General features: G+C 39.6%; 2 protein-coding genes and 2 pseudogenes across 3 annotated transcripts; 1 reads left to right on the forward strand and 3 right to left on the reverse strand.

Moving 5' to 3' along the window:
- Positions 1-2,326: 2,326 nt before the first annotated feature.
- On the reverse strand, positions 2,327-4,816 carry LOC140511604 (olfactory receptor 4S2-like). Of its 2 annotated transcripts, XM_072620761.1 has the most exons (2): positions 3,828-4,816; positions 2,327-2,464 (listed from the first exon to the last, which is right to left on the reverse strand). In XM_072620761.1, the coding sequence occupies exons 1-2, from the start codon at positions 4,797-4,799 to the stop codon at positions 2,432-2,434; spliced, it is 1,005 nt and encodes a 334-aa protein (XP_072476862.1). In that variant the 5' UTR covers positions 4,800-4,816; the 3' UTR covers positions 2,327-2,431. The 2 variants fall into 2 exon arrangements, with proteins under 2 accessions (XP_072476862.1, XP_072476861.1); XM_072620760.1 differs by lacking the exon at positions 2,327-2,464 and having other exon boundaries at positions 3,795-4,816.
- Positions 4,817-24,104: 19,288 nt separating this feature from the next.
- On the reverse strand, positions 24,105-25,630 carry LOC140511607 (olfactory receptor 4B1-like; annotated as a pseudogene).
- Positions 25,631-30,340: 4,710 nt separating this feature from the next.
- Positions 30,341-31,101, forward strand: LOC140511623 (dnaJ homolog subfamily C member 8 pseudogene; annotated as a pseudogene).
- Positions 31,102-44,295: 13,194 nt separating this feature from the next.
- On the reverse strand, positions 44,296-45,487 carry LOC140511611 (olfactory receptor 4S2-like). The gene has a single exon (XM_072620772.1). The coding sequence runs from the start codon at positions 45,298-45,300 to the stop codon at positions 44,296-44,298; it is 1,005 nt and encodes a 334-aa protein (XP_072476873.1). The 5' UTR covers positions 45,301-45,487.
- Between the last annotated feature and the right edge of the window lie 22,604 nt (positions 45,488-68,091).

The following is a 68,091-nucleotide window of genomic DNA, read 5'->3' on the forward strand; positions in this document are numbered from 1 at the left end:
TCTCATAAAAGAGGCAAGAAAAAGCTTTTTCAATGGAAGGGGGATAGGGGTAGGTGAGAGGGAGAAAGTGAACCTTATTCTCATCACATTTGGCTTAAGGACATGCACATAAGTAAAACTGGCAGCTTCAGTCTTCGCTGGGTTTTGAGATGTTGGCAGGGGCCAAAACGTCTAACTTTCTTCCTCCTCCTTTGCTAAAACTCAGTACTCTTTCCAGCATCTTCTTTCACTTGTTGTTCCATGCAATTGTTTCTTTCCAGTTCAGCTTGCTAAATCCTGGAAGAGCTTTGACTCAATTAACAAAAGCTTCAAAGTGTCCCTGTATAAAAAAAACAGGTTAGCAGGAAGGTAGTTTTAGTTTGCAAGTAACAGTCAAAGGAAGGCAGCTAGGTGGTGCAATGGATAGAGCACCAGTACAGGAGTCAGGAGGACCTGAGTTCAAATCTCGTCTCAGACACTTGATACTCACTAGCTGTGTGACCTTGGGCAAGTCACTTAACCACAATTACCTCATCCTGAGTCATCTCCAGTCATCCTGATGAATATCTGGTCACTAGATTCAGATGACTGTGGAGGAGAAGTGAGGCTGGTCACCTGCACAGCCCTCCCTCTCTCAAAACAAAGTCAAGTGCAAGTCATGTCATCATTTCTCTAATGGCATGGTCTTCTTCAGCAACAAAGGATGAGCACACACAACAGTCAAAGGAGGTTTGTGGTGGGGAGGGAATTAATGAACAAATATATTTTAAGTGCATATATAATAGATATTTGTAACACTAGAAACCATTCCCCGATAGCCAGGATCAAAGGACATGAACCAACAACTGTCAAAAGCAGAGCTGTAAAATATTCATTAAAAATGCTCGAAATCACTAATACTAAAAGAAATGAATTTTTGTAAAGCCCTGAGGTTTCACTACAGGAAAGGGGCAAAGATGACACAAGATGAAAAAATCAGTTTTGGAGGCATTGTGAGAAGATGCACACGTAGATGCTCTGTTAGTAGTGCTGTGAATTGATGCAAACATTTCAGAAAGCAATTTGGAATTATGCAAATAAATGCAAAGATTTCAATACTAAGCATATATATCCTCCAAGGGACGAGGCAAAACTCGCAGAAATGCCAACTCATTTTTTATTCAATTTTGTTTTGTTTTCCTTTCTGAATTCTCTCTCTATCATATGTCCCTTCCCCATCCACTGAAAAATAAATAAATTAAACAACAGAGTATGCAGAGTCAAGGAAAACAAATTCCCACACTATCCATGTCCCTTTGCTGAAAATACATACATACATACATGTGTGTATATATATATATATAATGTGTGTATATATGTGTGTACACATACATCCCTTTGCTGAAAATACATACATACATGTGTATATATGTGTATATATATGTATTGCGTACATATAACTATATATATATATATATACATACACACACACACACACATATGTATATGCCTCACTTCAGACTCTGAGTCCCTCAGCTATCAGTGTGAAAGTGGATAACAGGCTTCCATATGAGTCTTCTGGAACTATGGCAGGGCATTATGTTGATCAGAGCTCCTGTCTGTCAAAGTTGTTTCTCTTTATAGTATTGTACTCATGGTATAAGTTGCTCTCCTAGTAGTGTATACTTCATTGCTGTTACTGTGAACAGTGTTCTCCTGGTTGTGCTCATTTCACTCTGCCTCAAGGGAAGCGTTTCCAGGTTTTCCTGAGAGCATCCTCCTCATCATTAAATGAAATAATATTTGTAAACTGTTTTATGAAAGGTAAAGTACTAAATAAATGCTGGCTATTGTTAGTAAGAATCCTTGTTTTTTAAATCCCTCATTACCTACTGGGATTCTGTCTTCCAATTACACTTTAACTAGCAATCACAAACATTCTTCTGCTTAAAAGTAAGAAGAAAAAAAAAACAGACGAAATCTACCTAAAAATTCTAGAATTTTGCTAGGAACCAAAATCAAGCTCACTGGTTAGTGGCTTTTAGATCTTACTCCTTTTTCTCTTTTTTAACATCAATGCATCTGCCCTCATTCTATTCTATTCTGGTAAGAATAGAATGCTGTATAGTCTTCTACAGGTCAGTGACAGCGACAGCAATCACATCCTCCATTTCTTTCAATACAAAAGCTGTTGATCATTCTTTGACAGTTTACCAGATTGAACATGTTAGGAGGTTAAAGGGCTCCTGGAGAAGGGTTCTGTGATCAGTACCACCAGGGAGTGTCAAACGTTATATTTAGAACTACAGTCTAAGCAGTTTCTGTTTTAAAACTTTATTTTAAAGCACGTTCCTCACAGCATTGCTATTACAGAAGATGACAGTTTACATACACATAGCCTTTTAATATGTATTTTCTATCTATGTCATCCTTTGATCCTCTCCACTAACCTGTGAAATAGGGATTAAAGGTATCATGTTCTCGTTTCATGGTTCAATACAGTGTCCTTCTGACAATGTCTACCTGTACACCACTGTACTGTATGGATGTGTAGGGCATTGACTGGTGAGTGAGCGGTTAGTGATATCGTGTATCTTCAACAAGGTCAAAGTCATCAGTAGATAAAGGGCAAGTGTTTAGAGGTCTGGTGTGACTTGAACAGTCTGATAAATTGGGTTTGAAATTACAATGAAATAAGACACTCATAGACAACCTAGTAATTAACAAAAGGTTTGCTGAACCATGGCATTGAAATGATAGAAGTGGTTTGAATAGATGCATTCCCTCTCCATAACGAATTACATCTACTCAGCTGAGGGTAGTGACTCACACAGAAGGAAGATAGACATCCATCAAGTCTGAGGGGCACTAACTCCGTGTGGTCTCCTTTATACTTTTAGGCAAATGGGAAGACGCATCAGGGGCTTCAACCTTGGGATCCCAGATTGATCAAGTCCCAGAAATGACTCGATTTGGGGGGGAGGGTTGGAGTATCCTAATACAGCATGGCAGGGCCCTAGATGACATGATTTACACTGTACCAGGGTATCAGGGGGGTAGAATTGTTCCTCGTAGGGAATGGCTTTTAAATCTGCTTAGCCTGCTTGATGATAAGGTGAAATCATTCAATATTCCCTACCAGTGACAGAGGCCAGATAAAGCATCCATTTTCATGAATTCCAGTTCATATCAGATTCCAAGCCCCATACCCCAAGCAAAGCTGCATTTTGGAATCCAGAATTTGTCATCCTCCAATGAAGGGCCTGCTGAAAACATGAGTCAAGGAGAAGGAGGCATTTCTTTGCCTACACTCAAGAGCTGTGGATCTGGAGAAGTCAACAAACTTAAATGACTCACTTTCTAGAAAGCCTGACATCAGTCCTAAGTGATTCTAGATCTTTCCAGAATTGAAGAGGGCAATGAGCTGGCAGTCATTCAATAGATATTTTTGTGTGATTAGGTATTGACTGTATTTGCTGATGCTCTCCTAAGAACAAACGTTACCTATACTATCTAAGTGTGGTTGTCTGCTTCTGTGAAGAGTTAACTCCATTATTCTACTCTCTGGGCATGCACATATGCAGTTGATATAAATCAGGCACTCCTGAAAGTCAGAGGCCCTGTGCTGAGCAGGATCAGGTAAGGGGTTATCAATACCACCTGGTGATTAACTGAATAAAGGACAAATTGAAAGAAATTATAAAGCAGAGGAGGTTGACTTAAGGAGTAAGCATGAGAAGGTTTTTCTTAGGTCATATGAGTGGCTGATTTAAAGGAAAATGGCTAGAAAGCTCCTCTACCATCCCTCTATTAGCTGGTACAGCCATAGTTAAGTCTCACTTAGGGTCTTTCCTCATCTCTTCTGTCACTTTCTTGGTCCACTGCTTCTTCACAGCATTCTTCACATCTGCGTTCCTCAAAGTGTAGATCAATGGGTTCAGCATGGGGGTTATGATGGTGTAGAACACAGCTACCATCTTATCTTCTGTGAAGGTGGTTGAGGGCCTCATGTAGATGAAGATGCAGGGTACAAAGAACAAAATTACCACCATGATATGGGAAGCACAGGTAGAGAGGGCCTTACGCCTACCTTCTGAGGAGCGGGTCCTGAGGGAAAGAAGTATGACAGCATAGGAGCCCACAAGAATGATGAAGCAGCTCAAGGATATCATGCCACTATTGGCCACCACAATCATGCCCACGACATAAGTGTCTGTGCAGGCCAGCTTCAAGAGGGGATGGACATCACAGAAGTAATGGTCAATCAGGTTGGGACCACAGAAGGGCAACCAGACAGTGAGAAGGGTCTGTGCAATAGAATGAAGGAAGCCACCTGCCCAACAACTCACCATCAATATGATACAGACCCTCTGGTCCATAATGGTCATATAGTGCAGGGGCTTACAGATGGCCACATACCGGTCATAGGCCATTACTGTGAGGATGAAGATCTCAGTGCAGCCAAAGAAATGGACTCCAAAGAGCTGAGCCATGCAACCTGCAAAGGAGATGGTCTTGACCTTGGCTTGGAAGTCTATGATCAGCTTTGGAGCAGTGACAGAAGAGAAGCAAATGTCAACAAAAGATAAAAAATGGAGGAAGAAATACATGGGAGAATTGAGATGTGGACTGACAGTGATGGTCAGGATGATGAGAAAGTTCCCAAAGACGATGACTGTGTAAAAAAGTAAGAAGAGCAAGAAGCACACTTGCTGTACCATCTCATTCTGGGACAGACCTGTCAGAACAAATTCTGTGACATTACTTTCCATGAGATCTTGACAGCTTTCACGTGAACCAAACTGTGTAAATTTACCTGAGGGTATGAAATAAGAATACATTAGTCCCAAGTCACATGTGAAACCAATGCCAACTTTTACTAAATACACTACCTTGAAGTTCTAGCTCAGTGGTACACTGGGGTGGGTGGTGGGAAGGTAATGAAATGAACACATCAGAGAATTAAAATTCCTATGTCCTTACCTTGGAGAGACTTCAGTGACCTCCTAGTCCAAACCTTCAATCTCCAGATGAAGAAGCTGAGACCCAGAGTGTAACTTGCTCAAGATCACACAGGAATTCAGTGGCAAAGGAAAAATGTTCCAATGTCCTCATCCTTCCTAGTTCCTTCTGGGATATTGCCATTGTGGGCACTACTAACACTGCCAAAAAATAAACCAGATCACACCCCATCTATGACTTAGTAGAAAGATGACTGAGGCCCAGAGGAGTTAAGTAACTGCCAAGGGTCACACATGAGAGAAATGGTTACTTCTTTTATATTAATAAACAATTTTGAAATTAGGATTCAGTTTCCCTTCCTATTCCTCATTCAGGGACCAACCCCTGTTGGTCATCCAGTCAGTCTCTGAAGGACATTCCTGAGACATGAGATTGCCCAAATTCTATTGCTTCATGCTTCTTGATCTTAGGTGAACACCACCTAACTAGAAGACCTTACAAACACAATTCAGTTGAGGTGAGTTCTTGCCCTTACGAAATAAGTCCCTATCCTTGAAATCTTCCATTAGAAGTTAGGGAGACCCAGCTTATGAAGGAGAAAACCAACCGAGTAGTCTGGGAAAGATAAACTGTTTTGTTTGCTGCTGGAGGCAGCTGACTCTCATGATCAAGTTACATCTTCAGCAGGAGGAGTTGAAGATTTGAGCCCACCTCCTCATTAATATGTCTACCCCATGATTGACTGTTCACCAATCAGGGTTGATCTCCATCAGTCAGGGACACCAACTTTTCCAGAGGTATTTACAGATTCGATGATCTCAATGGCCACTGTCTTTGGTTACCAAGAGAAACCACTGACCATTAATTTATTGATTACTTGCTAGCCTAATTAATAAATTGATTATTGATTTCCCAGAACCTTTGACTCTCAGGATTTTGATTCATCACACACAGCTAGTAATACTAGCATAATTCAAATCTAGGTCTTCCTGGATCCTATGCTATAATCCTCTTTTCAAAATCAATAAACAGAAAAGAACTAGTCATCTGATTCACTCTTTGTAGCAGAAATAACATCCTACTTTTAGGAACATTGGGTAATTGAGAGACTCTGAAGAAACAGCATCAGTAAGGAAGATGTTCAATAGTAGCTTTGAATTCTCATTGACACATTTTAGTGTCACAGAATGAGCCCAGGACTAAAAGTCAAGGTTTTAATCTTACCTCTGCAGTGCACTTATGTAACTCTGGATATTTGACTTCTCGCTGGGCCTCAGTTTCTTCATCTGTAAGATGAGGTGGTTGAGTTAAAGAATCTCTAAAGTCCTTTTCCAGTTCTGAATCTGATGTGAGTCTTTGTTCCTTGACCACATTTGCTGAGCCATTAGCAAGGCAGGTGGGAAGGGGCTACGTGCCAGTTTCCAGGGAAGGAGATTCAAATAAGGAAGTAAGGAAGGAGTGCCTTCCATTTCCTGAATCTTCTCCCCCCACAAATTGGCTCCTCAGCCCATTTCCCTCATTCCTGTCACTGCCCAGCACATGACAATAAATGTATCTGATCAATACAAAAGCTCAAAAGATGTTATTAGCACTGCAAGGGATTTTAGAACTCAGATCCCAGAACATCAGAGGCAGAAGAGAGCATAGAACACAGAATGTTAGAGAAAGGAAGAACCCTGGCTAGGAAGGGAAACCCTGGATAAGTCAAGAATGAGAATCCAACTGCCCCGAAGATGTGCTGATCCTAGACCTAGAGCAGCCAATCCATAAATAAGCATGGATCAAGTGCTTGCTATGTGCCAAGCACTGTGCTAAGTTCTAGGGATGCAGACACAGAAATTAGTCTCTATCATTTAAAGGGGGCAGTTAGGTGGGGCAGTGCATAGAGCATCAGACCTGGGATCAGGAAGACTTGAGTTCATATCTCAACTCAGACACCAGTTACGTGACCCTCGGCAAGTCACTTAACCCTGTTTGGCTCACTTTCCTCATCTGTAAAATGAGATGGAAAAGGAAATGGCAAACTACTCCAGTATCATTGCCAAGAAAACCCCAGATGGGGGTCACAAAAAGTCAGGCACAACTGAAAAACAACAAACTATTTAAGAGCATGCATCCTAATGGGGAGAAAACTTAAACTGGTATATGCAAGATACATGCAGAGTAGATGGAAGGGAACCTGAAAGAGGAAGGCATTAGCAGCAGGCTGGGGCTGGGGAAGGTGGAGAGGGGAAGGCTTTCTGCCAATGGTGGTATCTGAGAAATGATTGCTGAGTGGCCATAGGTGATCATGGAAACACCAAATGGGTTCATGTAGACACAGTCAGTCAAGAGTCTGGCAATAAGCTTTTCTGTAGCACCTACAATGTACCACTAGGCACTGGACTTTGAAAAACTCGAGCATTATGTAAATTACATCTATTCATATTGCTGTTGTCCCTGTTGTTATTTTGGAAAACAAGAGAGGTGCCTCGGAACTGGAGAAGGAAAAATGTTCCCATATTCATCAAAAGGGATTGGGGTGTAATCCGAAAACCATTAACTCGTGAGTCTGACTTTCATTTCTGGAGTAATTCTCAAAGATATGATCAAGGGGAAGTTTTCTGTAAGCATTTAGAAAAGGAGGGAACAGTTGCTAAATGCCACGGGTTATTAGAATAACCTGAATGGGGGAATGCTGTAGACATAGAATAGATTTAACAAAGCATTGAAAAACTCTTTCGACAGGATAAAGAGAAAAGATATTGACTGGATGATAGTAAGTTCGCTGGGTTCAGAACTGTTTGAATGGAAATGGAACTCGTCTGTCCCTCAAGCCCTCCTCTCTTCTAATTTCCCTATCACCATCTCCCTACTCACCTAGGGCCAGAAGGGAGCTGTCATCCTGCATGGTTCCTTTTCCCTATCCATATCCAAACGGTTTTCATGATCTGCTATTTTTTTTATTTTTAATTTATGAAGCAAAACAAGCATTTTATAATATAGTGGGGGGGGGGGAGATAATTGTACATGAAACTGCAAATCTGTTGTGAACCACTTCCTATTTCTTTTAAATATATATTAGTGCATATAATATATATATATGTTAAAATGATGTGACTTCTTTCCTTCTTTTTTTTCCCTCCCCCACACACCCCTTCCAGAGGTGACTACCATCAGACAGAAGGGGTGGAGTGTCTGTGTGTGTGTGAAATCATTCTCTACATACTTCTATTTATCAGTTCTTTCTCTGGATGCATAGTGTCTTCCTTCATATGACCTTTGTAGTTAGCCTGGGTATTTATAATAGTTAAAAAGATTTAGTTGTTCTTTAAAAATATTGCTGTTCCTGTATACATTTTGGTTCTCATTTTGCCCTTCGTTATTTCGTGCCAGTCTTTCCATGTCTTTCTAAAATCGACAAGCTCATCATTCCTCAACTTGTTCAGCCATCCCCAATTAACGGGCATCCATGCCATTTCCAGGTTTTTTAACCACCACATAGAGAGCTGCTATAAACACTTTAGAACATGGAGGTTCTTTTCTTTTTTCCATAAAATCTCTCAAAGGTGCCTTCTTCTCACCTCTGACACTGAAAGCACCCTAGGGCGGGACTTCCTACCTGGACTGTTGCAATAAACTGCTAACTGATGTCCCGACCTCATCTCTTCCCAACTAATCCATCCTCTACTCAGCTGTCAAAGTGACCTTCCTAAAGCCGTATCTAGCCATATCGTGGCTATATCCTATATTACCTCCAGGATCAAACATAAAGGCCTCTGTCTCTAAAAGTCCTTCCTAGTCTGCCCCGTTCTGGCCTTTCTAGTTTTCTCACACCTTCCTCCTCTTCACATGCTCTTTGATCCAATGACGCTGGCCCCCTTCCTTTCCCTTCCCCCATGCCTAGAATGCTCTCCCATCTCATCTCCACCTTCTACTTTCCCTATTGTGTTGTCGTCATTGTTTTTTCTTCCATAGTTTAGTCATGTCTGACTCTTTGTAGCCACAATTGGGATTTTCTTGGCAGAGGTGCTGGAGCAGCTTGCCATTGCCTTCTCCAGATCATTTTACAGAGGAGGAAAACTGAGGCAAATTAGGTTAAGTGACTTGCCCAGGGTCACACAGTAGTGTAAGGCCAGATTTGACCTCAGGAAGATAGACTTTTCTGACTGCAGGCCCAGCACTCTATCCACTGCACTGCCTAGTGCCCACCTAGCTGTCCTATGAAGTCCCACTTGGTGCTAGAAACTTTTCCCATCCTCCATAATCTTAGTAACTTCCCTCTAAGACCAGCTCCAATTTATCTCGTTTAGGTTTTGTTTGTGTTGTGTCCTCCTCATTTGACTGGAACTTTCTTGAAAGCAAAGACTGTTTTTGTCTTTTTATCCCTAATGCTTAGCACAGTGCCTGGACAAATAGTAGGTGCTTAGTCCACGCTAATTTGTTGACTGACCTGACCCAAAAAGCCACCATTAATGAAACAATGTCAACTTGAAGAGAGGTCTCTAATGGAGTGCCCCAGGTATCTATCCTTTACCTCATACTTCTAAATATTTTTACAATTAGTACAAAGCCAGAGATGGCACTCTTGTCAGATGTGAAGATGGAGAGCTTGACATATGATGATAGGGTCCAGATCTAAAAAGATGTCAACACACTAAACCAGGGATGAAGAACCTGCAGCCTTGTGGTCCTCTAGGTCCTCTAGGTCCTCAAGTGTGGCCCTTTGACTAAATCTGAACTTCATAGAACAAATCATTTTGTAAGATCTCAAGACTGCAGGTTCCCCACCCCTGAACTAAACCAATGGGTAGAATCAAATAAGATCAAACATAAGGTATATTTACTATAAAATTCCCCATCTGTGTTCAAAAAAATCACATTCACAAACATGAGGTAGACAGAGCATGTTTCAGCAGCATCATATTTTAAACTATATGATAAGATGAAAACTACTGAAGTGAAAAATGAATAATTTAGACTATTTTAAAATAAAATATTCTTATGTAAATAAAGCTAATATAACCGTGAATAGAAGGAATACAGAAAATTGTGAAGAATCTTTTATGGATAATTTCTCAGATCAGATGGGATTGGCTTAGAATATTGCTGTGATGTAGAAAATGATCAGCTGGTTGATTAAGAAAAACATGGAAAGACGTGGACATATGAAGGAAGATGCTATCCACCCCCAGAGAGAGAGATGGATGGAAATACGCACAGCAGAGTTTTACATCTATGTATGTGTGCATAGGTTGGTATTTATAGATATTTATCTATATGCACATTATACATATAGCTACATAGATCTATCAGTATGTATATATGCATACATATATACACACACATACAGATAGATAAATTTAGATATAGATATCCGAATTCAATTGTAGCCTTCTTTAGGATGGGAGGAGGAGGGAAAGCAAAAGCAAAGTAAAAAGTACATAGCAGAGAACAAAATAAAACCTAGAAGGAAAGCAAAGAAAAGCTGGATAGTTTTAACATAATGTGTAGTATTTATTACATAGGTTTTCTTTAAATGGAAGTTTGGTATTGTATATTGAATCCTCCCCATGTTCTGCTGTGTATATGGAAATGTTCCTTTTTTTGTTTTCTCATTTTGTATTTAAAATGAATAAAAAACTTATAAAAGAAAGTAAGAAAGAAAAGGCATGGATAAGTAGCAATTCCTATGAAAAAGGTCTGAGGGTTTCAATGCACCACAAGCTCAATTCTTATCTCTAGGATGTCATGGTAGCCAAAAGAACAAATGCTAACCTAAGCTATTTTGAGAAGCATCCTGTTCAGAATCATAATCTTCCTTAGTCAGACATCATATGGACTCTGGTGTCCTAGGAGAAGTTGCCTGATCAATGAGTGGTTGAGAGTAAGGAAGAATGAAGTAAAGGTGTAGTGAATGTTGAACAACTGGTTCTCCAAAAAAATGTATACATGACACAATGGAGTGTTCATGATCTGTGTTATTATCATCTCTCCACAACTTTCTTAGGTCACTCTAGATGGTCAATGAAATCATAAATCAAGCCCCAATTAGAGAAGGCTCCAGCATAACCTTGGATACATCTCTGAAGAAATTTAATAGTGAAGGATAGGATAAACAATGACTGTACCATAGAGTGGAAGAGCCAAAGAAAGGCCTTTTTTTAGGAATGGGGAGCTCTGAGCATTGATTATGCATTCATTTATTCAAGAAGCCAATACTGAAGGAAAGATTGACAGATGGAAGCTGGGCAGAGGATGTAACAGGTCACTGCAGGAGGATATGTGATCAAAGGCACAAAGAAAGGACTTGGGCTTTGGGAACAGAAGCTGTAGTGCTTCTTTCAGGATGGGAAGGAAAGAGAAGAGAGTGTGTGATAATATTAAGGCTTGACAAGGAGGAGAGGGAGACAAAGAGTTTATGCTAACCTTTCTCATCTTCCTTAAGTAGGAGACTAAATCATCCCCTATGAACATCAGCTGGCAAAATGGGCTTAGGAGAAAGGAAAAGGCTTAGGGTACTTTGTGCAGGAATTGAGATGTGTAGGCAGTCAGGTTACATGAGAAGCAGAGTGGCATCATACAGAGAGAGCTGGCTTCAGCATCAGGAAGGCCCCAGTTCGGGTCCCATATCTGACACCTACACGCCATAGGACTGTAAGAAAATTAACTTCTCAGGGCCCCCAGACAACTCTCTAAGATTATAAATTACAGGTTCTAAGTTATAGGTCTGGTTTAGAGAGAGAAGAGGGAAAGAGCAAGGAGAGAGAGAGAGAGAGAGAGAGAGAGAGAGAGAGAGAGAGAGAGAGAGAGAGAGAGAGAGAGATTGGGACACAAAATAGAACAAGTAAAAAAAAACTAAAAACAAGTAAACTAAGAATAAGTAAAAAATAAACTTTGGACAACAAATAAAAAGCAAACTACAGTTCTGAGAACCAGGAAGAACAGGTTTAAATCCCATCTGCATATTTATTATTTAGTACTTGTGTGATTCTGAGGAAGTCATTTCCTCTTCCCTCACCTTTACTTTCTTTCCTCATCTATAAAATGGGTATAATAATAACAGAACACTTACTTAGCAGTTGTCATGAAGGTCAAACGAGATCATGTTTATAATACACTTTTTCTATAATGGGCCTCTAATATGAAGGATTGGCAGTGTAGAGCATAGCAGAAACAGAACCAGTCTTGAGCTAGAAAGGTTTCTCTTCAAATCCTGCCACGGACATTCTGGTCAGATGGCCTTGGGCAAGTAAGTCATCACCCCCCAAAGTTCTAGGCTACTAGTTCTCTAAGACCATACATTAGAAGGTGTCCATTTGTATTGCTAATTTATTATCTGTATGAGAGTTCCCCAAACCAATGAAATCACAGATCTAGTCATTGTTTCTACACCTATTATTATTAATAATGAAAAGAAGGCTGTGGAGCTTGGCCCCTAGTTGCTGAATCAGTTCAGTTGGCCTAAGTATGTTCTAGCACATATCTAGTCATAGAATAGCCGAGAAAGATGAACGTTCAAAGACATTGACTTACCTGCAAAATTTCAAGGTGTTTCTGCTTCTTATTCACCACCTGCCCTGTTACATCCCTGCACTTTCTTTCTACTTCAAGATGCATCAGTTATCTGAAGGTCACAGTGTCTATGGCTCAGGGAGGAATAAATAAAAAAATATTTTTCCCCTCTCTTCTCAATTTAAGAAATCCAGTGCTACTGAGCACACAGGCTAGAAAGTATCTATTTAGAAAACAAGAAGTGTCCTGAGTCTTAGAGAGCTATACCCTCAATAGAGACCCAGTACTTACATGTGGGACTGATTGGAGCTAACGGATGATCCAAAAGTCATCTCACCCTCTCTCTGAGGACACAGGCACCTTGAATAGTGACTCCATCCAAAGTAAATTACAGCTTGGGAAAGAGATAGACAAGCCCTCTGGACTTCCAGGGGACTCAAGAACTAATGGAAGTTCTTTGTCCCTGCCATCTCTGGCCCAAATAATGAGCTCCCAAGAGTTTTTATATCTGGAAACTTTGGACCAAGGAAGAACGCCATCTTCTGCTGCACTGGCCAGGTGTGGAAGCCTACTGGGAAGATGGTATGCCAAGGGTCTGCTCTGGACTTTGGGGATACTCAGGAATCCAATCACCCTGGTTTTGTGGTCTGGCCCATTTTGCAAGTAAGGTCATTATCAATTACCTAAGTGGGTTACTATCTAACATTTTGAATTCTGATTAAGAGAAAAGTTATTAAATGACTCCTGTCAATTCAGTTAAACAAATATTTATTAAAGAGCTCTCCTGTAGCAGACATTGCCAGACACTAGGGATACAAACATAGACTACAAACAACAAACAAGCTCTGCCTTCAAGAAGCTTGTATTCTACCAGGGGATATGACATATAGACAGGTAAATATTAAGTATATATAAAACTACAAAAGCTAATTTCAATACGTAGAAAGTTCTAGTAACTGAAGCAGGTGAGGAAAGGCCTTTAGGGAAGGTAGTACTTGAGCTGTGATTTGAGAGAAGTCATATATTCTAAGAAGCAAATATGAGCACATCCTTCCAAACACGTGAAACCAGACTTTGCAGGGAGTGGGAGAACAAATACTCACTTCTTCCACCAGAAAACAAACTCCTTGAGAGGAGCAATTTTTACTTTGTTTGCTTACCCTGCTTTTTTCCCCTTTGTTGTTGTTCAGTTATGTGTAGCTATCTGTGACCCCATTTAGGGTTTTCTTAGCAAAGATGCTGGAGTGGTTTGCCATTCTCTTCTCCAGCTCATTTTACAGATGAGGAAACTGAGGCAAACAGGGCTAAATGACTTGCCCAGGGTCACACAGCTTGGAAGTGTTTGGTGCCAGATTTGAGCTCAGGCATTTTTTACTCCAGGCCTAGGACTCTATCGACTTCTTCACCAGTTGCCTCTAATGAGGATCGAAATTCGAATTGGGAAATTCTCCATTAAAGTGATTCCAATATTATCAGAGGATCTCATTGTTGTTCAGTTATTTCAGTTGTGTCTGTTTCTTCATGGCCCCATTAGGGGTCTTCTCGACAAAGATGCTGGAATGGTTTGCCATTGCCTTATCCAGTTGATTTTACAAATGAGGAAATTGAGGCAAGCAGAGATTAAGGGACTTGCCCAAAGTCACACAACTAGTACATATCTGAAGCCAGATCTGAATTTGGGTCTTCTTGATTCTGCATCCAGCACTCTCTCCACTGCACCACCTAGCTGACCCAATTATGTGAGAAAAATCACTGAGCTGTTCATATTTCTTGACTCAGGAACCAAACAACCATACATATTCTCTAAGAAGGTTAAAAAATAGAGGAAAAATGTCTCTTTTGTACAAAAATATTTCAGCAGCACTTTTTTACGATGACAAAAATCTGTAAACAAAATGTGTGGCTTTCAATTGGAAAATGACTAAACAAGTTATGATATGTGAATGTAACAGAATATTATTATATACCCAAAAAATAAATATGAGAAATTCAGGGAAACATGGGAAAACTTATCATCTCACCTCTCCAGTCCTCAGTTTCCTTATCTACAAGAAGTTTGAACTAGAAGAGTTCAGAAGTTCCCACTGACTTTAAGTGTGTCTCTATGATAATATTTTTGCATTCCTTTTATTATTATGAACTTAAGCAATGTCAACAAGCATCACCATTTCTTTGTACAAATGTAATGGGGGACAGGACAACTAGCCATTCAAGGTCTAGGCAGGAGTGTGCTGGAGCGAGCTCAAACCAACTCCTAAGAACTAATTGTTATATTTTTAGCATGAGCAATTACACCTCTGAAATTGGCAAATTCTATGAATCCTGGCTTGATGGAGCATGTTGTTAATTGTTTAGACTTAAGAAAGTGGTGCAGAAAAAGTGAGCACTGCAAATTAAATTTCAAAGTGTGTCCTGTCTAATATGAAAATGTGTCTAATGGGAATGTATGAGTAGAACCCATATAAGATTACATGCCATCTTGGGGATGGCAGAAGGAGGGAAGGGGGGAAAATTTGACCTTATGAAAGTGATTGTTGAAAACTGAAAACAACTAAATTAATAAATTGCAGGGGAATATATCTTGTGTACTTTCTTTTTTCTTTCAGAGAACCACTTGTAAAACATTTACCAGCATACCTCAGGGACTAAGTCCTTGGAAGAAGTGTAGGTATTCTCTACCTGCCTCCAATCCTGCCACATGGAAACTTTCATGACCTAGTATATTGCCATGAAAGCCTCAGAAGTTAGTTGTATGTGATGATGGCAAGTCTTCTGACTTACTATGGAACCAGAGGTGGTAGTAACTCAAGAAGGGCTAATCCAGAACCAAGCACAGACACTCTCTCTCTCTCGCGCACACACACACACACACACACACATCTTTGGAGATCTTTTTTTGGTGACTGTAAGAAACAAGACTGCTTTGAGCTACAAGCCCAAGAGCTGAGTTAAGGAGGAGCCTAGCCATGTGTCCAACCCTGATATGGCAGCTGTGAGCTGCCATATGATCAGTCACCTCTGTCTACTTCTGTTTATTCTTTCCTGATATTAAGAAAATGATACTCCAATATGGAGATATTTGGACAATGGTCATGCACGTTGGGGTAACAGAGGAGCCCACTAGTAGTCAGTAGCAGAAATGAATGAGAGCAACATTGAGATGAACAATGCCAGAAAGAAGCCTTATATTCATTGCAGAGTCTGGAGAGATTCAGGCTAAGAAACAGCAGCCAAGCCTATTATGAATCTGGCTTAGCAACACACCCAGCTGAGACACTATGCCTTGGAAGGAGGCAGCTCAGTTGCATCCATTCACCACTAATGTGAAAACTGACAGAAATTTCCTGAGGACTCCAGAATGAGAAAAAAATGCTCTCAGGGCCAGCATCAGAAAGAACTACCTTGGCCTCACATGTTTTCTATCAATGTAGAAGCAGTGGATAGAGTGCTGGGACTGAAGTCAGGACCTTTACTGAGTGACCCTGGGCAAGTCATTTAACTTCTGTCTGCTTCAGTTACCTCAACTGTAAACTGTGGGTGATAATGACACAGACCTTCCAGGGTTTTGTGAATATCAAATGAGATAATACTTCTAAAACATTTATTAAAAGCCTGGCATGTAATGAGAAAGTGGGATAGCAACGTGGAAGAAATTAGCTTTAGAGTCTACACCTTAATAAATGGTTATTGTCTCCCTATTCTTCCTCTCTATGTGCCTCCCTACCTTTGTGTGTTGTTTGTGTCCATTCTGTCCAGTGATCATATGTGTACAAGAGGACGATACATCCCTGGTTTAGATGGTATGGTATGCACCACCTTAAAAAAAAAAAAATAAGGGACCAACGTTTGCTCGATAAGGGGTAGCACACCAATGGAGACTTGTGAAGTGACAGTACTAGAGACCCTAGCCTCAGGATTCCTGGGTGGAGGCCTGAGAGCAGTCAGCTCAGCTTCTAGGGATCCATATAAGAAAACTTTCTCTGCAACATGAAGAGTTGTCTAGAATATTGAGAGGTTAACTGAATGGCCCAGAGTCACACTGCTGGTCTGTCCAAAGCAGGACTTGAACCCAGATCTTTCTGGCTTTGAGATCAGCTCTATCTCCATACTGACTCTCTTTCTTTATATTAAGAATAAGAAAAGATGGCAATATGTAATACTGTGAATCCCTAATATGTACAGCTCGGTTTCTTAATAGAATCTATGAAATTTAATAGTAATTTCAACATTGCCCCAAATATGTCTTCTTCTGACCTTCTTGCTGTGGGCTTCTGTGTATTTCTTACTATTTCATTGACACCCTTTTCTTTCTCTTACTTTGGGGGTGGGGGGGGCATAAATATTCTTTCTCCTCCTACAACTCTTCCCTCAATGCATTAAATTAAATTACTTTCTAATTTCATATAACTAAAATTGTCCATTTTATCTCCTAAAATCCTCTCTATCCCCTGTTTGTTCAAGAACCTTTCCCATAGTCATAGCTGTAAAAAGACATTTGTGATTGTTAAGTCCAGTCCAACTCTAAGTGCCAAAGTCCATGGGGTTTGGGGGAGGGGGGTGGCAAAGATACTGGAATGGTTTGCCATTTCCTTCTCCAGTGCATCTCCATCTTATAGACGAGTAACTGAGGCAAGTAGGGATTAAGTGACTTGCCCAGAGTCACTAGCTAGTAAGTGTCCAAGGTTGAATTTGAACTCAGGTCTTCCTTACTCCAGGTCCAGCACTCTATCCACCACACCACAAAGCTGCCCCATAAAGATATCACCTACTTTTCTCTAATTTGTTCATGCTGCAAAGTTTTATATTTAGGACATGCATCAATTTGTGAGCTGTTGGTCTAATCTCTAAACCTAATTTCTTCCAGGTTGTTATCCTGCTTTCTCACCAGTTTGTGTCAAATAGTGCATCCTTAATGCCTTTCAGTTTATGAATCCTACGCCACTACATTCAATTGCTTCTAGGTCTTGTGCACTTCATCTCTACACAACCAACAATTTTTCCACTTTTAACGAGTACCGGAGTTCATGACCATGCTTTAAAGTATAATTTGATGCTTGGTATCACTGGTCCCACTTCCCTCACATTTTTTTCATTGTTTTCCTTGAAATTATTAACCTTTGGTTCCTCCGATTGAATTTTGTTATTTTTTCTGGTACATTTTATTACTGTCTCCCTGGAATCATCGTTGTTCATTATATGGACCAGAGAACTTAATTTTTTACTAGTTGTTGTTGCTGTTTACAATGTCATTATTATTACATAAATTGTTCTTTAGTTTCTGTTCACTTTGCTCTCCATGGATTTGTTACATCCCCACTCCTGCTAAAGTGACTTTTTCAGGTAAAGGTACTGTTTCAAGGTTTATCAAATCAAGGCAAAAAACATTGTGTTCGCTTTCTCTTTTACCAAATTCCCTCAATTTGTTTTTCTTTTCTTATTGTTTTAGCTGTCATTTCTTGAACGATACCTAATCTTACTGGAAATGTCTCTAGGACGTCTTCCCTAGAAATAACTCTAATTTGTGGTTTTAGATACATACTATATATTACATTAAGGAATCATATTTATTCTTATGTATTTAAAGAAAAGTATTGCTATTTTATCAAAAGTCTTCTCTTATCGATATAATATTTTTATTCTTTTTATTATTAATGTGATATATTTGTAGCTTTATTTATTTATGATTATCACTTTATTCAATCCTATATTCTTATTATAAAGTCAACCATGTCTTTCTGTACAATCGTTTTAATATGTTTATGCATCTTATCCAATATTTTATAGTATATATTGGGCTGGTACGAGAAATATTGTCTGTAGTTTTCTTTCTCTACTTTATCACTAGAATTAGCAATTAAGAATCTAGTTGCTTCATAGCAAGAGTTTGGCATTTTTGAAAAGCGTGTTTTCAAAAGCAGTTTATGTAATATTAGAATTGTTCTTTGAAATGTAATAAAAGTTCATTTGTAAGTCTATGTAACTCTGGATTTTCCCCCATTTGGGAGTTCCCTTTAGCTTGTACAATTTCTCCCTTTGATATTAGGCTATTTAATTATCTATTTATTGTTTTGCTACTATGAGTATTCATACTTTTATACATTTTTTAATTGGTTTAATTAGTTTTATTGGTCTAAAATTGGACAAAAATAGTTTCTATTCATTTCCTTCAGTGCCTTTGAATTTGCTTTATATTATATTATCTTTGATATGAACAGTTTGACTCTTTTCTTTTTAGCAGAATAAAGAACTAATTTTTTATCTATTTTAATAGTATTCTAAAACAATTTCTATTGTTGCTTATCAATTTTTATTGTATTTGTCTCTTTGATTTTCAGAATTTACATTTGTATTCTTAGTTGACTGTTTTTACTTATTGCTTGTCAAGATTTTTTTAGTTGTATCCATAAGTCATTGACCTATTATTTCTCTGTTTGCTAATAAAGTTATTTGAAATATCCACTTTACCCATGGAAGTGTAAAATTTTTGCTATGTTGTCTCATTATTGTCCTCTACTTTCATGAAATTATCTAAAATTTATAATTCATTTTTGACCCACATATTCCTTAAGATTCTACTAGTCTCCATTTAACTTTTCATTCTTTCTTCATAGGTCTTTCATAATCATATTAATTACATTGTATCAGTAAAAGATGTGTATAATACTTCTATGTTTATACATTTGTTTAAGGAAATTTTTATGATCAATTTTTATAAAACTGCTATACAATTCCGAAAAAAATACATTCCTTCCTATTCCCATTCAATAATCACCAAAGATCATCATATCTAGTATTTCTAAAATTCTATTCAAGTTCTTATTTCATATCCTGATTACTTTTTTGGTAGATTTCTCTACGTCAGAAAGAAATGTAATGATATATTCAGCTGTTATACTTTTCTGACTATATATCCCTATAATTCAATTAACTCTTCCTTCAAGTATTTTAAGAATTGTCATGTAATTCAAGGTCTCCATGTGTGTTATATTGATATTATTTCATAATCTCTGAGACCTTTACTTAACAGTTCCATTCCATACTCATCTCTTTTAATGATACCTGTTTTTTACTGTTGCCTTATTTGATCATGATAGACACTTCTGCTTTTTTTAGTTTGCCTGAAAAATAATAAATTCTGCTCTGGACACTCATTTTAATTTTATGTGAGTCTTTTGCTTCATGTGTGTTTCTTTTTACAAAACATTGTTGGGTTCTGTTTCCTAATACATTGCTTTACTCTGCTTCATTTTATGGATAAATTCATCCCAATTACAGTTAAGGTTATAATTGTTAATTGTGCATTTTCCTCTCATATATTTTCTCCTTGTCCATCTACCATCTTTGCAAATGCCAAGACTGGATTTGGTTTCCTACCCTTTACTCTTTTGATGTAGTCTCAGGCTATAATCATAGACTATGAGGTGTTAATGTGGTAGCAAGAAGTTAACATTTGGTGATCCCTTTACAAAGAATTAACATGCTCCACTTCTCTCTCCCACTCTGTATATGTGTGTGTACATAAATTTTTCTTCTCTCTGTGTTTCTCTCTGTCTGTTTCTGTATCTCTTTCTCTATCTCTCCTGTTTTCTCCCTCTCTCAAGCCATAAGAAAGCAACATCACCAAATAAGACCACTTTCTATCTGTAGCTCTGCTTAATTGATGCCCCAATCAGAATAATATTATTGCCTGAAGTCTCATCATGCTGCTAACTCAGCGTTGGATACTCATCACCTTTCCAACTCCCTCAGCCTCCTCTTCCCTCTGATTGAAGGGTGAGAGCAGAGCATTAAATTTTTCCCACGATTTTCCTTTAAAGAGACCCGGATTTCAAAGAGATCAAAAAAAATGCAAAAAGGACCTATTTGTACAAGAATATTACAGCAGCATTTAGTGGGCAAAGAATTGGAAATTGAGGGGATGTCCATCCACTGAGGAGTGGCTGAATGGTATATGATTATAATGGAACTGCACTGTGCTATAAGAAATGATGTGCAGGTAGACTTCAGAAAAACCTGGACAACTTCCATAAACTGAAAACAGTGAAGACAACAGAAATGGTAGAGCATTATGTATAGTAACGGCAATACTGTACAAGGATTAGCTGAGAATGACTTTGCTAGTCTTAGCAATACAATGATCCAAGACAATTCCAAAGGATTCATGATGACAAATGCTGTCTACCTCCAAAGAAAGAATTATGGAGTCTGAATATAAACTGAAGCATGCCATTTTTCACTTTTTGTATTTTCTCATGTTTTTTTTTCCTTTAGGTCTGTGTCTTCTTTCATGACATGACTGATAGGGTAATGTGTTTTGCATGAATGAACAAATACTACCCAAATCAAATTGCCTACTGCCTCAGGGAGGGTGGAGGTAAAGGGAGAGAAAGAGAAAATTTGGAACTCAAAAAAAATTTTAATGAATGTTAAAAAACAGTTACATGTAACTAGGGAAAAATAAAATATTATTTTAAAGTTTTAAAAGAATGTGCATTGCTCAATGGAATTAAGATGCAAAAAAAAACACAACCAAATGTTTGTTCTGACAGAAGAGAGAAATAATTTTTGTGCCTCATTTGGTTAATTAAAATTAATGGGACGTTTTTCCTTTTAAAAAGTAAAGAGTGGAATTTGCACTTTTCAGCTGATTCTCCACTTTCATTTGCAAATGCTTGGCTTGAACTCCAAGGAAAATGATTGCCCTTGTCTGGGTTACCCATCTCAAGGCCAGTCATCAACTGTCATCTTTGATTCTTTATTCTCACATCCCCTCCTATGTTCAAGTGCTAACAATTTTACCTGTTGCCCAGTCCTGTCAATGTTAGATTTGTCTTCTCTGATGCTCGTTGTTGTCCTTCGTCTTTGAAGAGCCAAAATGACATCACCTTTGTAAAGTGAAATTTCAGTGTGTCTGACTGTGGCTGACCAGACCAATATGAGCTTGGAATGCTCTACCACAGGTTTGGCACAGACAGTCCATGTGAATATTTGGGTTGGATAGCCCAAATTTGCGCATCCTGCGTTTACTTTGTGCTGTCTCCGTTCTGCTTTGCTCAAAGAGCACCGCTTCTTTTCTGATGTGGGCATGCCATGCTGAGTGGTCCTGTGCCAGTGTCTCCCATGTTGCATAGTCAAATCCAAAGTTCTCGAGAGAGACCTTAAGAGTGTCCTTGTATTGTTTCTTCTGGCCAACATGTGATTGCCTGTCCCATGCAAGTTCTCCATAAAATAGTCTTTTTGGCAAGCATATATTTTGCATTCGAACAACGTGGCCAGCCCGTTGGAGTTGCACTCTCTAAAGCATAGTTTGAATACTTGGCAGTTCAGCTTGAGCAAGGACTTCAGTGTCTGGTACCTTATCCTGCCAGGTGATGCTCAGAATCTGAACTGAATCGTTTCCATTTCTCTGATGCTACAGTCAGTCTGATGCAGGTCCTCATCACCTCATGCCTGGACTATTGCATTATTCTTCTGACTGTTCTTCCTACATCAAGCTTCTCTGCACTCCAATCCACCCTTAAGGAACAGCAAACTTTACATAAGGGTTTGGCAGTTTCATTTGCAATCATCTTTTTTTTATATTATGTTATGGAAATGCGTGTTTAAAATAAATATTATTAATAAATAATATATAGAATTAATATAAATAAAATCAATATTAAAAATGAAATTAATTAATAAATGCTAGTTGGCTTGGTTAGAAAGGACAGTTGTGATTCTCAGCACTTGTATGCTGAGGGAGAAGACATTCCACATTAAGAACAGAAAGACCAAGCAGAAGTGTACTGTGAGACCAGAAAAGCCAATCTTGAGGAGTGCTTCTGTGTTCATTCATAACAACATCTGAGGGTAGAAGGACACCTCAATAGCCATCTAGTCCAATCCACACATGAAAAGAACCCCAGAGAAGGGACTGTACACCTTGTGCTTTAAGACCTCCACGGAGGAGGCAGCTCCCACCTCTCAGAAGAGTCCTTGTTCCATCTCTGTATGGATCTCATTATTAGGAAGATTTCCCTGACATCAAGCCCGAATCTGCATCTTTGCAGTGTCTTTCTCCCCATTGTTCCCAGTCTGCCAGCTGAGGCCAAAAAGAACAAGTCTTATCAGGTAGTAATATCAATTATTATCATTACACTTAACATTTATATAATACTTAGTATGTGCCAAGTACTGTGCTAAACACTTCACATTGTTGTATCATTGTATCCTCACAACAACCCTAGGAGGCAGTACTGTTTTTATTGCCATACAGCTGAGGAAACGGAGTCAGAGGTTAAGTGACTTGCCTGGGATCTCACAGTTAGTAAATGTCTCAGGTCAAATTTCAACTCAGATCTCTCTGATTCCATGCCCAGTTCTTTATCCACTACACCAGTCAGGATTTGAACTTAGGTCTTTTGACATCAAATCTAGCATTTCTTCTACTTCACAATGACAAGAATGAGTATTGTACAGTGGAAAGCGCCCTGGATTTGGAAACATAAAATCTGGTTTCAAATACAAATTCTACTATTTATTAACAGAGTGTAAGGATGCGATTGAAACACTAACACCCCGTTTTCTCTCTGATACCTTTACTAATTGAAAAAAAGTCTCAATCAATCAAAAGATCTTAAAGTGTGAAAAGTCTTTGAAAACCATCAGAGGAAGTGAAACTGTTCCAGAAAGGAAGTCTATTCCAATAGACCAGGAAAGGTGATGTTCAGGGATTAAATTATCAAGTGAGTTGAGAAAGGAAAAACCAGAAAGTGGATCATTTGCTTTCTAATATAGCATTAAGGAGGAATTACCTGCATAGCAAGGAGAGACCTTGAGCAACCAGGCCTCCTTCCCCTCCCTTTTTTTGATCAGAAGATCTTTTAGCTTTGCAGAGTCTGGAGGATGTTAGAGTTCCCATCTCTCCATCAGATTCCTAAATGGTATTCTCAGGTCAACTGGCCCCAAGGTAAGTGTCTGGAAGCCAAGGACAGACTGGAAGGTGCTACAGGAAGCCCAGCAGAGAGATTGAACCATATCAGAACAGCAGTGGCTCCCAAACTTTCATCAGTGTTCTTGACATGCCCCTATACCAGCTGGCAGCAGTATCTGCACTGGGAATCAAGAACAGATGAACTCAGATTCACCAGGCTTATGAGGGATCCTCCTTACCTCCTCAGGAATGAGAGAAAAAGCACTTTCAGATGAGTAAAGTACATGTTGTGAGAACATGAGGATTTCCAGGGGACTCTTGAACTCTTGGAATTTCTTTATTTTGTCTAAATTGAAGACCAGCCAAGAATAGGAGGTAAGTGGCCACTTTCTAAGACATTTCATGAAATTCTGTGATGTGTGAGGGGAGGTTCATACTGCAGCACTATGAAGGGAAGAGCAGATCCTGATTCCTCCAGTTTTAGTGACACCTTAAATGCCTGCATTTATTTTTATATCTTCTTTTTACTTCTCTATGAACATGTATGAAGCAAGTGAATTTTGGTCTTTGTGTTCTAGATCCCAGAAGGATAACTGACACAGAGTAGACTCACCACAAATGTTTCTTTGTTGAATGATTGACAGGGCAAGCCTAGATTTAGTGATGGAAAAGATCGTGTTGCCCAACATCACTACCTTATAGATGATAAAAATCAAACCCAGAAAGATTATGTGGATGACCTGGGTCATACATATACTCCTGGTTTTTGTCAGGACTGAAAAGAGGAGGCATCAATTCAAATCCAAGGCTCTTTAACAATGCCAAGTTTCACACAAGCTGCTTAAAGACACAAATGAATTCCCTGCTTAAGTCTGTTTCTGCTTCTTCTGTAGCCATTCCAGAATCAAATTCAAAATAATCACTATCACCAAAGTCACAATTCATTCTTATATACACATTTTCATTCCCCTCTCAAGTTTACTTGCTTTCTCCACAGCTTCTTCATGGCATTCTTCACTTCTGCATTTCTCAAGGTATAAATAATGGGATTCAACATTCAAGTAACTACCATGTAGAACACAGCCACAAGTTTGTCTTCAGTGAAGGTGGAGTAGAGCTGCCAGTAGAGAAAGATGGCAGGACCAAAGAATAAGAGGACAACAGTGATGTGGGAGGCACAAGTGGAGAGGGCCTTGCATCTCCCCTCTGCAGACTGGCTTCTCAAGTGAACCAAGATGACAACATAGGAAGAAATCAAGAACAGAAAGGAAATTGTAACAAATAAACCACTATCACCTAACACAACAATCCCCACCACAAAAGTATCAGCACAAGCAACTTTGAACAAGGGATGGAGGTTACAGAAATAATGGTCAATCACATGGGGACCACAGAAGGGCAATTGGACAGAGATGAGAATCTGAATCACAGAGTGGAACATGCCCCCTAGCCAGGAGCTAAACACCAGCACGTGACACACGGGACGGCTCATGATGGTCATGTAGTGCAGGGGTTTACAGATGGCCACATATCGGTCATAGACCATCACTGTGAGCAGGAGGATCTCAGCAACTCCAAAGAAGTGGAAGAAAAAGATCTGGTTTTCAAATAAATGGTTTTATCCTCAACCAATAAGCCAAAAATGAGTTTAGGAACAACAGTAGAGGAGTAACAGATCTCTACTAAAGAAAGGTGGCTAAGGAAGAAGTACATGGGGGAGCTCAGGCTCTTGCTGGTGTTCAGAGTTAAGATGATGAGGCCATTGCCAAACATTGTGGCCAAGTACACGGAAAGAAACAGCACAAAAGAAACTCTCTGTGCTTCTTGATCCTGGAAGAGCCCTGTGAATATTAACTGGGTCACATTGTTTATAACAGCCATGGAATCCAATCATTTTATATAAACTCTAAAGAAGCTCGATGGACTTAAAATAAGATTAAAAAAGATAAGGCCACTGTAACTATTAAGATGGTTTCTTGCACCAAGAACAACGAATGGATGGATGGATGCATGGATAGATGGATGGGTACATTGATGCATAAATGTATGGATTCATGAAAGTATGGATGAACAGATGCATGGGTAGATGAATTGAGGGATGGATGGGTAGATGAGTCAAAAGGTACTCATTAAATGCTTATTATGTGCAAAACTCTGTGGTAAATTCTAGGATTAGAATAGATTAGCAATATAGTCTCTGTTCTTGAGGAACTCGCATTCTAATAGGGGAAGATAACATATAGCAAGCTTTTTTTAAATATCTGCAAGTCAGGTCCTTCAAAATGCTAAATAAGAAGGCTAAATTAAAATGTGTAACATTGATCTGACTCCGGAAATTAAAAAGTTAGAGTCACACAAAAGAAGTTGAATTTTAATCAAAAAATAATGAGACAAACACAAGCACTTTGTTATGCTTAAAGAGACCATGGCAAAGATCAAAATTAATACACCACTGAGAATGAAAATTATATCAATAAAAATAATAGTTACTATTAAAACTAACTTTATTGAAAAATTTAAGATTTGCAAAACATACTACACATATTATCCTGTAACTCATTATGAATTGCAAGTATTCATAATTCCATTTTATATCTCAATCAATCAATATGAATTGCCTTCTGTGTGCTAAGAATATTAAGGATATGAATCTGAAGACTGAAATCTATGAATAAACTGAAATTTAGAGAAGTCAAACTACTAGTGAGTTCTGAAGGCTGAGCCAGTGCTTTTTCCACCACATCACACTGAACAAATACATAGACAATCCATGATATGGTAACTAAAATTGAAAAATTCCCTGAATTGCAAAAAGATTGAAAGAGAAAACTATGTTCAATAATCTACTAAAGAAAGCTGATGTGATAAATGAGATGTTAGAGACTTGAACAGAACACTGGAAAGATTTGTTGGTGTTCAGTCACGTCTCACTCTTCATAGTCACATTTGAGGTTTTCTCAACAAAGATACTGGAGTAGTTTGCCATTTCCATCTCTAACTCATTTTACACATGAGGAAACTGAGGCAAAAGGGCAAAGTGACTTGACCAGAGTCACACGTGTCTGAGACCAGATTTGAATTCAGGTCTGATTAACTCCAGGTCTCTAACCATTGCACCACAGGAGAATAAATGATTGCATCACAGGATCATAAATCTAGCGCTGGAGGGGACCACAAAGATCATCCAACACAACTCTCTGATTTTATTGTTGAGGAAACTGAGCCCCAAGGAGATGACAGTATGTGATTTACCTAATGTCACACAGGTGGCAAACATCCCTGGTAGGGTTCAAACTCACCTTCCCTGACTGGAGAGGGATTTTCCTTGTGCACAATGCAGAGTGTCAGGCAATTTATTTTCTATTCAAAAAACACAGGCAACATTTATGAAAACTGAGCACATTTTAGGTCACATAAAAAACTTACAAAAAAGAAAAGCAAAACTTGATATGCAATGGTTACTAATCATAATTTAAATTTTAAGAAGTAACCAGGAAGTGAAATGTAATCAGAAGGCAGGTGCCCGGATGAAAACTATTGAAAAAACCATGATTATTTCTAATTACTTTTCCAATACTGTTATTCTTGAAATTCTGATATATTTTTGATATGTTGCTGTCTTTATTTCATTGTATTTTATTAATATCTCTGTTTATTCCATAAGTGAATCTCTCCCTCTTTCTCTCCCTCTCCCTCTCTCTCTCTTAACTTTTTATGATTTGTGAATCAGAACTACATGGACTTACTAGTCAATCTTACTGAGCATTTGAAAATCAAAAACTCTTCAAACCTACAGAAAGAAGGCACTCAACCTGAAGAATTGACACTATTAAATGACGTACAGATTTGCCACCATATGACTCAAAAATCTCTGATGCTCTACCAAGCTTAATCTGTACTCTTAACGTTTGTTCAATCACTTTCTTAAGTCTAAACATTCAACAAAACAATGAATCAAGTTTTGTAACATTTTGTCGTGTTCACCAATTTCTGAGGTAGAAATGCTCACACTGAAAATGTAACAATGGGTTCTTCAGAGAGAGTGAGAGCTGGCCCCAGCACCCACCTGCAGGAGAGTAAGAATCTTTATCTCCATTATTATTATTACCAAGTGATCCAAGGACATGAATGGACCATTCTTGAACTAGAAGCAAAACTAATCATCCATTACAACCAAAAAACCTTCCAATTCTCTAGCGATCAGAAAAATGCTAATGAAAATAACCTAGACACCCCTTGACACTCCCTTTATACCCATCAAAATGCCAAAGGTAATACAAATGATCAAATTAAATGCTGGGTTTGGCTGTGATTAAAAACGAAATCAACCACATTGTTCTGCTGTTGGCAGAGCTCTGAATTGATTGAAACTTTTTGGAAAGCAACATGACATTATGCCATAATATAAGCTATAATTCCAGGTTGGCTATCCAAGAAAGGTTTTCAAAAAAGGAAACAGAAGCAAGACAAGGGCTAGATTGTGAACACAGTGAAGTCCCAATTACTCCAATAGTAGATGTCATGGATCCCATAAAGTTGTGTCATTATTCAAATGTGCACTTTCTTATGCTATAAACCTGTAAAATACAATGATTGATTCGCAGCCATATATCAGAAGCAGTATATATAACTTCTGTATTGACTTTAAATGTCAGCAAACAATAGAAATTGGTGGCCTCCTAGTAATTTACAACCTCTTTACCTTTTCTTGTTTATTTTAAATAGCAATTTTTCTTTACTCTCAACACACACAAAAAATGAAAGGAGGGAGAATTGGATAGAAGTTTGACCCAAAAAAATGCACTACCAAAGCATCTGACATATTGAATAACAAAAAAAATTGAATGGAATTAAAAAGAATTAAGAGTTGTCAATGCTAATCAGACTATTTTTCAAGGAATGAGAGACAACAGGTGGATAGTCAAGAAATTCCCTGGTATGTTCAAGATCTTTTGAAAGAACTAGAGGAAGACCTTTAGTACTTCTAGTAGATCCTGCGCAGGAAAAGAGGGAGGAGGAAGAGAGAGTGAATGGAAAGATGACAAAAATCACAGCAGATGAGAAGATGAAGGAGACAGAAGAAATTCTTTCCTCATTATGATTCTATTTCATATAAATAAATGGTTTTGTACCTGAGAGTCATTTTTAATTCAACACACACATATATACACATCCCCAGTTAGCTATATTCTTAGGTTGATCGTGTCTACAAATGTGATTTAAACTGATAGAGCTATGTGTGTGTATGTGTATGACATGTATATGTACATCATATATACATGTATAAGCAAAATACATATACTAGTTTGATACTTCTAGTCTTTCCAAAGATAAAGCTACAGGGTCATTGAAAGAGTAGTAGGCGATTCAATTTAATTAAATCCAAAAAAAACATTTCTTAGGCATCTATTATATGTGGGAACATCATACCAGGAATTAAGATTAGAAATTTTATTTTGAAACACTCCATACTTTCAAGGAGTTTACATTTTATTAGAGGGAATGATTCTAGTTTCAGGTTATAGTGCTCTAAGGGTCAGAGGAGCAAGATTCTCACAGTTCCTCTAAACTGGGGGCACAAAGGAGATGGGGGGAGAAAGAGGAAAATGGGGTAACCTGATAGCCCTCTCCTTGTGATGTTATTTTCCTTTCCTTCTAAACTGTTTATGCATGTAGCTTCTTCCTCAGGTTCCCCTTTCTTAAAGGATATAAACAGATACTTCTCAGCTTCCACAATACACCTTAATACCAAAGCCAGACTATGGGAATTAAAAATGAGTCCGTTGCTGACAAGGCTATCACTAGGTTTATAATCTTCCCTGACCCTTAAATTTCAGGTTTCTGGAAAGAGATCTCAGGCAGCTTTGAAAGAATAAAACCAGCAGATCTTTCAAAGCATACCTAAGATGAACATTCCAGATTTTCTTTGTTTTGTTTTGTTTCAAATTTTAATTTATTTATTAATTTTTAGTTTTCAACATTCATTTCCACAAGATTCTGAGTTCCAAATTTTATCCCCATCTCTCCCCTTCACCCACCCCAAGACAGCCTGCATTCTGATTACCCCTTACCCCATTCTGCCCTCCCTTCTATCACACCCCTCCCTTCTCTTATCTCCATTCCCCCATTTTCTTAAAGGACAAGATAGATTTCTATGCTCCATTGCCTGTATATCTTATTTTCTAGTTCCATGTAAAAACAATTTTTAACATTCATTTTTAAAACTTTGAGTTCCAAATTCTTTCACTTCCTCCCTTCCCACCCAACCCAACTGAGAAAGCAAGCAACTCAATATGTGTTATACATGTTTAGTTATGCAAAAGACTTCCATAACAGTCATGTTGTGGAAGACTAACTCTATTTCCCTCCATCCTATCCTGCCCCTCATTTATTTTATTCTCTTTTGACCCTATCCCTCCTCAAAAGTATTTACTTCTAATTACACCCTCCTCCCATTTGCCCTACCTTCTATCATCCCCCCAACCCCCTCTTATCCCCTTCTCCCCTACTTTCCTGTAGTGTAAGATAGAGTTTCATAGCAAATTATAGCATGTTATTCCCTCCTTAAGCCAAACCTGATGAGAGTAAGGTTCACTTTTTTCCTCTCATATTCACTCTCTTCCCTCCCATTGAAAAAGATTTTTCTTGCATCTTTTAAGTGAGAAATAATTTGCCCCATTCTAATTTTCTCTTTTTCCTCCTAATATATTCCTCTCTTATCCCTTAATTTTATTCTTTTAGATATCATCCCTTCCTATTCAACTCACTCTGTGCCCTGTGTCTATATGTAGATAATCCCTCCAACTACTCTAATACTGGGGAAAGTCTCAAGAGTTATAAATATTATCTGTCCATGTAAACAGTTCAGCTTTAGCAAGTCCCTTATGATTTCTCTTTCCTGTTTGCCTTTTCATGCTTCTTTTTATTCTTGTGTTTGAAAGTCAAATTTTCTATTCATCTCTGGTCTTTTCATAAAGAATGCTTGCAAGTGTTGTGGTGGTTGGATTGGGGAAAATGGCTGCTTCAGGGGAAAGTGGGGCCTTGGGCGGTGGCAGGGGCAGCACAGAAAAGACATTTATGACCTTCTATAGCAAGGTAAAACAAATAGAAAAAAGAGATTTTGTTTTAATGTCAAAAAATCAGATTGAAAGACTGACTAGGCCTTTATCATCTTATTTTAACGTGAACCCATTTGAGATTCTCCAGATAGACCCTGAAGTGACAGATGAAGAAATCAAGAAGCAGTTCAGGCAGTTATTCACATTGGTGTATCCTGACAAGAGCCAAGATGATGCAGAGAGAGCACAGAAGGCTTTGGAAGCTGTTGTGACAAAGCCTACAAGCTGCTCCTGGATCAGGAACAGAAGAGAGCCCTGGACATAATTCAAGCAGGGAAAGAGTACGTGGAGCTCACTGCAAAAGAGCAAAAGAAGCAGCTGAAGAAAGGGGAAGCCACAAAGATGAAAGAAGATGACCCCAAATTGTTCAAACAAGCAGTTTACAAACAGACAATGAAGCTTTTTGCTGAATTGGAGATCAAGAGGAAAGAGGGAGAAGCTTAAGAAATGCATGAGAGGAAGCAACAAAGAGAAGAAGAGATTGAAGCACAAGAAAAAGCGAAGAGAGAGAGTGTGTGACAGAAAAACTTCGAGGAAAGTCGAGATGGGCATGTGGGCAGTTGGCAAAATTTCCACGCAAACACAAAGGGGAAAAAAGAGAAGAAAAATAGGACCTTCCTGAGGCCACCCAAAGTAAAAATTGAGCAGCGTGAGTGATGTCTGGGGCTGCAGCAACAGAACATTTCCCTCCCTCTGCTCTCCTCCCCTCCTGCTTTGAAGGACTCATCCCTGACATAAAATAGTATTGGCTTTTTAGTCCATTGGTTTTCAGTATAATTTAATACTGATCAGAGTGATTCTTTTGTACATGGAAACAAAGGGCGTGGTTTAATAGCAGCCTGGTCCAGTCCCTGCCAGCACCATATCGAGGGCATGGGAGGGGGAGAGCACTACCCACCTCTGGTGCTGTTTGTAATTTAATGTTTTGTACTTCACTGAATTGTGACCTTTATGAACTTCATATAGAGTGTGTGGAAATCATCTCATTAAACCAGTTGCTTAAAATGGTGTTCAATGACTTAGGAGAAGTCTGCCTTTAGGGAAGTCATCCCTTCCTTCAGATGCCCATTCCTGGGTGAACATCCAACCAAAGCCCAGCCTATGTATCTTGTGATTGGATGGTCATGTCATCCCCCACCTCCTGCTGTCTGCTCAGAACCAGCCCTTGCCTCTAAGTGGCTAACATGGTGTCAGGACTCAAGCCACCCATCACCTGTGTGATTTCCAAAGAGCTTGCCACCATCTTCCATCCAGCACAATTCTGTCTTAGTTTGTTTACCTTTAGTTAGTGGTTATTCTATATGTATAATAATTTTTTCTACCAAAATCAAAAAAGAAATGCTTGAAAGTCCTCTATTTCATTGAATGACCATTTTTCCCCTGGAGTATTATACTCAGTTTTGCTGGGTAGATGATTCCTGGTTTTAATTCTAGTTCCTCTGACTTCTGGAATATCATATTCCAAGCCCTGTGATCCCTTAATATAAAGCTGCTAGATCTTGTGTCATTCTGATTGTATTTCCACAATATTCAAATTGTTTCTTTCTCGCTGCTTGCAATATTTTCTCCTTGACCTGGGAGTTCTGAAATTTGGCTACAATATTCATAGGAGTTTTCCTTTTGGGATCTCTTTCAGGAGGTGATTGGTGGATTCTTTCAATATTTATTTTACCCTCTGGTTCCAAAACATCAGGACAGTTTTCCTTGATAATTTCTTGAAAGATGATGTCTAGGTCCTTTTTTTGATCATGGCTTTCAGGTAGTGCCATAATGTTTAAATTGTCTCTCCTGCATCTTTTTTTCCAGGTCACTTGTTTTTCCAATGAGGTATTTCACATTGTCTGCTATTTTTTCATTCCTTTGGTTTTGTTTTATAATTTCTTGATTTTTCATATTCATTAGCTTCCATCTGTTCCATTCTAATCTTTAAGGAATAACTTTCTTCAGTGAGCTCTTGGACCTCCTTTTCCATCTGGCCAATTTTGCTTCTTATTCTTCTCTTCATTGGCTTTTTGAATCTTTTTTGTCATTTGGATTAGTCTACTTTTTACAGTGTTGTTTTCTTCAGCATTTTTGGGGTCTCCTTTAGCAAGCAGTTGACTTGTTTTTCATGATTTCTTTGCATTACTCTCATTTCTCTTCCCAATTTTTCCTCTACTTCTCTTACTTGATTTTCAAAATCCTTTTTGAGCTCTTCCATGACCTGAGACCAATTCATATTTTTCTTGGAGGCTCTGGATGGAGGGGCATTGACTTTGTTGTCTTCTGTTTGCGTGTTTTGGTCTTCCTTGTCACCCAAGTAATATTCTTTAGTCTAATTCTTTTTTTGGTTTTTGCTCATTTCCCCAGCCATTTACTTGACTTTTGCGTTCTATGTCAAGGTAGATCTCTGCTTCCAGTGGGGGTGGAGAGTGTACTGTCAGCCACTCATCCCCCTACAATCTATGGGCTTAGAGCTCCAGAAATATTGGCTGCAGCTGCCCCTGCTGCTGTGGCTGCCACAGATTCCTCCAACCCCTCCTCCCTCTGCCGCCCTGGGGCTGGAGCCAGACCACTCAACTCACCCACATTGGTGCCACAGGCTTTTTCCACCAACCTTTCAATTTGTCTTCAGCTTTTGGGATCCTGAAGTCTGGAAACTGGCACAGGTGTAAGAGATTCAGTCTCCCTAAGGCCTGTTCAGGTGCTGTCTGTGCTGGCTCAGCCCATGCTGGATTGTGCCCTGCAGCGTGCATGGTGTGAGAGACACTTCCTGGCCACCTTCCAGGATGTCTTGGGCTGGAGGTTTGCTTCTCTCCATAATTTTGTGGATTCTGCAGCTCCAGAATTTGTTTAGAGTCATCTTTACAGGTATTTGGCTGGGCTTGAGGACAGTGCTCTAGAAAGTGCATGCTGTTTTTCTGTCATCTTGGCTACACCCCTGAATATTCAAGATTTCTAACAAAGAACAACCATGGGAAATAAAGAACAGGGACTGTGGTACAAATGGATTTCCCACACTCTCCCTTTGGAACAGAAGTGAATCAATTCTAGCCAAGCTCACAAAACATAACAAACATAAACTGGACTATTTCCTTATTCTCAGGAATCCTAGTCAGTTGATTCTGAAAGTCCTTTGGACTCCAGGAACATTCAATCCATAAAAGGCAGTAAGTCTTCTTTAGATATAGTGCTGGCTTCAGTTAGTGTGGAAGTCAAGATGAGCTTCCAAATATGAGGAACATCAAAGGATAGACTCAGAGTTCTCTGCATAAGGGATCCAGGGCTTATAGGCAGGATGTGGGATGCAAGGACTGGAGCCTGGGCTGTGCTTCCCTCTGATTTTCATCCTTTTAAAAAGTCAAGAAAACGCAAAACATTTTAAACATATATATTCTATATTACATCTTAGACATATGTTGTATAATATATATTAGACATGTAGAATACAATAAATGCACATAATATGGTATATATCTTACTGTATGCATTTTGGTAGTATATTATATTAGCCATAATATAATATATTGTGTGTAATTTATTATATACAATGTAATACATTATATTTGCATTAGACATATATATGTATTTATTAGCCTGCCGTAATCTAAAGATATTCGCCACCATGGAAAGTAAAGGAAGAATCATGGAATTTCTGAGTTGGAATTGACCTGAGAACATACACTGTTAGAACTTAGAAAGAATTCAGAATACAGAGCATCAGAGTTCTGAGTGTCCTTAGAACAGTGGAAATAGAATAAGAGATTTGAGTCAGTCAGCCAGGAAACACGCATGAAAACTGAATGTGTACCAAACACTGCATGAAGTTCTGGGGATATAAAGAAAGGTCAAAAGAAAAAGGACTCCTCTGGAAAAAGCTCACAGTCTAACAAGGGAAATGACTAAGAACAACTATGTACAAACAAGCTTTGCACAGAACCAATCAGAGGAAACCAGCAGAGGGAAAGTCCTAAAAGGGGGAATGGAAGGTGAGATTTTATCTGGGATTTAAAAAATTGGAGAAATGGAAATGAGGAAGAAGAGAATAGCAAGGAAGGGGGACAATCCATGAAAATGTCCAGCTAAGTAATAGTGTCTCTTATTTAAGGAATACCAAGGAGGCCCATGTCATTGTATCAGTGGAGATATGGAAGGAAATGAAATGAAGGAAGGAGTGAGGTTCTTGAGACCTTTAAAAGACAAGCAGGAGATATTATATTTGATCCTGGAGATAAGAGGGACCCAGCAACAAATATGAGTCAGAGGTGCAGGGCAACATGATCAGACCTTCACCGTAGGAAAGGGTGAACTGGAATGGGGAGAGACTTGAGACAAGGAGGCCAACTGAAAGGTGACACAATAGTGTATGATGCAATGAGGGCCTGCACCAGGTGACCATGTCAGAGGAGAAAGGGGAGACCATAAAGAGAGATGTGACAAAGGTAGGAGCAACAGGACTGAACAAATGATTGGATATGGGTGGTGAGACAAAATGGGAAGTTAAGGATGACACCATTATAAGCCTGAGTAAATGAGAGGATGGTGATGCCCTCAAGAGAAATAGGAAACTGAAGAAGTGAGGAGGACTTCAGGGTGAAGATAAGGAATTCTGCTGTGGACATGTTGAGTTTCAGGTATCTATTGGACAACCAGTGTGAGATATCCAAGAGGAGGTTGAAGATACAAAACTGTCAGGAGAGATACCACGGGTGGATACAGAGGTGTGGGAATCATATGCAAACAGATTAAATGAACCCATTGAAGCTTACTAGATCACTAAATGAAGCAGTATAGAGGAAGAGGAAAGAAGGATGCTGGACAAAGCCTTGGTAAAAGGCTATATTTAATGGTTATGACACGGATGAAGGGAAGAATGAGGAATGGACCTTAAAATATTGAGCATAGAATTCAGTGGTGGAGGGGACTTATCATATAAAGTATTCAATGCCATAGTTATAAAGGACTTTGAGATCATCTAGTCCAACTTTTTCATTTGACATTGAATAAATGAGACCCAGAGAAAAAGAGACTTGCTCAAGGTCACCCAACTATTTAGTGTCAACAACCACACTCTTAGAGCCTGTCTCTCCATTCAATGCTCCTTCCACTATACAGTCTTACCTGCCCCATGGCATCAACTTTGTTATTGTTATTGCTGAATCAGAGTTTATAACTTGCCTTAACCCACACCAAATCTCAAGATAATCCATGATCTCTGAAAACAAGCAAAGTGTGTCCTCCTGGCAAGTATCATTCACAGTCCTATTCAAGATTACATGGCCCATCCTTTTGTCCTTCCCCTAGAAAGAGGAAAGAATTACAAAAGGCAACAAAGCCACACGACTCACACTGTGGGACATCAGGCTCACCAGCATGATTCTAATTCTGAGGTGCCCTAACCTTATAAAATGCAGTGTACCAGCAGATGAGATCAGGAGATCAAATTCTCTGGGGTCTTCTTTGGCTCCCTTGGAAGGGAACTTTGCCAAAGAAATAATGACTTGGGGAAAGGTTGAATGCCTGCTTCATTTATTTATGTAGTGGCTTGAGTCTTCACCATTTCAAGTATAACACTGGTAGGTGTCTCTATGGAGGGTGCAGTTGGTTGCCTGTGACTAGATCCTTTCTGCTCCTTCTGTTCTAATGACTGAATCAGCCACACCATGTTACAGTTAGCTTGCCTGTTGTTGTTCAATCATTTCAGCCATATCTAACTCTTTCTGACCCCACCTGAGATTTTCTTGGCAGAGACACTTGAGGAGTTTTCCATTTTCTTCTCCAGCTCATTTTTATGGGTGAGGAACTGAGACAAAGTTAAGTGACTTGTCCCAGGTCACACCGTAAGTGTCTGAGACCAGATTAGAACTCAGAAAGATGAGTCTTTCCAACTTCAGGCCTGTCACCCTTTCCACTGACTACCATAGCTTGCTTTTAGCCTAGAGGAAATACAATGGGATGCAAGTCCATGTGATCCATGACTCTGTTATTTTATGGAGCTTATATCAGACAAGAAGTTGTCAATATAATCATAAATCATTCATAGCCCCCACTTGGGAAAATCCCTGACAATATTTTGTTATCAGCACTAATTTAAATTTTGTTTATTCACAGATCATTTCTGATTTATATTTATTTGAGGCAAAATCAAGATTCAAAAAACATTAAGATAGAAGAAAGCAAAATCTAATATGGTAGCAGTTATATGATAGGGAAAGATGGAGAAATAGCAGGAGAAGGCAGACTTGTTAGAAGTTCCTGGGTTCCTTGATGAAAAACTGGCAGCTTCAGTCCCAGTCCTGGGTTTTCAGATGTGGGCAGGGGTTCAAAGGTCTAACTTTCTTCTTCCTGCTTTGCTGAAACTCAGTTCTCCTTCCAACATCTTCTTTCACTTGTTCCACGTAGTTGTCTCTTTCCAGTTCAGCTTGCTAAGTCTGAGAAGAGTATGGGGACATTTCTTCTCCACTCCCCATTATTGTGGCTGCTCACCTTATGGAATCTTCCCCTCCGAGGCAAAACATGTCCCTTTAAAAACCTAAGTCTATCTTCTGACTCAAAGATCACAAAGCACTCCCAGAGGGGAAGCAATTTTTATCTTTATAAGCTACAAATTGCAGGATTCCAGTCAGTTCTCAAACCCCGCGATGCTAGGAAACACTATGTAACTGAGAATGAGTTCATAGAACAACGAATAACAGGGCATTAGACCTGCAAACGTGTTGCAATTTCATGACTTCCAGGGTACAGAGGAAAGAGGATTGTCCTGGCGTTTCCTCATCTGTAGAATGAGCTGGAGAAGGAAGTGGCAAACCACTCCAGCATCTCTGCCAATCAAATCTCAGAGAGTGCTCCTGAAGAGTTGGACACAACCAAAAATGAGTAAACAACAAGAACCTAGAAGGAGGAAATACTGGGGAGAGAAAAAGGCTAAAGACTTCAGCTCATTTCTCAATATTCATGTTGATTCATGTAGGACGAAGGCCCTAAGACCTTTCCCATTACAACATAGTCCCTCACTAGACACTGGGACAGAAAGTCTCCAAATTCCTTTAGATAAAAACAGAGTAGAGAGCCAAAGCTAAGGCTCAGGCCCTCTGGAAGACCCTTCAGCTATACATCTAATTGAAGAAAGCTCCTCCTAACCATGCACCCAGCCAAAAAGAACCAGTTACAGAGTCCATTCATGCTATCCAATTCCTCCATGGTAATTTCCTTATACATAATCACATTTCTACTGCAAGCAAGCTTTTCGGGTTCTGTACATGGGGAAGTTGCATCACTGATGTGGTCTTCAGATGCACCAGAATCCTATTACATATAGTTTTTGTGGGAGAGACAATTGAAGCAAGTGTTACACCAGATAATAGTTAATCACTTAAATCATTGCCCTGGCCTAAGTATTAACCAATAGTGGAAGGGGGGGAGTTTGAGCAGTTTTTAAATACTTCAGTCTCCCCATTTGCCTACAAATCTGAGAGGATAGAGAAAAGGAACAGGGGCCAAGATCAGGGTTCAAGGCCATCGCCTCTGCTATCTTCTTCACTACATACCTGGTCCCTACATACACAGATGCAACCAAACCAAACCTGAATGAGTCTTTCTCTCACACCTTTACACAAAATAGATGCAAGAGATGTGAGCAGGGAGTTTGGGGCTGGGAAGGGTAGGAGCCTGCACTGCCATTTCAGTAGATCAGAAAAGGCCTCAGTAAGAAGAAACAACTGAGCTGCCCTTAGAAGGAAGCTGTGAACTCTAAAGGAGGAAAACAAGGAAGAAATATGTTACAAGAATGGGAGAGAGAGATGGGCAATGGGACACAGAACACTGGGGATGGGGAAGCACAAGGAGGCCGGTTTACCTATACCCTAGAGGGAGTAAAGGGAAATAATATTCTGGAAAGCTAGGCTAGACCCATGAAGGGAAGGAGATGATTCAAATATGAGGAGGAGGAGACTCTCCTTGGAAGGTAAAAGTTCTTATTCAGAAACAGGAATGAAAGAGGAAGAAAACAGACTACGGAAAGGAAGAGAGAACTGGAAGGTAAGTGAACAAAGCAACAAGAGGACAACAAGAGGATAAAAGAGGAGTGTGCTGCTCTCCTTCCATTTGATCCACAAACATTAATTGAGCACCTACTGTGTGCCAGGCACCATGCTGGGCATGGTATCCTAAAGACAAAGACATGACAGCCCTTACCCTCAGGAAGCTCACATTCTATTGGTGGTAAATAATATGACCCCAGACAAGTCAACAAGTTATTGTGGCAGGGCTTGTACTGGCTTCCTTAGAAGAAGCCAAAGTCACCAGCCACTGGGGGCACCATTTTCTCAATCTTGGAGACACAAAGCTACCATGGGATCAGGACTGAAGGGCAGAGATTTTCCTGTGTAAGAGCAGTTGGGTAAGCTTGTCATAGAGAGATGGAGAACATGTTGAAGAGAGAACATGAGAGAGAAGGGATTAGAGAGAGGAAACAGCGGCAGCAACAGACAGGAGGAGGCTTTCCAGTACACCAACTCTCCCTTGTAGCGGTTTGAGCTTTTACCTTTTTCTAGCTCTGCGCATGGCTTGTGGAAAGAATCCAGGATGGAGTGAATGGATGTCTGTTGGACGGATGGTGAATGCGCTCCACTCTCACTTTCTCCTCTCTGCTTTATTGCCTGATGCACTGGACAGCATGGTTTATTACTAAGTGATTCTCTTATGAATAAATTTTTCTTATAGATTATTTGCATTGTTCACAGTGTTTTCTCAGATAAAAATGAGATGATTTTAACCATGCCCTGACAATGTTTTGTTATATAGAGTGATAAGGATATGAATAAACCTTTGGATAATGGATTATCCCAAATTTGGCTTGCTAAGAACTCTCCTTTCTCCTTTGATGGACAAAAAAAATCATCTGGGAGTTCAGAAATTCATGGATTTTATTAACAACAGGGATGGTAGATGTTTGACCTTTTCAGAGAAGAGAAGCTACATGGAGCTAGATCTCTCTCCTTGGGCACAGAAAATCTTTTTTTTTCTCCCAGAAAATAGGTAAGGGACTTACAGGTTTTCTTCATCCCCCTACCAGGAACATGGGCAAGTAGAGCAGAGCCCTGAGAGGGCAACCGGGGGGAGAATCAAGCATGACAAGGGAGGCTCAATTCTACTCTCTTCCTGGAAGGGGGAGAAATGCTGATCATCTGAATTGCCTTTCACAGTGATGTGGGCTGGGGGTTGGAGGAAAGCACATGAGTTGGAACCTGAACTGAAACCTTGGATTAGATTAGAAAAGACTGGGAAGTCAAAGAAAGAATACTTCACCTCAATATGGCCCTGATTTTCAACTGGCCTCACTAGAGATTTTTAGAAATTGCCCCTTGGATGAGATCAAGGCCTCCTCTTAGTTGAAATGAATTATCTTGCTCCCAGTGGGACAGCTCATTCCCTCTGTCTGTTGTCTGATATGTTCTAATCTATACAACTTCTCAGAATTCTGTTTGGTATCTGCTTAAATAAGTTGATTTACTCACAATTCACTATTTTGATGGTCTTTTGTGTAACTAGCATTTGGTGAGAAGGAAGGAGGCCTTAGGATATAAGCTAAGATATATTCCTTCTTCTTTAAGGAAGAGTGACCAGGAAAGGAGCTTGAATTATGTCCCCTGCACTAGCAATATGTGGGAGTCAATAAACATAATTCATATTCTGTGGCCTCCTCTCTAAAAAGAGCAGTTAGCCTAAGAACCCAAATCTGCAGGAATCCAAGTCACCCTTGGAAAGAGGCGATATTCCAGGGATATCTATACGTGTCTCCACGTGAGACATATTTAGATGACACATGTAACTCACACAGGTGACACAGGTGACGCATATGTGAAAAGGAGGTTATGATATCTACAATAATAACAGTCCATCTGGAGGAATGATGTTCAATTTCAAGAGTGAAATGCTCACACTGTCAGCATCTCTACTGGAGCAGTTTTCCATTTCCTTCTCCAGATCACTTTACAGATGAGGAAACTGAAGCAAACGCTTTTTCAGTGACTTGCCCAGGGTCATGCAGCCAGTAAGTATATTTAAACTCAGGAAGAAGAATCTTCCTGACTCCAGGCCTGGCACTCTATGTACTGCACCACCTAGCTGCTATTATTCAATCCTTCAAAAGTTTTATAACCATGAAAATATTATTTACTCAAACTAAATTCTACGCAGGTATTTTTTAAAACTGTGGGGTTGTCTTCATCCTTAAGAATTCCAAGACAATTAATTAGAGAGAGGCAAAAACAAAGAGGGGGGAGTAGGAAGGAGGAAAGGCTAAGCCTGGCTAGCACCTCCTACATGCTCATCTACTGAGAATTTCTTCAACGTAAATGCTAAGAGGCCAAATTATGGACAAATCACAATGTGGTAGACATATCTTTAGTCGTACAGTAAGGAAGGCTTCCTTCTGATTCCCCTTCTGACACTGGCTAGCTGAGGGATGCAGGGCAAGGTACTTAACTTTGAGCCTCAATTTGCACATCAGTAAAATGGGGTAATAATATCATCAAAACCTCAAAGAAAAATTGTGATGACCACACAATACTGTGGTGGGCAAAACTCTTTCAAAAACCTTTTTTTAAAGCGAGGATCTGTAATTTACAATTCTATCGCTGTGAGAGGGAACAGATCTGGGAGGGAGCATCATGATAAGTTTGAGCTGGATTAACTACTTCCTTCATGGAATAATCATAAGGAAAAATCAGAATAATGATAGCTTTGACCCAATTAACAAATGCTCCAAAGCGCCCGTGGGGGAAGAAAGCAGGTTAGCAGGCAGGTGGTTTTACTGTGAAGCTAACAGTCAAAGGAGGTTTGTGGTGGGGAGGGAATTAATGAACAAATATATTTTAAGTGCATATATAATAGATATTTGTAACACTAGAAACTATTCCCTGATAGGCAGGATCAAAGGATATGAATCCACAGCTGTCAAAAGCAGAGCTGTGAAATATTCACAAAAATGCTCGAAATCACTAATATTAAAAGAAATAAATTTTTGTAAAACCCTGAGGTTTCACTACAGGAAATGGGAAAAGATGACACAAGATGAAAAAATCAATTTTGGAGGCATTGTGAGAAGATGCACACATGGATACCCTGTTAGGAGAGCTGGGAATCGGTGCAAGCACTGCAGAAAGCAATTTGGAATTATGCAAATAAATGCAAAGATTTCATTACTAAGCATATATATCCCCCAAGGAACTCAGGGATGAGCAAAACCCACCGTAAACCCCTGCTCTTTTTTATTCAATTTTGTTTTGCTTTCATTTCTGAATTCTCTCCCTCTCATCTATCCCTACGCCATCCACTACAAAATAAATACATAAAACAACGCGTGTTACAAATATTCATAGTAAATAAAAATAGATTCCCACATTATCCGTGTCCCTTTACTGAAAATGCATACATACATATGTATGTGTGTGTGTGCATATGCATATATATCTATAGATATCTATATAGATAGATAGATAGATAGATAGATAGATAGATAGATAGATAGATAGATAGATAGATAGATAGATAGATAGATAGATAGATAGGTAGGTAGATGCCTCACTCTGGACTCTGAGTCCCTCAGCTATCAGTGTGAAAGTGGATAACAGGCTTGCACATGAGTCCTCTGGAACTATGGCAGGGCATTATGTTGGTCAGAGCTCCTGTCTGTCAAAGTTGTTTCTCTTTATAGTATTGTACTCATGGTATAAGTTGCTCTCCTAGTAGTGTATACTTCATTGCTGTTACTGTGAACAGTGTTCTCCTGGTTCTGCTCATTTCACTCTGCCTCAGTGGAAGTCCTTCCAGGTTTTTCCGAGAGCATCCTGCTCATGATTAAATGAAATAATGTTTGTGAACTGTTTTTTGAAACATGAAGTATTATATAAATGCTGACTGCTGTTAGTGAGAATCCTTGCTTTTTAAACCCCTCATTACCTACTGGGATCCTGTCTTCCAATTACACTTTAACTAGCAATCACAAGCATTCTTCTGCTTAAAAATAAAAATAAAAAAACGATGAAATCTACCTTAAAATTCTAGAATTTGGCTAGGAACCAAAATCACGTTCACTGGTTAGTGGCTTTTAGGTCTTACTCCTTTTTTTCTTTTTTTACATCGGCATATCTGCGCTCATTCTATTCTTACGAGGCTCCCATGCTCAGTGACAGCAATCACATCCGCCATTTCTCTCAATACAAAAGCTGTTGATCATTCCTTGACAGTTTACCAGATTGAACACGTTAGGAGGTTGAGGGGCTCCTGGAGAAGGGCTCCGTGATCAGTACAACCAGGGAGTGTCAAACGCCATATTTAGCACTAGAGTCTAAGCAGCTTCTGTTTTTAAACTTTATTACTATACCACATTCCTTACAGCATTACTATTAGAGAAGATGATAGATTACATACACATAGCTCTTTAATATGTATTTTCTATCCATGTCATCCTTTGGTCCTCTCCACTAACCTGTGAAATAAGGATTAAAGGATCATGTTCTCTTTTCATGGGTCAATAGAGTGTCCTTCTGACTGTATCTGTCTGTACACCACCCTAGTGTATGGATGCATATGGCATTGACTGAAGAGTGAGTGGTTAGTGATATGATGTAGCTCCAACAAAGTAAAGGGCATCAGTAGATAAAGGGCAAGTGTTTAGAGGTCAGGTGTGACTTGAATACTCTGGTACATTGGGTTTGAAATTACAGTGAAATGAGACATTCATAAATAATCTAATAATTAATAAAAGGTTTGCTGAACCATGGCACTGAAACGAATGCAGTGGTTTGAATAGATGCATTCCCTCTCCATACAGAATTACATCTAGTCAGCTGAGGGTAGTGACTCACATAGAAAGAAATTAGACATCCATCAAGTCTGAGGAGCACTGACTCCTTGTGGTCTCTTTTATACCTTTACACAAATGGGAAGACATGTCAGTGGCTTGAGCCTTGGGATTCTGGATTGATCAAGTCACGGCAATAACTTTTTTCACCTTTTGGGGGGGTGGAGTATCCTAACATAGCATGGCAGGGCCCTAGATGACATGATTTACACTGTACCAGGGTATCAGGGGGGTAGAATTGTTCCTTGTAGGGAGTGGCTATTGAATCTGCTTAGCCTGCTTCATGATAAGGGGAAATCATTCAATATTCCCTACCAGTGACAGAGGCCAGATAAAGCATCCATTTTCATGAATTCCAGTTCATATCAGATTCCAAGCCCCATACCCCAAGCAAAGCTGCATTTTGGAATCCAGAATTTGTCATCCTCCAACGATTGGCCTACTGAAAACATGAGTCAAGGAGAAGGAGGCATTTCTTTGCCTACACTCAAGAGTTATGGCTCTGGAGAAATCAGCAAACTTAAATGATTCACTTTCTAGAAAGCGTGACATCCTATCAGTCCTAGGTAATTCTAGATCTTTCCAGAATTGAAGAGGGCAATGAGCTGGCAGTCATTCAATAGATATTTTTGTGTGATTAGGTATTAACTGTGTTTGCTGATGCTCTCCTAAGAACAAACGCTACATATACCATCTAAGCGTGGTTGTCTGCTTCTGTGAAGAGTTAATTCCGTTATTCCACTCGCTGGGCATGCACATATGCAGTTGATATAAATCAGGCACTCCTGAAAGTCAGAGGCCCTGTGCTGAGCAGGATCAGGTAAGGGGTTATCAATACCACCTGGTGATTAACTGAATAAAGGACAAATTGAAAGAAATTATAAAGCAGAGGAGGTTGACTTAAGGAGTAAGCATGAGAAGGTTTTTCTTAGGTCATATGAGTGGCTGATTTAAAGGAAAATGGCTAGAAAGCTCCTCTACCATCCCTCTACAGCCATAGTTAAGTCTCATTTAGGGTCTTTCCTCATCTCTTCTGTCACTTTCTTGGTCCACTGCTTCTTCACAGCATTCTTCACATCTGCGTTCCTCAAAGTGTAGATCAATGGGTTCAGCATGGGGGTTATAATGGTATAGAACACAGCTACCATCTTATCTTCTGTGAAGGTGGTTGAGGGCCTCATGTAGATGAAGATGCAGGGTACAAAGAACAAAATTACCACCATGATATGGGAAGCACAGGTAGAGAGGGCCTTACGCCTACCTTCTGAGGAGCGGGTCCTGAGGGAAAGAAGTATGACAGCATAGGAGCCCACAAGAATGATGAAGCAGCTCAAGGATATCATGCCACTATTGGCCACCACAATCATGCCCACAACATAAGTGTCTGTGCAGGCCAGCTTCAAGAGGGGATGGACATCACAGAAGTAATGGTCAATCAGGTTGGGACCACAGAAGGGCAACCAGACAGTGAGAAGGGTCTGTGCAATAGAATGAAGGAAGCCACCTGCCCAACAACTCACCATCAATATGATACAGACCCTCTGGCCCATAATAGTTGTATAGTGCAGGGGCTTACAGATGGCCACATACCGGTCATAGGCCATTACTGTGAGGATGAAGATCTCAGTGCAGCCAAAGAAATGGACTCCAAAGAGCTGAGCCATGCAACCTACAAACGAGATGGTCTTGATCTTGGCTTGGAAGTCTATGATCAGCTTTGGAGCAGTGACAGAAGAGAAGCAAATGTCAACAAAAGATAAAAAACGGAGGAAGAAATACATGGGAGAATTGAGATGTGGACTGACAGTGATGGTCAGGATGATGAGAAAGTTCCCAAAGACGATGACTGTGTAAAAAAGTAAGAAGAGCAAGAAGCACACTTGCTGTACCATCTCATTCTGGGACAGACCTGTCAGAACAAATTCTGTGACATTACTTTCCATGAGATCTTGACAGCTTTCACGTGAACCAAACTGTGTAAATTTACCTGAGGGTATGAAATAAGAATACATTAGTCCCAAGTCACATGTGAAACCAATGCCAACTTTTACTAAATACACTACCTTGAAGTTCTAGCTCAGTGGTACACTGGGATGGGTGGTGGGAAGGTAATGAAATGAACACATCAGAGAATTAAAATTACTATGTCCTTACCTTGGAGAGCAGAAGGAGGGATTGATATATGATAATAGGGTCCAGATCTAAAAAGATGTCAACACACTAAACCAGGGGTGAAGTACCTGCAGCCTTGAGGCCACATGTTACCGTCTAGGTCCTCAGGTGTGACCCTTTGACTGAATCCAAACTTCACCAAACAAATCATTTTATTAAGATTTCGAGGGAATTTTACGGGGGAGGAGCCAAGATGGTGGAGTAGAAAGATACAGATATACATATGCTTAGCCCTTACCACACAGCCCATAAAATACCTGTAAAGAAGAACTCCCAACAAATTCTGGAGCAGTGGAAGCCACAGAACAACGGAGAGGAGGAGATTTCTGTTCCAGAGAGACCTGAAAAACTGACACCAAAGGTCTGTTGTGCACCGGACCCAGAGCAGAGCCCAGCCCTGCCTTGGCCGCAATACCAAGGGGAGCAGATCTGAGCAGGCTTCAGGGGCAGAATCTCCAGTGGCAGAGCAGGTCCCTCCACCCACAGGCACCAAAGGTCAGTGAGAGGGTCTTTTTGGCTGGCCAAGAGGGGAGCGGGGTGTCCCCATGACTCAGGCCCCCTTGGGAGACAGCAGCAGAGGCAACAGCAGACAGGGCTCGCAAAGCAGGCAGTGTCCTGCACCCATTATTGAAGGTCTCCACATAAACCCCCTGAGGGAACTGAACTCCCTGTGACACTTCTGCCCCTACCCAAGCACCTGAACTTAATCTCACACTGAATAGCAGCCCCATCCCCCCCAAAAGCCCCTAAGGCTTGGGAGCAGCGCATTTGAATCTCAGCCCCCAAGTGCTAGCTGGGTGGATTTGGAGGCAAGGTAGGTGTGGAGAGGAAACTCAGAAGTCAAGTAACTGGCTGGGAAAATGCCCAGAAAGGGGGGGAAAAAATAAGACCTTAGAAGGTTACTTTCTTGGGGAACAGGTGTCTCCCCCCATCCTTTCAGATGAGGAAGAACAAGGCATACAGTCAGAGGAAGTCAAAGGCCCTCCCTCCAAAGGCAACATAAACTTGGCTCAGGCAATAGAAGGCCTTAAAAAACAAGTTAGCAGGGGCGGAGCCAAGATGGCAAAGTAGAAAGACGCACATACACACAGCTCCGAACCCACAAACCACAGAACGGCTAGAGGGGACCAACCCAGGGCGAATTCTGCACCCAGAGACCACAGAATATTGCACCGAGGGAGATCTCTGTTCCAGAGAGACCTCCAAACCTCTCGCGGGGGGTCCTTCACGCCGTGGACTGGGCGCCGGGACCAGGAGCAGAGGGCAGCCCTGCCACGGAAGCGACACCATGAGGAAAAGATCCGAGCGGGATACGGGACGGGATCTCCAGCGGCCACGCAGGTCCCTCCACGCACAGAGGGACCTGCAAACCTCTCGCAAAAGGTCCGTCGCGCTGCAGACGCGGAGCCCAGCCCTGACCTGCGGTGGCGGAGGCGGCCGCGGCTCCGAGAGGTACAGATCCGAGAAGGCTCCAGAGACGGGATCTCCAGCAGTGGCACAAGCCCCCCCACCAACAGGTGACTGACGGGGGTAGGTGAGAGAGTGTCTTTGGTGGGTTGAGAGGGGAGTGGGGTGCCCCCATGGCTCAGGCCCCCCCAGGAGATAGAAGCTGAGAGGCGGCTGCAGACAGGAGCTCCCCAAACGGGCGGGAGCCTGGATCCATTGTGGAAGGTCTGTGCATAAACCCCCAGAGGGAACTGAGCCAGAGAGGCGGCCCTGCCCCTGACCACCTGAACTTAATTCTCACACTGAATAGCAGCCCTGCCCCCGCCAAAAATCCTAAGGCGGGAAGCAGCATTTGAATCTCAGTTCCCAAACGCTGGCTGGGAGGACCAGGAGGCGAGGTGGGTGTGAGGAGAATATTCAAAGGTCAAGCCACTGGCTTGGGAGAATGCCAAGAAAAGGGAAAAGAAATAAAACTATTGAAGGGTACTTTCTCGGAGAAAAGACACTTCCTCCCTTCCTTTCTGATGGGGAGGAACAATGCTTGCCATCAGGCAAAGACACAGAAATCGAGGATTCTGTGTCCCAGCCCACCCAATGGGCTCGGGCCATGGAAGAGCTCAAGAGGAATTCTGAAAATCAAGTTAGAGAGGTGGAGGAAAGACTGGGAAGAGAAATGAGAGGGATGAGGGAGAAGCATGAAAAGCAGATCAGCTCCCTGCTAAAGGAGAACCAAAAAAATCTTGAAGAAATTGGCACCTTGAGAACTAGCCTAACTCAGTTGGCAAGGGAGGTGCAAGGGACCAATGAGGAGAAGAATGCTTTCAAAAGCAGAATTAACCAAATGGAAAAGGAGATTCAAAAGCTCACTGAAGAAAATAGATCTTTCAAAACTGGAATGGTACTGATGGACGCTAAGGACTTTATGAGAAAGACAGATATCACAGAACATAGCTTGCAGATTCGAAAAATGGAAGATAATGTGAAATATCTTATTGGAAAAACAACTGACCTGGAAAATAGAATTAGGAGAGACAATGTAAAAATTCTGGGACTACCTGAAAACCATGATCAAAAGAAGAGCCTAGACATCATCTTCCATGAAATTATCAAGGAAAACTGCCCTGAGATTCTAGAACCAGAGGGCAAAATAAATATTCAAGGAATCCGCAGAACACCGCATGAAAGAGATCCAAAAAGAGAAACTCCTAGGAGCATTGTGGCCAAATTACAGAATTCCCAGGTGAAAGAGAAAATATTGCAAGCAGCTAGAAAGAAACAATTCAAGTATTGTGGAAATACAATCAGGATAACACAAGATCTAGCTCCCTCTACATTAAGGGATTGAAGGGAATGGAATAGGATATTCCAGAAGTCAAAGGAACTAGGACTAAAACCAAGAATCACCTACCCAGCAAAACTGAGTATAATACTTCAGGAGAAAAAATGGTCTTTCAATGAAATAGAGGATTTTCAAATTTTCCTGATGAAAAGACCAGAGCTAGAAAGAAAATTTGACTTTCTAACACAAGAATGAAGAGAACCATGAAAAGGTGAACAGCAAAGAGAAGTCATAAGGGACTTACTAAAGTTGAACTGTTTACATTCCTACATGGAAAGACAATATTTGTAACTCTTGAAACATTTCAGTATCTGGGTACTGGGTGGGAGTACACACACACACACATGCACACACGCACACATACATAGAGACAGAGTGCACAGAGTGAATTGAAGAGGATGGGATCATATCTTAAAAAAAAATGAAATCAAGCAGTGAGAGAGAAATATTGGGAGGAGAAAGGGAGAAGTTATAGGGGGCAAATTATCTCTCATAAAAGAGGCAAGCAAAAGACTTATTAGTGGAGGGATAAAGAGGGGAGGCAAGAGAAAAACATGAGGTCTACTCTCATCATATTCCACTAAAGGAAAGAATATAATGCACACTCATTTTGATAGGAAAACCTATCTCATAATACAGGAGAGTGGGGGACAGGGGCACAAGCAGGGTGGGGGGGAGGATGGAGGGGAGGGCATGGGGAGGAGAATGCAATCCGAGGTCGACACTCATGGGGAGGGAGAGGACCATAAGAGAATAGAAGTAATGGGGGTCAAGATAGGATGGAGGGAAATATAATTAGTCCTATACAACACAACTAGTATGGAAATCATTTGCAAAACTAAACAGATTTGGCCTATATTGAATTGCTTGTCTTCCAAGGGGAAGGGGTGGAGAGGGAGGGAGCTAAAGAAGTTGGAACTCAAAGTGTTAGGACCAAATGTAATGTTTTTACCACTGGGTAACAAGAAATACAGGTTAAGGGCTCAAGAAAGCTATCTGGCCCTACAGGACAAAAGAGAAGACGGAGACATGGACAGGGAGAGAGGATAGAAGAGAGAGCAGATTGGTCACAGGGGCAACTAGAATGCTTGGGTTTGGGGGGGGAGGGGATAAAAGGGGAGAAAATTTGTAACCCAAAATTTTGTGAAAACAAATGTTAAAAGTTAAATAAATAAAAAAAAAAGAAAGAAACAAAAGCTGAAGCAAGGTTGTAAAAGGCTTTAAAAGATAAATGAGAGGCAATGGGGAGCCATTAGGGTTTACTGAGTATGGGAGTGACATGGTCAGATTTGCAATTTAGAAAAATCACTTTAGTGGCTGTGTAAAGGATGAGTTGGAAAAGAAGAGATGTGAGGCAGGAAAAATAGTCAAGAGGAAATGATGAAGTCTTAAACTAAGGATAGTATCTGTATGAATAAAAAGAAGGGGTCAATGTAAGACATTTTGGTTGGAGAGAGAAAATTTAGCAACTGATAGGACACGTAAGGTGAGGAATCAAGAATGATGTTTAGCCAGGCTTACTGAAGGATGGTGGTGCCAAGACAGAAATTGGGAAGTTAGAAAGGTGGGTGTAAATAAGGAATTCAGTTTTGGACATGTAGATGCCTATGGAACTTCCAATTTGATACACCTAACAGACAATTCAAAATGTGTGAGTGAAGTTCAAGAGAGAGGCTAGGGCAGTAAAAAAAAAAAAAAAAAAAAAAAAAAAAAAAAAAAAAAAAAAACAAGTTAGCAGCTTACTAAAGGAGAGCCAAAAAAATGCTGAGGAAAATAGCAGCTTAGAAGAGGTTAACTAAAAAGAGGTTAACTCAATTAGAAAAAGAGGTCCAAAAAGTCAACGAGGAGAAGGAGGTTTTAAAAAGCAGAATTAGCCAAATGGAGGAAAAGTTTCAAAAGCTCACTGAACAAAATAATCCTTTGAAGGAGACAATTGAGTTCAGGGAAACGAATGACTTTCAGTTAAACCAAGAAGTTAGTAAACAAAACCAAGAATTTGAAAAAAATAGAAGATAATGTGAAACAACTCACTGGAAAAACAACTGACCTGAAAAATAGATCCAGGAGAAATAATTTAAAAATTATTGGACTACCTGAAAGCCATGATCAAAAAAAGAGCCTAGACATTATCTTCCATGAAATTATCAAGGAAAATTGCCCTGATGCTATAGAATCAGAGAGCAAAATGGATATTGAAAAAATTCATCGCTCACCCTCTGAAAGAAACCCAAACAGAGAAACTCCTAGGAATATTGTGGCAAAATTTCAGAGTTCCCAGATCAAGGAGAAAATACTGCAAGCAGCTAGAAAGAAACAATTTGAGTACTGTGGAAATATAATCAAGATAGCACAGGATCTGGCAGCTTCAACACTAAGGGATTGAAGGGCTTGGAGTGGGATATTTCAGAAGTCAAAGGAACTGGGATTGAAGCCAAGCAAACCTGAATATAATACTTCAAGGGAAAAAAATGGTCATTCAGTAATATAGTCGAACTTCAAGATTTCATGTTGAGGAAAAGACCAGATCTGTATTAAAAATTTGACTTCCCAAGAAAAGAATCAAGAGAAGCATGAAAAGGTAAACAGAAAAGAAAAATCATAAAAGACTCTCTAAAGCTGAACTGTTTACATTACTACATGGAAAGAAAATATTTTTAAGTCTTGAATCTTTTCTCGGTATTTGGGTAGTTGGAGAGATTGTACATACACACACACATACACATAGATAGATATAAAGTACAGGGTGTGTTATATCAGAAGAGATGATAGCCACACACACGAATAAAAATAAAAATAAAATAAAATAAAAATTAAGGGGTGAAGGCGGAAAGTTCCAGGAAGAGAAAGGTAGTAATGAAATGGGGCAGGACATAACTCATAAAAGAGATAAGAAAAATCTTATTCAATGGAGGAGATAAGGGAGAAGGGGAGAGGGGGAAACACAAAGCTACTCTCCCCATGAGTGGCTGAAGGAGGGGATAACATGCTCACTAAATTTGATATGAAAATTTATATACACCACAGGAAAGTAGGAGAGGAGGTGACAAGTGGAGCGAGGGGAATGTTAGAAGGGAGGGCAAATGGGAGAAGGGAGTCACTAGAAATAAACACTTTCAAGAAGGGACAAGGTCAATTGTAGGGGAGAAAATAAGGGGGATAGGGTAGGTCAGAGGGCAATATAATTAGTATTACACAACATGATTACTATGGAAGTCTTTCACAAAACAACACATATTTACTCTGTATTGATATGCTTACCTTCTCAGTAGGGCTGGGGAGGGAGGGGGTGGGAGAGAAGTTGGAATTCAAAGTATTAGAAACGAATGTTGAGAATTTTTATTGCATATAATTGAGAAATAAGAATTACAGGGATAGGGGTATGGAAATTTATCTTGCCCTGCAAGAAAAGAGAGAAGATGGGGATAGGAGAGGGGTGGAGTGTGATGGAGGGGAGGGTACATTGAGGGAAGGAGTAATCAGAATGCAAGGTATTAGGAAGTGAGGGAAGGGGAGTGATGGGGAGAAAAATTGGACATGTTACAAAGTGAGGTAAAAGCAATTAGTATTAAAACAATAGACTGAATTAATTACTAAGAATAAATCAATGACATCTTTAGTTTGGAGAAAAGAATTTCAAACTAAATTTCCTAGAGGAAGGTAACCTCAGGTAAAATTTGGCATTGATGGAAAAGTCAAGGTTTTAATGGTAAATTTGATTTTATGATTGCTATTTAATCAGGAACTAGAACGTGTATAGAAAGGCATGTAAGCCACTTAGGACTTGCCTCAAAAGATTTTCCTTAGCCAAAATGAAACTATAATCATATTTGAAACTTGGTTATTGGAACCTGCCATTTTTAGATGCTATGGGACTATTAAGTGACTGTTCTTCCGAGTCTAACTAGGTATGAGTAGCAAGAAAGGTGATCTGAGCCTCCAATACAGATGCCAGTAAGCTGATGAGATGCTGGTATGAACTGCATAGGTGATCTCAAGGGAAGGGTGGGAGAGCAGCTGTTCAGCATGGGCTGAGGTGGGATTCTCCTGACTCAGTTTCCCCTGGCAGACTTTAAGCCTGACTGAATGCAAGTGGATAATCTAATCCTGCCTGGAATTGACACGAAGTTGGGGAGATATTGTATCCCTGCAATGTCCTTACTATTCGTGGCAATTTCCTATAGTCAAAAGGTTTGTAAGCTTAATACCAGATCTATTCAAGTATAGATTATGGGTAGGGGAACATCCGAGGTTGTCTAAAATTAAGCTATTAGGCATAGGACTTTAGACCAACAACAATAAGTTAGGGCCCTTTAATTCTTAGTAATACTGTGGAGACAATAAGGTCAAGAGTTTGTAAAGTTAGCAACATAAATATTATTTGTGTCTCACTTTGTTAATGTTTAAAAAAATTTTTTTTCTTTTGTGGTCCATATTGTAAATGCTTTAAAAAGAAGTATCACCTGACCAAAAATTGGAATTGCTTTATCTGTTATAAGCGGTGTTAAAAATAAATAATAATAATAATAATATAATAAAATAAAAAAGACTTCGAGGTTGCAGGTTCCTTACCACTGAGCTAAACCAATGGGTAGAATCCAACAAGAATCAGATTTAATGTATATTTATTACAAAATTCCCCATCTGTGTTTAAAAAATCACATTCACAAACAGTGGGTAGAAAAAGCATGGCTCAGCAGTCTCAGACCTTAGACTATTTTACAAGATGAATGCGTTGCTAAAGTGTAAAATGGATAATTTGGATTATTTTAAATTAAAATATTCTTATGTAAATAAAACTAGTACAGCAACGAATAGGAGGAATGAAGAGAACTGTGACGAAACTTCAATGGCCAACCTCCCAGATGGGATGTGACTGTGTTGGAATAGTGCTGGGTTTAAAAAAATGATGAGCCGACTCATTTAGAAAAACACGGAAAGACTTGGATTCTGAAGGAAGATGCTACCCACCCCCAGAGAAAGAGATGCATGGAAATATGCAAAGTATGGTTTTACATATATAATGTACATATGTATGTTTATAGATATTTAAGTATATATACACACGTATACATACATGCACAGATATATAGATTTGGATATGGATCTGTGTATGCATATACACACAGATAGATTTAGATATAGAGATGTAAACTTAATTGTAGCCTTCTGTAGGATGCGGGTGGTGGGAGAGTTGAAACAAAGTAAAAAGTGCATAGTAAAGAACAAAAGAAAACCTAAAAGGAAGCAAAGACAAGCTAGATAGCTTTGAAAATAATGTGTAGTATTTATTATATAGGATTTTTTGAAATGGAAATTTATTGTTTCATATTGAATCTTCCCCTATGTCCTACTGTGTATGTGGAAATGGTTTTTTTCTTTTCTCATTTTGTATTTAAGTTTAAAATGAATTTTAAAATTTACAAAAGAAGAAAGAAAAGGCACACCTAAGTAGCAATTCCTGTGAAAAAGGTCTGAGGGTTTCAGTGCACCACAAGGTCAATGAAAATCTATAGGATGACATGGTAGCCAGAAGAACAAATGTTAATCTAAGCTGTTTTGAGAAGCATCCTGTTCAGAATCAGACTCTTCCTTAGTCAGATTTCATATGAAGTATGGTGTCCTAGGAGAGGAAGCCTGATCTATGAGTGGTTGAGAAGTTGAGAAGTGAAGGTGTTGTGGTAAAAATGTAACAACTGGTTCTCCAAAAAAAAAGAAAAAAGTATGCATGGCACATTGAGGTGTTAATGATCTGCATTATTATCATCTCTCCACAACTTTCTTAGATCACTCTAGACAATCAACAAAATAATAAATCAAGCCCTGATTTGAGAAGCCTCCAGCATAACCTTGGACAGATCTCTGAAGAAATTTAGCAGTGAAGGATAGGAAATACAATGATTGTACAATGGAGTAGAAGAGTAAAAGAAAGGCTCTTTTTTAGGACTGGGAAGTCCTGAGCATGGATTATGCATTCATTTATTCAAGGAGCCAATACTGAAGGAAAGATTGACAGATGGAAGCTGGGTGGAGGAGGTAGCAGATCATCACAGGAGCAATATCTATTTTTCATATTTTTTAAAATTAATTTGTTTTCAGTTTTCAGCAATCACTTCTATAAGTTTTAAATTTTATAGGAGTAATATCTGGGAATAGGCAGAAGGGAACATGACCAAAGGCAAAAAGTCAGGGTTTCGGCTTAAGCTTAGGGAATAGAAGCTGTACAGTTTCTTTCAGGATGGGAAGGAAAGAGAAGAGAATGTGTGACAATACTGAGGCATGGCAAGGAGGAGAGGGGGAGGAGAGGGAGAGAAAGAGCTTATATTAACATTCCTCTTCTTCCTTAAGTAGGAGACTAAATCATCCCCTATAAACATCAGCTGGCAAAATGGGCTTGGGAGAAAGGAAAAAGCACTTTGTGCAGGACTTGAGATGTGTAGGCAGTCAAGTTAAGTGAGAAGCAGAGTGGCATCATACAGAGAGAGCTGGCTTCAGCAGGAAGGTCCCAGTTCAGGTCCCATATCTGACACCTACACGCTATAGGACTGTAAGAAAATTAACTTTCAGGGCCCCCAGACAACTCTCCAAGATTATCAATTACAGGTTCTAAGCTATAGGTCTGGTTTAGAGAGAGAAGGGGAAATGGGGAGGGGGGAGAGAAAGATAGGAGAGGGGGAGGGGCTAGACAAAGATAGAAGAGAGTAACAGAGAGAGAGAGAGAGAGAGAGAGAGAGAGAGAGAGAGAGAGAGAGAGAGAGAGGGAGAGAGAGAGAGAGAGGGAGAGAGAGAGAGAGAAAGAGAGAGAGGGGGGGGAGAGAGAGAGAGAGACGGAGAGAGGAGAGAGAGAGAGAGAGAGAGAGAGAGAGAGAGAGAGAGAGAGAGAGAGAGAGAGAGAGAGAGAGATTGGGACACAAAGTAGAACACGTAAAAAAATGAACTAAAAACAAGTAAACTAAGAACGAATAAAAAATAAACTTCGGACAACAAGTAAAAAGCAAACTAAAAATCTGAGAACGAGGTTCAAATCCCATCTGCATATTTATTATTTACTACTTGTGTGTTCTGAGCAAGTCATTTCCTCTCTTCCACCTTTACTTTTCTCTTCTATAAAATGGGTATGATAATAACAGAGCACTAACTTAATAGTTGTTAGGAAGATCGAATGAGATCATGTTTGTAATGTACTTTGTGAACCTTAAAGAGTTCTATAACTGTCCTCTAATACGAATGATTGGCGATGTAGAGCATAGAGCAAATAGAACCGGTTTGGGTTAGGAAGGTGCCTCTTCAAGTCCTGCCTCTGACTTACCGGCTAGATAGCCTTGGGCAAGTAAGTCACCCACCCCCAGTGTTCTAGGCAGCTAGTTCTCTAAGACCATACGTTAGAAGCTGTCTATCTACATTGCTAATTTCTTATCTGTATGAGAGTTCCCCAAACCAAAGAAATCACAGATCCAGTCATTTTTCCTACCCGTATTATTATTAATAATGAAAAGAAGAATGTGCAGCTTGGCCCCTAGTTTCTGAATCAGTTCCGTTGGTCTAAGTATGTTCTAGCACGTATCTAGTCATAGAATAGCCGAGAATGTTGGAGGTTCAAAGAAAATGAATTACTTGCAAAATTTCAAGGTCTTTCTGGTTCCTATTCACCTCCAGCTGTCAAGGCCCTTTTTTTTCTATTTCAAGACACATCAGTTGCCTGGGGGTCATGGTGTCTATGACTCAGAGAAGGCTAGTCACCCAATGAAAACATATTTCTTCCCCTCTCTAATCCCAATTTAAGAAATCTAGTGCTGCTGAGGATACAGGTGAGAAAGTATCTATTTAGGAAACAATAAAAGTGACCTGAGCCTTAGAGGGCTATACCCTCAATAGGTCCCACATACTTACAAATGGAACTGACTGGAACTAATGGCTAATCCAAAAATCATCTCCCCCTTGCTTTGAGGTCCACAGGCATCTTGAATAGTGACTCCATCCAAAGTAAATTACAACTTGGGAAAGAGATAGACAAGCCCTCTGGACTTCCAGGGGACTCAAGAGCTAATGGAAGTGCTTTGTCCCTGCCATCTCTGGCCCAAATAATGAGCTCCCAAGGGTTTGTATATCTGGAAACTTTGGGCCAAGGAGAAACTCTGTCTTCTGCTGCACTGGCCAGGTGTGGAAGCCTACTGGGAAGACAGTGTGCTAAGTGTCTGCTCTGGACTTTGGGGACACTCTGAATCCAATCACCCTGGCTGTTTTGGTCTAGCCCATTTTGCAAGTAAGGCCATTGTCAATTACCTAAGTGGGTTACTATCTAACATTCTGAATTCTAATTAAGAGAAAAGTTATTAAATGACTCCTGCAATTCAATTAAACAAATACTTATTAAGCAGTTACCATGGAGCAGACGCTGGAGATACAAACATAGAATACAAGAAATAGACAAAAGCTGCCTTCAAGAAGCTTGTACTCTACCAGGGGTATGACATACAGACAGGTAAACATGAAGTACATATAAAGCTACCAAAGGTAACTTCAATAGGTAGAAAGGTCTCATAACTGAAGGGAGTGAGGAAAGGCCTTTAGGGAAGGCAGTACTTGAGCTGTGATTTCAGAGAAGTCAAATATTCCAAGAAGCAAATGTGAGCACGTCCCTCCAAACATGCGAAACCAGACACTGCAAGGGGTGGGAGGACAAGCAGTCACTTCCTCCACCAGAACATCAACTCCTTGAGGGGAACAATTGTCACCTACTTTGTATTCCCTGCTTTTTTCCCTTTGTTGTTGTTCAGTCATGTGCAACTGTCTTTGGCCCCATTGACAGTTTTCTTAGAAAAATACTGGAATGGTTTGTCATTGCCTTCTCCAATTGATTTTACAAATGAAGAAACTGAGGCAAACATAGATTGAGTGACTTGCCCAAAGTCACACAACTAGTACGTATCTGAAGCCAGATCTGAATTTGGGTCTTCTTGATTCTGCATCCAGCACTCTCTCCACTGCACCACCTAGCTGACCCAATGGTGTGAGAAAAGTCACTAAGCTGTTCATATTTCTTGACTCAGGAACCAAACAACCATACATATTCTCTAAGAAGGTTAAAAAATAGAGGAAAAATGTCTCATTTGTACAAAAATATTTCTGCAGCACTTTTTTACGATGACAAAAATCTGTAAACAAAATGTGTGGCTTTCGATTCGAAAATGACTAAACAAGTTATGATATGAAATGTAACAGACTATTATTATATACCCAAAAAATAAATATGAGAAATTCAAGGAAACATGGAAAAACTTGTCATCTCACCTCTCCAGTCCTCAGTTTCCTTATCTACAAGAAGTTTGAACTAGAAGAGTTCAGAAGTTCCCACTGACCTTAAGTGTGTCTCTATGATAATATTTTTGCATTCCTTTTATTATTATGAACTTAAGCAATATCAACAAGCATCACCATTTCTTTGTACAAATGTAATGGGGGACAGGACAACTAGCCATTCAAGGTCTAGGCAGGAGTGTGCTGGAGCCAGCTCAAACCAGCTCCTAAGAACTAAGTGTTATATTTTTAGCATGAGCAATTACACCTCTGAAATTGGCAAATTCTATGAACCCTGGCTTGATGGAGCATGTTGTTAATTGTTTAGACTTAAGAAAGTGGTGCAGAAAAAGTGAGCACTGCTGATTAAACTTCAAAAGGTGTCCTGTCTAATATGAAAATGTGTTTAATGGGACTGTATAAGTAGAACCCATATAAGATTACATGCCATCTTGGGGATGGCAGAAAGAGGGAAGGGGGGAAAATTTGAACTTATGAAAGTGATTGTTGAAAACTGAAAACAACTAAATTAATAAATTGCAGGGGAATATATCCTGTGTACTTTCTTTCTTCTTTCACAGAACCAGTTGTAAAACACTCACCAGCATACCTCAGGGACTAAGTCCTTGGAAGAAGTGTAAGTATTCTCTACCTGCCTCCAATCCTGCCACATGGAAAATTTCATGATCCAGCATATTGCCATGAAAGCCTCAGGAGTTAGTTGTGTGTGATGATGGCAAGTCTTCTGACTTACTATGGAACCAGAGGTGGTAGTAACTCAAGAAGAGCTAATCCAGAACCAAGCACAGACACACTCGCACGCACGCACACATGCACACACACACGCACACTCACATTTTTGGAGATCTTTTCTTGGTGACTGTGAGAAATAAGACTGCTTTGAGCTACAAGCCCAAGAGCTGAGTTAAGGAGGAGCCTAGCCATGTGTCCAACCCTGATATGGCAGCTGTGAGCTGCCATATGGTCAGTCACCTCTGTCTACTTTTGTTTATTCTTTCCTGATATTAAGAAAATGGCACTCCAATATGGAGATATTTGGACAATGGTCATGAACGTTGGGGTAACAGAGGAGCCCACTAGTAGTCAGTAGCAGAAATGAATGAGAGCAACATTGAGATGAACAATGCCAGAAAGAAGCCTTATATCCATTGCAGAGTCTGGAGAGATTCAGGCCAAGAAACAGCAGCCAAGCCCATTATGAATCTGGCTTAGCAACACACCCAGCTGAGACACTGTGCCTTGGAAGGAGGCTGCTCAGTTGCATTCATTCACCACCACTGTGAAAACTGACAGAAATTTCCTGAGGACTCCAGAATGAGAAAAAAATGCTCTCAGGGCCAGCATCAGAAGGAACTGCCTTGGCCTCACATGCTCTCTATCAATGTAGAAGCAGTGGATAGAGTGCTGGGACTGAAGTCAGGACCTTTACTAACTGAGTGACCCTGGGCAAGTCATTTAACTTCTGTCTGCTTCAGTTACCTCAACTGTAAACTGTGGGTGATAATGACATAGACCGTCCAGGGTTTTGTGAATATCAAATGAGATAATACTTCTAAAACATTTATTAAAAGCCTGGCATGTAATGAGAAAGTGGGATAGCAACGTGGAAGAAATTAGCTTTAGAGTCTACACCTTAATAAATGGTTATTGTCTCCCTATTCTTCCTCTCTATGTGCCTCCCTACCTTTGTGTGTTGTTTGTGTCCATTCTGTCCAGTGATCACATCTGTACAAGAGGACGATACATCCCTGGTTTAGATGGTATGGTATGCACCACCTTAAAAAAAAAAACTAAGGGACCAACGTGTGCTCGATAAGGGGTAGCACACCAATGGAGACTTGTGAAGTGACAGTACTAGAGATCCTAGCCTCAGGATTAGTGGGTGGAGGCCTGAGAGCAGTCAGCTCAGCTTCTAGGGATCCATATAAGAAAACTTTCTCTGCAACATGAAGAGTTGTCTAGAATATTGAGAGGTTAACTGAATGGCCCAGAGTCACACTGCTGGTCTGTCCAAAGCAGGACTTGAACCCAGATCTTTCTGGCTTTGAGATCAGCTCTATCTCCATATTGACTCTCCTTCATTGTGTTAAGAATAAGAAAAGATGGTAGTATGTAATACTGTGAATCCCTAATATGTACAGCTCGGTTTCTTAATAGAATCTATGAAATTTAATAGTAATTTCAACATTGCCCCAAATATGTCTTCTTCTGACCTTCTTGCTGTGGGCTTCTGTGTATTTCTTACTATTTCATTGACACCCTTTTCTTTCTCTTCCTTTGGGGGTGGGGGAGCATAAATATTCTTTCTCCTCCTACAACTCTTCCCTCAATGCATTAAATTAAATTACTTTCTAATTTCATATAACTAAAATTGTCCATTTTATCTCCTAAAATCCTCTCTATCCCCTGTTTGTTCAAGAACCTTTCCCATAGTCATAGCTGTAAAAAGATATTTGTGATTGTTGAGTCCAGTCCAACTCTAAGTGCCAAAGTCCATGGGGATTGGGGGAGGGGGGTGGCAAAGATACTGGAATGGTTTGCCATTTCCTTCTCCAGTGCATCTCCATCTTATAGATGAGTAACTGAGGCAAGTAGGGATTAAGTGACTTGCCCAGAGTCACTAGCTAGTAAGTGTTCAAGGTTGAATTTGAATTCAGACCTTCCTTACTCCAGGTCCAGCACTCTATCCACCACACCACAAAGCTGCCCCATAAAGATATCACCTACTTTTCTCTAATTTGTTCATGATACAAAGTTTTATATTTAGGACATGTATCAATTTGTGAGCTGGTGGTCTAATCTCTAAACCTAATTTCTTCCAGGATGTTATCCTGCTTTCTCACCAGTTTGTGTCAAATAGTGCATCCTTAATGCCTGTCAGTTTATGAATCCTACGCCACTACATTCAATTGCTTCTAGGTCTTGTGCACTTCATCTCCACACAAACAACAGTTTTTCCACTTTTAACGAGTTTCAGAGTTGATGATCGTTCTTTAAAGTATAATTTGATGCTTGGTACCACTGGTCCCACTTCCCTCACATTTTTTTTTCATTATTTTCCTTGAAATTATTAACCTTTGGTTCCTCCGATTGAATTTTTTACTAGTTGTTGTTGCTGTTTACAGTGTCATTATTATTACATAAATTGTTCTTTAGTTTCTGTTCACTTTGCTCTCCATGGGTTTGTTACATCCCCACTCCTGCTAAAGTGACTTTTTCAGGTAAAGTTACTGTTTCAAGGTTTATCAAATCAAGGCAAAAAACATTGTGTTCGCTTTCTCTTTTACCAAATTCCCTCAATTTGCCTTTCTTTTCTTATTGCTTTAGCTATTATTTCTTGAACTATACCTAATCTCACTGGAAAGGTCTCTAGGATGTCTTTCTTAGAAATAACTCTAATTTATGGTTTTAGATAGATACTATGTGTTACATTAAGGAATCATATTTATTCTTATGTATTTAAAGGACAGTGTTGCTATTTTATCAAAAGCCTTTTCTTATCAATATAATCAAGTTATTTTTATTCTTTTCATACTAATGTGATATATTAGATTATAGCTTTAAATATTTGTAATTATAACTTTATTCAATCCTACATTCTTATTATAAAGTCAACCACGTTATTGCATACAATCTTTTTAATACATTCTTGCATCTTTTTTCTAATATTTTATACCATATTTTGGGTTTCTATTAGAAATATTGTCTATGCTTTTCTTTCTCTACTTTTTTCCATAAATTTAGCAAACAAGAATCTAATTGCCTCATAGAAAGAGTTTGGCATTTTTGAAAAGCATATTTTTGAAATCAATTGTCCAATGGATTTTTTTAACCCAGGGATAATATTTTACATTTGTACCTACTGAATTGTATCTTATAGTCAAATTGTATCTATAGTCAAATAGTCCAAAGGATTGAACGCTGCCACCTGGATAGACATGGAATAGCTCCAAGGAGTAGGAGGAGGAGAAGAATAGGAATGAGAGAGTAGGAAAAGTGGTCACATGCCATGCTTCCCATGATAGCCAGTCATGAAAGTTTTCTCCAACCCAACCACAGCTACCACTATTCCCTAACACTCTCCCTCCCAGCTTCCAATCTTCTTCTTGAGTCAGCCATCAACCCATTAAAAGATTCCTCATCTAACCACTCTAGGGGTACCCATTGCAGAAACAGTAAGGCTAGCACAGGGGATAGAGCCCTGGACTTGGAATCAGAAATGTCCAAGTTCAAACCTGACCTCAAACACTTGCTATATATGTGACCCTTGGGAAAGCCTCAGTTTCCTCATCTGTAAAGTAGGGATAATAATTGTACCTACCTGCCAGGGTTGTTGTGAAGATCAAATGAGATATTTACAGGCTTCTTTGCAAAACTTAAAGTACCATATAAGTACTAGTTATTAGAGTTATTATGATGATGACTATTAGGAACCCCCAGAATACCCATCTTTGGCCCCCAGCTCAGATCATAATGTCAGCAGGCCCCTGGAAGGGAAGAATCTCATTTCAATTCTGTGATTAGGAAGAGCCCATTTGGGGCAGGATGAGGAGACATGAATGAGCTCCTATCTGCAGCACAAACCTCTTTATCACTTCTTTTCACTCTTCCAAACTTGCCTGTTGCTGCTGAAGATACCACCCCCTTTCCAGGCTACCATCTCCAACTCCTCACTCTCCCTCACCCCACTCATCCAATCAACTCCCTAAACATGTGATTTCTTCATCCACAACTTCTCTTGTATGTGTCCCCTCTCCTCTACTTCCACAGGAACCTCTCTAGTCCAGAACTTCATCACTCCCCTTCTGAAATATTGCAATAGACTTGCACGTGGCCTCTCTGCTGTAGTCATTTCCCTCTCCAATCCATTCTCCAAACAGCTGTCAAAGTGATTCTCCTAACCCAGAGGTCCAACCATAGCAAGACCTAGTTAACAAACTCTAGTGACTCTCTGTCAATTCTAGGATCAGATATGATTTCGTCTTCATCTCACTCTTTTAATATGTCCATTTGTAGGTTTTGTAACATGCATAATTATTCATATATGCATACAACATCTAAATATATTATATTATAGATTTATTTAGATGCAATATCTAAATAAACATTTTATCATATATAATTTATTACGTATCATAAAATAAAATCAATATAATTAATATAATAATTTATCTAAATAAATATACACAAATAAATATACACATACTTTTCAATAACTATTTTACTGGTAGGAATGCATGATCAAAAACATGTGGAGATGACCACTCTAGCCTTTCAAGAAATTTTTTTGTATTCTGAACAGGTGCAAGAAACATTGTAGGGGGAGAAATTACAAGATTTAGCAACTAATTGGATGCGTTTTAGCCATCCTTCCTAGCTATGTCATCTGAAAATTTGATGGGCATGTCAATGACGCTCTTTTGATCCAAGTCCTTGACAAAAATGAGAAGCAGCATAGGGCCAGATACCAATTCCTGGAGGCCTCCTGCCATGTGGACATTGACACATTACCCACCACCCTTTGAGTCTAGTCATCCAATCAGTTCAGAACCTATTTAATTGTATTAATGTCCAGTCAACATCATGGTACAGATGAAGACCTGGATTCAAATCCTACTAGATGACTGAAAACTATGAAACCTTGGGCTAGTCACTCAACTTGTATGGAGCTTCATTTACTTTATCTGTAAAGTGAAGGGGTTGTAAAAGATGGCCTTTGATATATCTTCCAATTCTAGATATATAATATCATGAGCGTTTTTACAAGAATACCATGAGATTCTTTATCAAAAACTTTGCTAAGTCAAGTCCATGTAGATCTCCCTTACTCCTCTCACCCACAAGTTTATTAAGCCTAACCCAGATCATAGGTAACAGAAAACAGGGAAATAGACTCTGAGACCATGGAATCAAAGACAGAGACCTGAAATGGACCTTAGAAATCATTCAACCCTTTCATTTTACAGATGAGAAAACTGAGGCTGAAAGAAGCTCAGTGATGACTCAAGGGGCCAGGTAGTAATATCAATTATTATTATTGCTATAGCTGACATTTATGTAATACTTATTATTTGCCAGATACTTTGCTAAACATTTCACGTTGTTATATCATTTGATCCTCACAACAACCCTAGGAGATAGTGCTATTGCTATTCCCATTTTACAGCTGTGGAAACTGAGGCAGAGGTTAAGCGACTTGCCTGGGATCTCACAACTAGCATCTGTGGCCAAATTTCAACTCAGATCTCTCTGATTCCATGCCCAGTTCTTTATCCACTACACCAGTCAGGATTTGAACTCAGGTCTTCTGACGTCAAATCTAGCATTTCTTCTACTTCACAATGACAAGAATGAGTATTGTACAGTGGAAAGCGCCCTGGATTTGGAGACATAAAATCTGGTTTCAAATACAAATTCTACTATTTATTAACAGAGTGTAAGGATGAGATTGAAACACTTACACCCCGTTTTACCTCTGATACCTTTACTAATTGAAAAACATCTCAATCAATCAAAAGATCTTAAAGCGTGAAAAGTCTTTGAAAACCATCAGAGGAAGTGAAACTGTTCCAGACAGGAAGTCTATTCCAATAGGCTAGGAAAGGTGATATTCAGGGATTAAATTATCAAGTGAGTTGAGAAAGGAAAAACCAGAAAGTGGATCATTTGCTTTCTAATATAGCATTAAGGAGGAATTACCTGCATGGGAAGGAGAGACCCTGAGCAACCAAGCCTCCTTCCCCTCCCCTTTTTTGATGAGAAGAAGACATTTTAGCTTTGCAGAGTCCAGAGGATATTAGAGTTCCCATCTTCCCATCAGATTCCTAAATGGTATTCCCAGGTCAACTGGCCCCAAGGTGAGTGTCTTTGGAAGCCAAGTACAGACTGGGAGGTGCTACAGGAAGCCCAGCAAAGAGATTGTACCATATCACGTGACCAGAACAGCAGGGGTTCCCAACCTTTCATCAGTGTTCTTGACATGCCCCTACACCAGCTGGCAGCAGTATCTGCACTGGTAATCAAGGACAGATGAACTCAGATTCACCTGGCTTATGAAGGACCCTCCTTTTCTCCTCAGGTATGAGAGAAAAAGCACTTTTAGCAACCAGGGACTGTGAGCTACCCCTTTACAACATATACACTCTAAACATGAGCCTACTTTATCCTAGATTCTACATGTGCTTGTGGAAGAAAGTGTCACAAATATTTGTGAGGCCGTTTTGTACCACCTAGCCTTATTATCCCACCTTAGGAAATGTCCTATTCTGAAACGTACTTAAATTTTTCTGACTAAATGATTCTCAACTGATAATATTGGCAGGAACACACTAATGGGGGCTCTTGCCACTTGCATTAGCAAATCACCTTTAATCCCTTGGAGACACCCCTAGACTCCTAAAGGAGACATGTAGTCAAACTGTGGGGATCCAATTCTGGGGATCTTCAGGGCTTCCAGGAGCAACAATAAAATGTAATATAGTAAAGGGCGGAGACCTTAGCCTTTGCTTTTGTAAAGTAGCACAGTGACTTGTATACAGTAAACGCTTAAACGCTCATTGAGTTGAAATCATTTTGCTCATGTCGGCCTCAACTGCCACATTTTAAGATAATTATAATTGTCTTTTTTAAAGTTTCATTGATGCTTTAAAAAATCACTAACGTTTCTGTACATTGCAATGACTTTCACCTGATGAACCCTCTCAGTGTAAGGGAGGAAGCTCTCCTCGTCACATCATCTGATCAATTAATCACAGGAGGTTCAAAGTGTAATTTCTTGTAATTATGAAGTTTTTCTCCATCCCACAACAATGTGTGAATAAGCTTCTTAATTGATCCAATGGGATTGTAAGGCTTTGGCCATTTTGTGTTTGTAGTTATTCAGTCAAATCCAACTGCACGACCCCATTTGGGTTTTCTTGGCAAAGATACTCTAGAGGCTTGCCATCCCCTTCTATAACTCATTTTACAAATGAAGAAACTGAAGGAGACAGGGTCACACAGCTAGTAAATGTCTAGAACGTGAATAGTGAGTATCAAATATGTCAGAGCAGATGAGTCTTCTTAACTCCAGGCCCAACACTTTATCCACTGTGCCACCTAACTGCCTTTCTTCAACCTTCAGGTGACATCATGCAAGAAATACCTAGTGATTAGCTGGGAGAATCAGAAATTCCTCTCGGACTTATCAATAAAAGAGGCAAGTCATCAAGTAGCTGAGGACTTCAAGAATCACTTATTGGATCAACATTCCTGAGTCTCTCATACTCATCCATAGAATTCCCATTCCTCCCATGCCTTTATCTCAATTTATCCTCACCCTCTCATGGCCCCCCTTGAAAATTATTTTATGTGTGTTTTGTTTTTAAGTGTTCTATATATATTTTATTTCTATTACAATTGAATATAAGCTCTTTGAGGACAGAAACCCCATTTTATCATTGTATCTCTAGTACCTAACACTACCTGTAAAAAAAAATGCTTGTTAAACTGAATTGAAATGAGGTAAGAAATACAGGTACTTGAGAGTCATTATGGTGTGATGGTTGGAGACCTTGTCTGGACTTAGCAAGACCTGGGTTCAAGTCTTGCTTCTGATACATATTTCCTCTGTGACTTTGAGCAAGTAACTCAACATGACAATATCTTAGGCAATGGTCTAAGATTGTAAATTGCAGAGTAGGTGCTAAGCCATATTAGTAAACAGAATTTCCTCCCTAAGAGTTCCCTAAAATAATGAAATCATAAGTCTGGTACAAAAATAACTGATGGATCTGGGTCACCCAGTAGACAGAGCATCCAAGTGGAAGTCAGGGGCACCTAACTTCCCATTCTGCCTCAAACATTTGCTATCTATGCAGATTCGGACAAATCGTAATCTCAGTTTCCTCAGATGTAAAATGGAAGAACAATGCATATCATCAATGGAAGACCTAAAAGTCAAAGCTTCTGCATTGAAAATCTCCAAAATAAAGATGCAATGGTCTCAGGCCATGGAAGAGTTCAAAAAGGATTTTGAAAATCAAGTAAGAGAGCTGTAGGAAAAATTGGGAAGAGAAACGAAAGCAATGAAAGAAAATTATAAAAAGCAATTCAACAGCTTGCTACGGGAGACCCAAAAAAATGCTGAAGAAAATAACACCTTTAAAAATAGGCTAACTCAATTGGCAAAAGAAGTTCAAAAAGCCAATGAGGAGAAGAATGTTTTAAAAAGCAGAATCAGTCAAATGGAAAAGGACGTTCAAAAGCTCACTGAAGAAAATAATTCTTTAAAAATTAGAATGAAGAAGATGGAAGCTGATGACCATATGAGAAACTAAGAAATTACAAAACAAAACCAAAAGAATGAAAAAATAGAAAATAATGTGAAATATCTCCTTGCAAAAACAACTGACCTGGAAAATAGATCCAGGAGAGACAGTTTAAAATTATGGGACGACCTGAAAGCCATGATCAAAAAAAGAGCCTAGACATGATGTTTCATGAAATTATCACAGAAAACTGCTTGATATTCTAGAACCAGAGGGCAAAATAAATATTGAAACAATTCATCAATCACCTTCTGAAAGAGATCCAAAAAAAGAAACTCCCAGGAATATTGTAGCCAAATTCCAGAGTTCCCAGGTCAAGAAGGAAATATTGCAAACAGTTAGAAAGAAGCAATTTGAGTATTGTGGAAATACAATCAGGATAACACAAGATCTAGCAGCTTCTACATTAAGGGACTGAAGGGCTTGGAATATGATATTCCAGAAGTTAAAGGAACTAGGATTAAAACCAAGAATCACCTACCCAGCAAAACTGAGTGTAATACTTGAGGGGGAAAAATAGTCATTCAATGAAATAGAGGACTTTCAAGCATTCCTGATGAAAAGACCAGAGATGAATAGATAATTTTGACTTTCAAACACAAGAATCAAGAGAAGCATGAAAAGGTAAACAGGAAATTGTTTACATTCCTACATGGAAAGATAATAATTGTAACTTTTGAAACTTTTCTCAGTATTTGGGTAGTTGGAGGGATTACACACACACACACACACACACACACACACACACACAGGGCACAGGTGAGTTGAATAGGAAGAGATGATATCTAAAAAAATAAAATTAAGGGTGAGAGAGGAATATATTGAGAGGAAAAAGGGAGAAATGAAATGGGGCAAACTATCTCTCATAAAAGAGGCAAGAAAAAGTTTTTTCAATGGAGGACAAAAGGGGATAGGTAAAAGGGAAAAAGTGAAGCTTATTCTCATCACATTTGGTTTAAGGAAGGAATAACATGCTCACTCAATTTGGTATGAAAATCTATCTTACATTATAGAAAAGTAGGGGAGAGCGGGATAAGTGGACTGGGGGTGATGATAGAAGGGAGGACAAATGGGAGGAGGGAATAATTAAAAGTAAACATTTTTGGGGATGGACAAGGTCAAAAGAGAGAATAGAATAAATGGGGGGCAAGACAGAATGGAGGGAAATATAGTCTTACACAACATGACTATTATGAAAGTCTTTTGCAAAGCTACACATGTAT

Source organism: Notamacropus eugenii, chromosome 6 (genome assembly GCF_028372415.1).
Source record: "Notamacropus eugenii isolate mMacEug1 chromosome 6, mMacEug1.pri_v2, whole genome shotgun sequence".
Classification (NCBI taxonomy): domain Eukaryota; kingdom Metazoa; phylum Chordata; class Mammalia; order Diprotodontia; family Macropodidae; genus Notamacropus; species Notamacropus eugenii.

What these genes read in the sequence shown, in the direction of transcription:
- LOC140511611 (XM_072620772.1), bottom strand. Translation starts at nt 45,300, where the DNA reads ATGTATTCTTATTTCATACCCTCAGGTAAATTTACACAGTTTGGTTCA.
- LOC140511604 (XM_072620761.1), bottom strand. Translation starts at nt 4,799, where the DNA reads ATGTATTCTTATTTCATACCCTCAGGTAAATTTACACAGTTTGGTTCA. An exon ending in AGAAGCAGTGGACCAAGAAA is followed by an intron (nt 2,465 to 3,827) that starts GTGACAGAAGAG and finishes CATTGTCAGAAG; the next exon opens with GACACTGTATTGAACCATGA.